The sequence below is a fragment of the Petromyzon marinus genome, chromosome 59, assembly GCF_048934315.1.
Source record: "Petromyzon marinus isolate PM22_M1 ecotype Great Lakes invasive population chromosome 59, UKy_Petmar_22M1.pri1.0, whole genome shotgun sequence".
Lineage (NCBI taxonomy): Eukaryota > Metazoa > Chordata > Hyperoartia > Petromyzontiformes > Petromyzontidae > Petromyzon > Petromyzon marinus.
The window spans coordinates 6371064-6443152 of record NC_133725.1 but is presented as its reverse complement, the minus strand read 5'-3'; the positions used below and the strand labels follow the sequence as shown (position 1 = coordinate 6443152).

Here is a 72089-nt window from a genome sequence, read left to right as displayed (position 1 = left end):
CCAGTGAAAGGACGCAGGATTTCAGACAAAAAACGAGCCAGTTTCTAGGTGGGGGAGTTGATAGTAGAGACGATGGGACGAAGGGGTGTATCTACTTTATGTATTTTTGGTAAGCCGTATAATCTTGGTGGCCTGGCAGCAGAAGGTTTCAACGAAAACTGTTTAGATTGATCAATTAATGCGGTTGAATCAGAAATTATTTTGTTGGTTTGTGTGACGAGGCTGTTGGTGGGATCTCTTTTTATTTTTGTATAACTACCATCGTCGAGTAATTCTTTAATTTTGTTGTTGTATTCTATTTTATCCATGATGACAGTAGCATTGCCCTTGTCAGCTGAGAGGACTACAATATGATCCCTCTTTTTTAATTCATATAATTCAAAACGCTCATCTTTGCTGAGGTTGCTAGCTGGCATCTTAGCGTTTTTGAGGGTTGCAGCGATTTCAGATCTTGCTGCGTCTGCAGCGATGTGGCCCAGGCCCCTGAGAGCAACGTCTACTTGGGCAATTATATCATTAACTAGTATGTGTTTAGGTGTGACTGCAAAGTTTAGACCTTTAGCTAAAACGGATTTCAGACCATCGGAAATAGAACTGTTACTGCGATTAATTACGACTTTGTTAACGTCTAACTTTTTGGTGTGTGGGTCCGGTCTTTTGTTGAAGAGGAGGTTAAATTTGGAAATCAGGTTGTCCTTACATTTGGTCGACATAGTAGCAGCTAAAGAGGCAGTCATATTGTCTACATGTTCCCAATCCGATGTGGACATTGTTGCCGTCAATGATAAGTGTGATTTGTAGAGTGTCTGGTCTAACTGATCTAGTTCGGTGCGTATAAGTCTGATTTTTTTCTGAGATAAGAGCTAAGCTAGTTTTGAAAAGAATTCGTTTCGCATTAGAAGAAGTTACAGCAGCAGAGGTCAGTGTAAATGCGATTGGTATTACCCCAGAGTCGCGGCATCTCTTCAGGAAGGTGAGAGACTCGATCAGCTGAGCCTTCTTATTCTCTTTGTTGAAGGATCTTAAAGTTATGTGAAAACCCTCCCCGTAGAGGCGGTTAAATTTTGATTTAAAGCTTTCGTGACTGCAGTAATTCATATTCTTAGTTATTTCGGTAAAGTCACGTTGAAGGGAAACAATAAAATAATACAATATATATAAAACAATAAAAATTCCCACGACGTTTCGACCATAACACAAACGGTCGTCATCAGGTGTGTCGGTTTGCATAAATGTGTTTATTTTTAAACTGTGTATTTATTTATTTATAAAAAAAACGTTAGCGCCACGCGCAGCGACATGGCAGCTTATTTAGAAGGACTAGTCCATCTAGTTTGTGTTGCTCCCTTGCGATGTGGCTTTGTAGGATGCACGTTGAGATTATAAGGGGCACGGGGTAACCAATAAGGTCTGTGTTGGTCTGTGATAAGGTAGGCATAGTGGGGGGTACAGCTGCTGTGCATCTACCGATCATCTCAGTCAACCAACCCATGCCACCTGCTGGGTCTGTCCCGAGACCTCCACCTGTCAGCGAACCTTCGACACTAGCACGTAATAGCCTCAAAGTGCACCTAGCCTGGCACAGGCGCTGTGGTGACGTCACCGTCACATAGTGGCGAATGGGGGGGGGGGGTATTGTATGTGGTTGAAAGCGAGGCCGTCATTGACTTTAACCCCCCCCCCCCACTCTCACCCACACCCCCTCCACTGCCACTCCACTCCCCCCCCACCTCCACTCCCCAACCCTCCAGTCTCCACCTCCACCTCCCCCACCTCCACTCCCCCCCCAAACCACCCACTCCCCCCATCCCTTCCACCCCCCCCCCCCACCACCCCCTCAACTCCCCCCACCTCCACACCCCTCCAGTCTGCCCCCCCCCCACTTCTACTTCCCCCCCCCAACCGCCCACTCCCCCCCACCACCACCTCCTCCTCCCCCCTTCCACCCCCGTCCCGTCCCCAGAATCGTAATCGTTGTAACGGATTCGAATCTTCCCACCGTTCTCTCATTAGAATCCGCTTGGCCAATCAACGGGGGCAGCTCGCCGATTCAGGGCATTAAACCAGAGTGGCAGCTGCCCTCGCTCAGCCAATCAGGGCTCCTCCGCGCATGTAGATATCTGAGACGACGCTTCGGGCAACGGCCCTTTCTTCATAAGAATTTGAGACTGCACTTATTCACTTCTTGGGCCTTGTTGCGATTTTGTTACGCTTATTGATGACCCGATTTTAAATAGGTATTTTAATAGTTGCACCTAGTGGCTCGTTAATGACACACAACCCGATTTGAAGCTTTCGTGACTGCAATGATTCATCTTCTTTGGTTCTTTCGGTAAAGAACCAAAGAAGACACACAACCCCTTCAATCAAAACGGTGTAACCTAAACGAATTTGTATTCAAAGTAAAATTCCAAAAATGCTGCTGCATTATTTGGTAACCCATTTGAGCGCCACGGTGGTGAGATGTCAACTACCTCGCCTGGTATGCAGGAGGTCGTCGGTTCGATTCCGACCCTGACGCCTGCTGCTGTATATTTGGAGTTTGCGTGTTATCGCGTGTATGTTTTCTCCGGGTCCTCCGGTTTTCCCCTCCGCATTTAGAATAAACATCGCACGTTTAGAGCATTCGGCTGCTGCTATACATTTCCACATGATGATCAGCTCACTTCGTTGAGCTATCGTTCGTGATTGCCAGGTCACTTCGGAAACAGAGCTATTTAGCTCAGTGGACCTTACCTGGTAAATGTTTTTAATTATTTTTTTAATTCAGAAGTGACTCAAAATCATCATTAGCGTCGTTGCGGAGAATACCTAAACAATGAAGAGATAACGGTGAGTATTTCTTACACAAGCCAGCAGCTGCCATGTCCTTCCTGGATTGCATGAGTTCAACATAGTTTATGAAAGACTAACAAGCCTTGGGAGTGGCTTCCACACGCGGTGTCTCGCACTAGGTTCTAGTCGAACTAGGAGCCCTGATTTCGGCAGTTCGCCATCAGCGTTGATTTAAACAAGCCTGACTGCCGACGGGACAATTGTATGTCGAAACTGGTCCATTGTGCCAACAATATTCAGTAATGATATTTTGTGATTTGCTTACATGTTCTCTGTTTTGCACGCCTGGCGTGGTTTGTTTTTGTGTATCGTTTGTTGTTGTAACGTTCTGACCCGGTGCCTCTTAACAGGACGTCTGTGAAAAAGAGCTTCACAGCTCATCGGATTTTCTTCCCGCAGCCTAAATAAAGATGCTGATTCTGAATGTGCGTGCAAGCAACATCTTGTGATTTTTACTTTGAATATAAATGATTTAATGCCGCAAATCTCTTTGATTATTGAAGAATGCGTCTGGTACTCAAGAGCTACAAGTCGGTAATTATTGACATGCCAGTTAAAAGTAAAACGGGTCATTAGAAAACATTAAAATGCTATTCTCATCCGGCCCCCATGGCGTGAACCAGTGCAGTCTCCACTACTCTATATATGTGCTATGAATAAGGACCATTGCCTGAAACGTCTCCCATTAACATGTTCCCTTTTCAATTGAACTGCTCTATTGCGTCTAGTTTTTTTGTCCTTCCACCGCACTTCCGATTATCACGTACGGGGCGAAAGAAGCTCAACACACAAAGACAAAGATCCCCCGTATAGCCTTAACAGACTGTAGGGGCAAGTGCTGTTAGCGAGCACCTATGAAGGCCGGAACGGTACACGAGGGGGTGGGTCGCCAGCACCACGCCCGACCGCCTTTGCCTCACCGGTGGCGATGTTTACACACCGCACCAAGTACTCATTTCTGACTGAGTCGGCCTAGGGGAGGCCCAGGACCGGTTCAGATAATCGTCACCGGTGTTGACCGTGAGTGGGAATCGAACCCGGGTCGCCAGGTGCATAGCGCAGCGCGCTAACCGCTACACCTCCGCATCACAAGGACACACAACAACAACCGCCATTCGCCACTAAGTGGCGGTGACGTCACCACGTCGCTTGTGCCAGGCCATGTGCACCTTGAGGCCACGTGAAGTGTCGAACGCCCGCTGGCAGGAGGTCACGGGGCAGACCCAGGTGCCACGGGTCGACTGACCGAGACGACTGGCTGATGCACCACCTGTGCCCCCTACTGTGCCAACCTGCTGTGCTTTAGCCACCCGGCGTTCTGCTCGTTGTTGTGAGCGTCGCTCCTCCGTCCTCCGTTGTTGTTGGAGGGCGACTGCCTCCAACTGCCCAATGGCGTCCTTCACGAGCCTCCTCCACTGAGGCCGATCTTGACACCGCTGGTACCAGGCATCGGCAAGTCCACTCAGCTCCACGTCCCCCTGTACAACATCACTCCATCTCTTCTCTAGCCCATGCCGCGCCCGTTAAGTCCCCTCGATCCGGCCGAACAAAAGCTGTTTCGGCATGCGGTGGCTGGGCATGCGGGCTACAGGACCCAGCCAACGCAGCCTTGCCTGATGGAGGAACTCACCGATGGGACCTTGCCCAGATCTTTCAAAGATTTGTGAGTTCCTCACACAATCCAGCCTGGTTAAACCCAGGATACAATGAAAAGGATACAATGAAACAGAGCAATGTAATACAATACACTATTAGACATTATTGTAAAAAGTAAATAAAAAGTCCATCCTATGTTTTAGTGAAATTTTTTAAATATTTTAGGCAGGAAATGTCAGGAAATTAGTTTTCAAATGTAATTTTTCTTCTGCGGGGGGGGGGGGGACCCCCAGACCCCCTGGAAGATTTGCCCCCCCCTCAATGTTGACTCCATGGCTACGGCCTTGCAGCACACACGAGGGGGGTCATCGAGAACAGACCGCAGCACAGCGTGTGACGAACCACTCCACGCTCGCTCGCTCGCTCGCTGCTCGGCGCTCTGCCGTCAGAATCGGCAGCCGTACGGCAGGAGCAGGGGCGGAGCCATGGGGGGGGGGGGGCTGGGGGGGACGCAGACCCCCTGAAATTTTGGGGAAGTCGGTAATCGGGATAACGGGCTGATGCAAAATGCTGCAGGTTGCCACCTTGTGCTGCCCTGCAGGCTGCCACCTTGTGCTGCCCTGCAGGCTGCCACCTTGTGCTGCCCTGCAGGCTGCCACCTTGTGCTGCCCTGCAGGCTGTCACCTTGTGCTGCCCTGCAGGCTACCACCTCGTGCTGCCCTGCAGGCTGCCACCTCGTGCTGCCCTGCAGGCTGTCACCTTGTGTGATGCTGCCCTGCAGGCTGCCACCTTGTGCTGCCACCTTGTGCTGCCCTGCAGGCTGCCACCTTGTGTGCTGCTGCCCTGCAGGCTGCCACCTTGTGCTGCCCTGCAGGCTACCACCTCGTGCTGCCCTGCAGGCTGCTTGAGCGGCAGCCTTTCGAACTTATCGAACTTATTAGCCACATCAGCGGCTCCGACCTATGAATAAACTCCGCGTTCAAATCCAATAAAATTTGTTTCATACATTTGTGGCGCCCATTGGAGAACATTACAATGGATATCTCAGAATATTGAAGTCAGGCACCCCCCCCCAAGTCAAAATCCTGGCTCCGCCCCTGGCCAGGACGACCGCTGCCAAGCGATGGCAGCAAAGCGCGAGGAGGCCCGGCTTGCCAATGAAATAAAAATTAAGTTTCAAAACAATAATTTAAACCCAAACCGTGAGACGCCAGCCCCGGGCGTGATGCTTCGCATCAGTAGACATAAATCTCTGGACTCGCTCGCACCTGTGACGGGCGTGCCATGAGCTCAGAACAAACGCCAAGCCACACACCTGGACATCCTTAGAGGTGGCCCACATCCATATTCACAAGGACAAAGATTCCACCACCCTCCACCCACCCACCCCCCAAACCGCACCCGGATAGCCTCAACAGTGCTGTATTTTGTTTTCACCTGAAGACGATTGCTTGTGTTGCGATCGAAACGTCGTGATTTCTTCTTTTTTTCCTATCTACGTGGCTTTACCGAAAGATACATAGAATATGAATTCCTGCAGTCACGAAAGCTTTAAGTCAAGATTCGAAAGTGATGTTAGCGAGTAGCGGCATCTACGAAGGCCGGCACGGCACACAAAGGTGGGTGGGGGTGGGCACAGCATCGCGCCCGGCCGCCTTTGTCTCCCCAGTGGCCGATGTTTATACACCGCACCAGGTACTCATTTGAGGCTGAGTCGACCTAGGCGAAGCTCAGGACCGGTTCAGGTAATCGTCACCGGTGTTGGTCGTGAGCGGGAATCGAACCCGGATGGCCGAATTCGTAGCCGCTGTGCTACTCCCGCTCTCCCATATTCATACACACACCACACATACATACACACATACACACACACCACACATACATACACACACCACACATACATACACACATACAAACACACCACACATACATACACACCACACATACATACACACATACACACACACCACACATACATACACACCACACACACACCACACATACATACACACATACACACACACACACATACATACACACCACACATACATACACAACACACATACACACACCACACATACATACACACCACACATACATACACACATACATACACACATACACACACCACACATACATACACACCACACATACATACACACATACACACATACACACACCACACATACATACACACCACACATACATACACCACACATACACACCACACATACATACACCACACATACATACACACATACACACACCACACATACATACACACACCACACACACCACACATACATACACACACCACACATACATACACACATACACACACCACACATACATACACAACACACACACATACACATACACACATACATACACACATACACACACACCACACATACACACACACCACACATACACCACACATACACACACACACACATACATACACACATACACACCACACAATACATACACACATACACACACCACACATACATACACACATACACACACCACACATACATACACACCACACATACATACGCACATACACACACACCACACATACATACACACCACACACACACACACATACATACACACCACACACACCACACATATATACACACATACACACACCACACATACATACACACCACACACACATACACACACCACACATACATACACACACCACACATACATACACACATACACACACCACACATACATAGACACCACACACACCACACATACATACATACACACATACACACACCACACATACATACACACCACACACACACCACACATACATACATACACACATACACACACCACACATACATACACACACCACACACACATACACACACCACACATACATACACACCACACACCCCACACATACATACATACAAACACACATACACACACCACACATACATACACACACAGACCACACATACATACACACATACACACACCACACATACATACACATCACACACACACACCACACATACACACACCATACACACACACCACACACACACCATACACACACCACCATACACACCACACATACACACCATACACACACACCATACACACACACCATACACACACACCATACATACCACACACACACACCATACACACCATACACACAATACACACACCATACACACACCATACACACTCACTATACACCCCATACACACACCATACACACCATACACACCACACATACACACACCATACACACACACACACCACACACACACACCATACATACCACACACACCATACACACCATACACACAATACACACACCATACACACACCATACACAACACACACACACCATACGCGCCATACACACTCACGCACACACCATACACACCACACACACACACCATACACACCATACACACACCATACACACCACATACACCACACACACCATACACACCATACACACCCATACACACACCATACACACACCACACGCACCACACCGCACACGCCGCACACACCACACACACCACACACACACCACACACACACCACACACACACACACACCACACACACACCACACACACACCACACACACACACCACACACACACACACCACACACACCACACACACACCACACACACACACACACCACACACATACACCACGCACACCACACACACACCACACACACCACACACCACACACACACCGCACACACTACACACACACCACACACACACACACCACACACACCCACCACACACACACCACACACACACCGCACACACACCGCACACACCACACACCACACACCACACACACACCACACACACACACCACACACACACCACACACATACACCACACACACCACACACACCACACACACACCGCACACACCACACACACACACCACACCACACACACCACACACACACTACACACACCACACACTCCGGGCTTTGACACCTCCACCTCCATTCAACCAGACGAAGGGGGTAACAACAAATACAGAGATCCTTCGTATAGCATTTAGAGACTCTAGGGCAGAGGTGGGCAAATTTTTTGACTCGCGGGCCACAATGGGTTCTAAAATTTGACAGAGGGGCCGGGCCAGGAACAGATGTATGAAGTGTTTGTGTGAACTAATATAGATGACACGTATTTTTTTGCGTTGCGCGGTGCCTCTTCCTGCATGGCAAGCGTGGGGGGAAATGAGCGAAAGATTTGTTTGTAATTTGTCTGGAGAACAAAGTGACCTTGGATTTGAAGGCTTTCACATGTTTGTACATGTCGTGAACAAACTGATCTTTCCCCTGCAGTTTAACATTCAGCTCATTCATGTGTGAAAATATGTCCACAGCAAACGCAAAGTCACTAAGCCAGTTCTTGTCGCTTAGCTCAGGGAATTCGTCAGATTTCCCCATCAACTCCAAAAAATGCGATGATGTCCTCTTTCAGCTTCCACACTCGTTGTAACACTTTCCCCAAACTTAACCAGCGGACACGAGAGTGGTACAGCAAGTCCTGACGATCCGTATCAGTTTCCTCCAGGAACGTAATAAACTGACGGTGCTGAAGTCCCCTTGCTCGTATAAAGTTAACAAGTTTTACGGCTGGATTCACGACATGATTAAGCTGCAATACAGACTTACACAGGGATTCCTGATGGATGATGCAGTGAAGGAAAATAAGATCCTGGTCAGGGTTTTCCTCTTTCACTTTTTTTCTGGATTCTTTTCAGCAGCCCAACATTTTTTTCCAGTTAAATTTTGCGATCCATCCGTTGTGACATTGGCAAGTTTACTCCAAGGTAGCTTCATTCTTTCGATGACAACAGACACCTGGTTATACAAGTCCTCTCCCCACGTTGTTCCTTTCAGGGACTCCATGGTCAAAAACTCCTCTGTTATCGCAAAACTGTCGTCAATGCCTCGGATAAAAATGAGGAGCTGAGCACTGTCTTTTAGGTCCGTACTTTCATCCACTGCTAGTGAATATAACTCAAAGGAATCACACTTTTTGTTTAATTGGCTGGCTATATTTTCATCAATCAGTTCCACACATGCGAGTCACAGTCCTGCGTGATGAACTGACTTTTTCAAATTTGCTTTTGATCTCCGGACACAAGATGCCTGCTGTCTTGTACCATGCATTCTTTTACAAACTCGCCTTCGGTGCCACCAAAAAAAATTGCCTTGGTAGTTGACTCTTGAATCGCAGTTTGTCGGTGAGAAAAATGTTGCTGAGTCTGTAAATTAGCCGCCAACCTCTGAGCCGTAGCTGCCCGTTCTTGCGTTGACTGCTTGCTAGCGTAGTTAGCATGCTTCGTAGCAAAGTGACGGCTGATGTTGTACTCCTTGAAAACTGTGACAGTTTCTCGGCATATCAGGCAAACAGCCTTCGATTGGACTTCAGTGAAAAAGTATTTTGTTGTCCACACCGTGTTAAGCACTCGGCACTCATTGTCCACTTTTCGTTTCCTTGATCCGCTCATTTTACAGAAGGGCTCACAGGGCAAAGCGAAACAGTGAAGGGAGCACCGTGTCTAACTCAGCAATGTAAACAAACCCTGAAAATGGCGCTGACGGCCCACAATGCATTGCGAGATCATGTGCCCTTTCGAGCCCTATACACCGCACTCCCGGTCAAAGTGCGCCATCTAATGGGGAAATGGGGGCATTACAGGAGCAAGGTAAAATTTAATTTAATAATAATATTTGGACAAGTTCGGCGGGCCGGATTACAAAGCCCAACGGGCCGTATACGGCCCAGGGGCCGTATACGGCCCGGGGTCCGTACTTTGCCCAAGTCTGCTCTAGGGGCAAGTGCTGTGAGCGAACACCTTCGAAGGCCAACACAGCACACGGGGAGGAGGTGGCGAGACCGGCGCTCTGCCGCCTTTGTCTCTCCAATGCCGATGTTTACAAACCGTACTAATTTGCAGGCTGAGTCGACCTAGGAGAAGCCCAGGACCGGTTCAGATATCCGTCACTGGTGTTGGCTGTGAGCGGGATAAATCAAACTCGGGTGGCCGAGTTCGTAGCGCGGTGCGCTAACCACTGCGCCACCGCTCCCACGCACGCACGCACACGCAGGTCCAATCTCACAGACGACAAACAGCCAATGAAACTCCACTCACTTCCATGCATATCAACGCGGTAACCACAGACCACCATCACACCAATTTATGTGCACATCCACAGCAACAACCGCCACTGAGTGGCGGTGACGTCACCACGGCGCTTGTGCCAGGCTAGGTGCACGTTGAGGCCACGTGAAGTGTCGAACGCCCGCTGGCAGGAGGTCACGGGACAGACCCAGCAGGTGCCACGGGTCGGCTAAGATGACACGGCCGATGCCACCGCCTGTGCCGCCTAATGTGCCAAGCTAGGTGCACCAGGAGGTCACGGGGCAGACCCAGCAGGTGCCACGGGTCGGCTAAGATGACACGGCCGATGCCACCGCCTGTGCCCCCTAATGTGCCAAGCTAGGTGCACCAGGAGGTCACGGGGCAGACCCAGCAGGTGCCACGGCAAAGGTCATCCACTCACAACCACGATGGCGACGGCTTGGGCAGGATTTTATCCAGCAGTGGATTGATCATGGCTGATGATGCAACAGCTTTATGGATACCCTGTACTACAATGGATTACTTTCCGACGTACATATATACTGTTAAACTAATCATTTAATTTCTATAATCGCTATTTATCGATAAATATATACGTCTATCCTACAGTTTATAAATAAAACGATGTTTTTCATTTAGCAGGAAATGCCCACTTAGCTACGTAGCTATTTGATAGCGCAACGAATTTCGATTATCGCGTGGACATTCATAGCAGCCACAGATACTCTAAGAGCATGATTCTAAATGTGGGGGGGGGGGGGGGGAAACCGGACCCGAAGAAAAATCCAAGTGGCCATCGGGAGAGACACGCAAACTCCAAATATACAGCAGCAGGCGTCAGGGTCGGGATCGAACCCACGACCTCCTGCATACCAGGCGAGGTAGTTAACATCTCCTAGCCACCGTGATGATGATGAGAGAGAGGGAGACACGCAAACTCCAAATATACAGCAGCAGGCGTCAGGGTCGGGATCGAACCCACGACCTCCTGCATACCAGGCGAGGTAGTTAACATCTCCTAGCCACCGTGATGATGATGATGAGAGAGAGACACGCAAACTCCAAATATACAGCAGCAGGCGTCAGGGTCGGGATCGAACCCACGACCTCCTGTACACCAGCCGAGGTAGTTAACATCTCAGCACCGCGGTGCCCTGCAAAAAAAAAACATCACTGGTCCCAATCAGTGGCCGATTCAGCCAATCATCCACCCCGGGGGCGATACATTGAGTACCAGGTCCGGGGCTTGTGGGTGGACGATCGCGACGGCTGCCCCAGGCGCGAATCTGTGAGTGGTGCCGACAATGGATGGGGTACAGGGAAATGCACAGATTAAATCCAAATGCAATGCATAACCAGTGCCGGATTAAACTAGTGCGGGGCCTGTAGCACATGTTGTAAAAGAGCCATAAATGAAATAAAAGAAAACACGTAAATATTAAAAATCTACATTTTTAACTTGCATATTAAAGTAGTTGTATTTTTTTTATTTGCTATACAGCCAGATAATACGACAAATCGCTAACCTTAAACACCCAGTTCATAAAAGTTGAAGGCGGTACAGTACTATAGTAATAGAGCAAGTGCAGAATCACCGAACCGGAATTGACAGCTTGAAAGCATTTAGCGCGGGGCCCTTGAAAGTGCGGGGCCCGTAGCTACTACATATGTAGCTACTACATATGTAGTAGCTACTACTACATATGTAGCTGCTTGTGCTACGAGGATAATCCGGCACTGTGCATAACAAAGCATGCGTGTCGTGGACAACACACCTGGACATATGGAACTTTTCCCGCGTGCAACTTATCCTTTCAAAGCAGCAACAACAAAAAGTTTAAAGTACACATTTTTTTCAAGTACCACACTCAAGTACATTTCTCCAACGTGATCAATTCTCGCCCCCTCTGCCTGTGACAACTGTAACGTGGTACTCATGACCCCCCCCCCCCACCCCCCTCTGTTCAGCATCACTCTCCGCATGTGTCTTGAACTTCTTTCGCACCGCACGTAGCTAACCAACCGTGCTAATCGGCGGAGGGGGGGGGGTCCGTGACCCCCTGTAAAAAATATTCCCTACCAAGATCCGCATCTACCCCCCACCACCACCCACCCACCCACCGCCCCCCACTGAACAGAGCTCACCCTCCGCCTGCATCATCTTCTCCCCGCCTGCAATTAATGCGACTACCCATCGCCGTCGCCGGCGTTGAATTCGATGACGATGTCAGCAATTGCCACGCAGCAAAGCCGCGTCGATGCATCCATGCCCCCGGGGGGGGGTGGAGCGCAACACCGCAACGCAGGCCACGGTGATCGAGGCGGCTATATAAGCGACGGCGTAGACACAGGGCATTCAGGCAGAAGGAACGCTTCGAGGTGCTGGCCATGTCTTCCCCTCGTGGCCGGGTGCACGTGGTGCCGCCTCTGCTGTCCATGGTGGCGGTGTTCATGGCGGCGGCGGTGATGGTAGCGACGGCTCAGATGTTCCGACCGGGCATCATGCAGGTGAGCGAACGGACACACTTCTCTCACCACCACCACCACCGAAGTTGTCTGTCAATATCTATCTATCTATCGATGATGATGATGATGAACAAAGATAGAGATTGTACCCTTTCTCGCATTAAAGGAGGAGCTGTTAAGATGTTAAAACAAACATATAGATGCATTTTGCAAAGCGTCGAGGCTGCAAAAAGCACACATTTGTGGCATTGTATTTGAAAATGATTGGCCTACAACAGAGATATAAATCGGGCTATTCCTCTATCATTCATTATGTATCGCGAAAGTATCGCTTGTCCATGAAATATGCGCTTTAGAAAGGGTTTCTGCATTCTCTTTGCGTGATGTTTAATGACACCTTGGAGCAAAGACGTTTTCCGTAAGAACGCTCCTCCAGTTCTGTGTTGGGCGTCGATGTGGAAATTGCCTTCAACGCACCGAGCGAATGGCCAATACAGTAACTTGATGACTTGCAATGGGTGTCTATTTGGCGTTTGAACACCTTAACACCTCCCGTCTTACGTGCCAGCAAGGGTAAAACCTCTTCCAATGTTGTCGTCGTTGTGACACTGGTCAAAACGTTCCACCACCACCATCATCATCACGATCCATAGGCAAGACAGTCCCGTAGGTGTCCACTGCACCGTTCGTAGATTAAATTTCGATTTAAAGCTTTCGTGACTGCAGGGATTCATATTCTTGGTTGTTTCGGTAAATTCACGTAGAATGAGAATAAAATAATAAAATAAAACAATAACATTCTCACGACGTTTCGGCCACAACACAAGTGGCCTTCTTCAGGTGAAAAGAACAAACCTGTCGGGACGACAGAGCTACAGTGAACGCTGCTAAGATTCGCAGCGTCTTTTAAGCTGGTTGAGAGAAGTGAGGCACCTTGACAAAGGGGTTTACATATCAAACAGGAGAATTTAGCATTGACTGTTTCAATGCTAAACAGGAGAATTTAGCATTAACTGCTTCAATGCTAAATTCTCCTGTTTGATATGTAAACCCCTTTGTCAAGATGCCTCACTTCTCTCAACCAACTTAAAAGACGCTGCGAATCTTAGCAGCGTTCATTGCAGCTCTGTCGTCCCGACAGTTTTGTTCATTTCACCTGAAGAAGGCCACTTGTGTTGTGTCCGAAACGTCGTGAGAATTTTATTGTTTTATTTTGTTATTTTATTCTCATTCTACGTGACTTTACCGAAGGAACCAAAGAAGATGATTGCTTGCGTTGCAATCGAAACGTCGTGAGAATTTTATTGTTACATGTTTTTTAATTATTTTATTATTTCCCTTCTACGTGGTGACTTTACCAAAAGAACTTTCGTAATTTGTTTCCACTTTCCTCTCTCTGCCTTGCGCCACGATGCTCAAGTAGTAGCTACTACTACACGTGTAGTAGTAGCTACGGGCCCCGCACTCACAAGGGCCCCACGCTAAATACTTTCGAGCTAGCAATTCCGGTTCAGCGATTCTGCACTTGCTCTATTACTATAGTACTGTACCACCTTCAACTTTTACGAACGACTGGGTGTTTAAGGTTAGCGATTCGTCGTGTTATCTGGCTGTAAGGCAAATGAAAAAAATACAATAACTTTTTTCTATGCAAGATGCAAATTTATGTGTTTTAATATTTACGTTTAAAACAAACAAGCAAAAACAAATTGTAGGGCCCCTTTATAACAACAATATACTACAGGCCCCGCCACTCGCTTCATCCGGCACTGGTGCCGAAGGTCGGCGTCGATCGTGGCGTGTTCCATGCCAGCCGTGGCTCTGCCGTCGGCTTCAGCGCGCAGGGCTCTGTCTGCCATGGGTCGTGATTTTATCTTCGTCAACGATGAGCAGCGGGTGGGATACCAATCACCGGGCGTGACGATGGCGGCGATGACTCTATAACGCCCCTACGGGATTATTTGGTGATCCGTTTTGATTGCAATTATTGAAGGGTCTGCCTTGCGCTCGCTCGCAACTAGGGGCTGTGATGGGCCGAACATGATTTAGTCCGTATGAAGGCGCTGACTCGCTGACGATACTAGAACCGGTTATAACAGCAACCATGAATGATCATTGGTTGTATATATGTAATATTTGTACGTACTGAATATTGGAATGACCAAATTAAATCCACAGGCTGAGAATTAGACAAATCTCACCGGCTGTCGTCGAACTCGATTCGACACTCCGGCTAAAATAAAATAAAACATGAAACGCTTATTAATTGTTAATTATATTCTCCACAATGACGATGGTGATTTGGAGTCACTTCTGAACTAACACTGTAAAACTATTCTTAATTTTACCAGGTAAGGCCCACTTAGCTCCGTAGCTCCTGGCCATCACAAATGATAGCCTCAACGAAGTGGCTCATCATGATATGGAAATGTATAGCAGCAACCAAATGCTCTAAACGCATGTCGATTCTAAGTGTGGAGGGGAAAACCCGGTAGACCCGGAGAAAAATCCACGTGACCATCGGGAGAGACACCGCAAACTCCAAATATACAGCAGCAGCAGGCGTCAGGGTCGGGATCGAACCCACGACCTCCTGTATACCAGGCGAGGTAGTTAACATCTCCTATCCACCGTGATGATGATGAGAGAGAGGGAGAGACACGCAAACTCCAAATATACAGCAGCAGGCGTCAGGGTCGGGATCGAACCCATGACCTCCTGTATACCAGGCGAGGTAGTTAACATCTTTGTACCGCTGCTCTGATGCTTTCTCTCCAGGTTGTCCGGTTGCATCTCGCATGATGCTACAAATGAACGTTCGGCTTCAAGTTCCACCGATCTTTGTTTGTTTAATGACTGCGCTCTCTCCAAATAAATTGGCCTCGACGCGCCGCAGAGGAAACATCATAATACGGCAATAAAAGTATACAAAAGAAATAGATTTAAACACAACTATGGTTAACATACGGCGATTAAATATTGTAGCAACATTTCAAAAGGATAGGTTAACAACAACAAAAACTAGTGTATAATCTTACTATACATAGAGCAACTTGAAATACAAGATATGAAATAGGAGCCATTGGGGGAATACCCGCGGAGTAAACGAGGGTGGGGTGCCACCCCACGTGGGCTGGGACTTCTCCGGGTCCTGCGATTTCATCTCAAGGACCTTATCTCGTCTAGATTCATATCGCAGACTCACTCCCCCCCCCCCCCGCCGCCTTCCCTCCACGACCATGATAACTGACTCCGGAATAAATGAATGAATCAAAATGTTGTTGTTGTTGTTGGTGTTGGAAGCGTGCCATGCTTCGGAAAAGTAACGAAAAATGTATTTCTTTAAAATAAAATAAAGAAAATTCCTTTCGAATCGGGGGGAAGGACAACAAACTGAACACATAAAGCAGTGCTGAAGAAAATAGTTTTAAATTTAATATAGTAGTGTAGTGTATAGTAGTGTATAGTGTAGTATGTCGCATAGTCAGTGTAGTGTATAGTGCACCGTACGTAGCCAACCGCGCTAATCGAAGGTGATGATGGATGTCGCTTGTGATTTGTACAATATGTTTAACCTCACGCTATTTATTTTCTTCATTTCAGCAAAACGACGACGAACACATCATCTCTCGACGCAGCCAGGGTAAGATTCCCTGCACGATTAAACGATGGCCCTTAGCACACGAGTCAGGGTCAACTTTTTTTGGGGGGTGGGGGGTAGGGGGTCACCAATGGCCCACGCGCTGGCCGATCGACAGCGAACACGATATGGATCATCGTGGGAGATGCAGGCCTGGGTCTGGATTTGGGTGTCATCGCTTCTGGGACACCACAGCTGAAAACCTGGACATTGAACCAAACCAAACCTGGAGGTCCAGCACCGGTTCTGAAATTCACCAACGTTCTTGGCCATGAATGGGAATCGGCTCGCCTGGTTCTTAGCACCGCGCGTGTTATAGTAAATGTTCGACCTATATATAACGTACTGCATCGTATTCGCTCACTCTCGAAGCGAGAGTGTCACTCGGAGACGCGAGGAGGAAGCACAGACGAGCTAGAGAAGCAGCCAGGTGGTAACCCAGTGCCAAGCATTGCCGAAGCTCCCTGTGGTCCCATCATATATGAAGATGTTTTCAGCCAATTAATGGGGATTTATACAAATGGGTTGGGTGGCCAGCATCACGCCCAGACGCCTTTGTTTCCCCAGTGGCGATGTTTTTAAGCACCGCATCAGGTACTCATTTGAGGCTGAGTCGACCTAGGGGAGACGCAGGACCGGTTCAGATAATCGTCGCTGGTGTTGGCCGTGAGCGGGAATCGAACTCGGGTCGCCAGGTTCGTAGCGCAGCGCGCTAACCGCTACACTACCGCTCTCCCCTAAGCGCTACACTACCGCTAGGCAAATACACACAAACGCCAACCAACGTCCATCACGAAGTGGTGGTGACTTCACTACGGTGCTTGTGCCAGCCGAGGTGCCCTTTGAGGCCATGTGAGGTATCAAAGGCTCACTGGCAGGAGGTCATGGAACAGACCCAGGTGTAAGGGGTTGACCGACTGAGACGACTGGCAGATGCACCACCGGTGCTCCCTGCTGTGCCAACTCCGCCCGGTGCTCCGCTCGTTATTGTGAGCGTCTCTGCTCTGCCCTCCGTAGCATCCTTAACGAGCCTCCTTTACAGAGGCCGATCTTGATTCTACTGGTACCAGTCGTTGGAAAGTCCACTCAGATCCACATCTTTCTGTATCACATCAGCCCACCTCTTCTCCATCCCGTGCCGCACCCGTTTAGCCCGCGCTATCCATTCAAGCAGAAGCTGCTTGGGCATGCAGTGGCTGGGCATGCGGACTCTACGTGACCCAACCAATGCAGCCTCCCCTGCCAGAGGCGTTTACTAAAGGGATGGTGTCCAGATATATCAATGACTTGTGAACTCCTCACACAATCCAGTCTGATTAAACCCAGAATGGATCATGGGCAGACCAGCCCGAATGTTTCAGATGTCCCTTTTAAACAGCTCCATATTTCTCGAGCATAGAGAAGGGAGGGGCGTACCTGTGGCCGAGAAGAATCGGAGTTTCATATGGAGCAGTAGGTCAGGTAGCATCCACACAGCGTTACGCAACTGATAAAAATACAATGCCGCTTGACTGATTCGGAGTGAGACCTCCGATGCCATGCCAGAGCCAGTCATTAGCACACTGCTCAAGTAAGGAAACGTCTTCACTCTCATAACAACTGTCCCATTACTTATGGTGAGTGGACGGGATGGAGTATTTGGTATACAGAAAATACCCAGGAAGGTCCTTTGTTTTTGTGGGAAGTATGGTAAGGCCTCACATATTAGTGGCATGCTCCAGGTTGATCAGAAGAGCCTCCGACTCATTTTCAGAGTGAGCAGCGATTATTAGATCAACATACATAACTAGATTGACCAATACAGAGCCATCCCCTCACCACACCTAGGCATAGATCAGTATCTCACTATATCTGTACTACATGGAAATTCATCCAATACAGCCATGGGAAGCCTCTCGAACGACATGGTCACAGAAGATATTAAATAGTGTATGGGTAAGAGGACATCCCAATGTGAACAGGGAATGCCTCCAACTCCCAGCCACGGGCCTGCCTACCATAAAGATGGTCCTTAACGATTGTGAACAGAGGGGGTCAGCGACCCCAGAGAGCACTGGCCTATTTATGGTATCGTAGGCCTTGACCAGGTGAATAAAGCAAGATGTTGGTAGGTCCTGTTTACATTCACCTACGCATCTGCTGTAGCAGATAAACAGCAAATATGGCATCTGCGCAGGACCACCCTGGTCTGGAGCCACACCGGGGGGCCTCAGCAATGTTGCGCCCTCGACGAATGTTACGTTTGCCCCCCCCCTCTCTAATCTGGCCCCCAGAGTTCAGTGGTGGTGCTGGGACATTGGGGGCCTCGAAATAAACATTCGTTGGTGGGGGCTGGGGGGGGCGGCCCTCTTTAAATTAATAACTCAAGATTTCATAATAAAGGCTTTTTTGGGTTAGATCACGTAAATAAATATATAAACGTGCCGTTAAAACCCGCCACCACCCGACACAGCCATATTCGCTGTTTATCTGCTACATGCCAATTCGTCACTAGTACAGCACACTGGTGTGTTGGAGAACCAAGCCACACCATTTACAATCTGGACTCAAGATTTAAAAGCCAAATTTGTTAGCCAATATGGGATAACTCTGCCAATGTTTTTATTGTAATTCGCTTTTGTAATATTTAAAATTCATTACTCAAGATTTTAAAACACCGAATGGACATCTATTGCAAGTGTGTGTGTGGTTAATGCAGACGTTGATGTCTTTCAAAAGGTGCCCATTTGGATGTTTTAACATCTTAACACCTCCTGCATTATTGCCCGCAGGACCGCATTATCCCATAGGCACGTACAGACACTGTGCCTTGGGCCTACGAAATAAAATGTTGACCCTGTCTTTTTTTGTTGTTTGCATGATAAGAACATTTTTTACCAAGATTTATAATATAAAAATCTTAGTAAGAATATAGTTGAAGAAATTTTTGCTGAAAAAAGTTTTAGGCTTACCTTGTTTTTTTCTTTCTCAATAATTTCAAATTAAATCTGCTCATCTGACGGCACAGCCTGAACAATGAACACATCAGTAACGACATCTGTCCATCCGTCTGGACGAAGCGAAGTACGCGTGAAACAAGCGGAGTGACAGTGGCGGTAGTAGTGGCATGGGGCAACAGCGGTACCAACCGGAGAGTTTTATCACTGAAGGCCTACGAAATAGAAGTGCCGAGGGCCCTACAAGAAACCTTAATCAGGCCCTGTTTGCCAGAAAAGGTCAAGGCTTTTGTTCCTTTATTGATCATCTTAACACGGGAAAGAAAGGTCCCGTGGACGCTTCCATTTTGTTGCGTGAGCCCGGTGCCCTTGAAACAGCTGCAGTCCTGCCCGCATCTACTTGGGAGGGAGCAATCGGACAAGGCCCTAACCTAGGGGTGGCCAAACTGTAACACACCAAGAGCCAAGTGCATATATGCATAATATTTGATCGTACAGTTCGTTCTCTTATAGCGCCGCGTAGTTGTCATAACGCCAATTGGCTATAACGCGATTAATGTATTAGGGAACGCATTTTTTTTTAAACGCGGATGCGAATTGGATATATCGCGATTGAGTGAATGGAACTACGTCGCAGCGCGAGTAGGAATAAGCGGTCGTACGGCTGCCTCGGCATAGCGTCGCGCAAGGCATTGGGATGCTGCTGGATGCTTCTAGATGCTCCCCACGCGTCTCGGTCTTTGTTTGGCCTGCGTCACGCATCTCACGTGTTGTCGTGGACTGTGCTTTGCCCCAATATTATATATCATTTATTATAACGCGATTTTTCTACAATGTGGTGTTCTTCAGGAACACAACGACTACCACCGAGAGCAGACTGTAAAACCTATCGTACAACTTTCAACCATTAATCTTTGCTACTTTTGACAGCACGTCCTACGCTATTCCCCACCCCCCCCCCCCCTTCGATAGAGCCACGTGCGATTGTTTATTAAAGCGCCTCACACGTGTCTCGGGAAGAGATGCCAGGTTGGCCACCGCCCTGACCCTTGCTGGCCCCACTCTGGCACTCACAGAGTGCAGCGACAAGCAGACGGCCGACCTGTACCTGCTGGTGGACGGCTCCAGCAGCGTAGGGCCCGGCAACTTTCATCTGGTGCTCAAGTTCCTCGCCAAGCTGGTGGACAAGCTGGACATCGGCAAAGACAAGGTTCGCGTGGGCATGGTGCAGTACAGCGGGGACATGAGGAGCCCCAAGATCAAGAAGGAGTTCGACATGGGGCAGTACGCGGACAAGGAGAAGCTCAAGGCCGCCATCCTGGGCACCAAATACATGCGCGGATTCACGTTCACCGGAGCGGCGCTACGGCACACTCTGCAGCTCTTCAAGAGCCAGGGACGCCCCGGAGTCGGCAAGGTGAGCCTCGCGCAGAGGACGGGTGTGAAGGGATCCAAGACAAAAGGCTCGCAAATCCACATTCACCTGTAACGTCACAAAGCCTCGATGCCACAAAATCTTCTTTGTCTCTGCCACAAGTGCCATTCGTAGCGCTCTGGTGTGCTTTTAGCGCATAAAGAACGTCGTTTGGCAAGAGGTCCGACGTTTTTCTGCACGTGGTCGGAGCTTTCTCAGGATGATGATCAGATAAGATGATGACGATGACAATAATTAAGACCGGTATGGGATAATGATAACGATTGATTATGCCAATACTGCCGTATATTTCCCTCCCAATGATCGATGTAATGATGATGCTGTGTTAGATGATAATGTTGTTGTCGATGATCATACATGATGATGACAATAATTACGATCGGTATGGGATAATGATAACGATTGATTATGCCGATGCTGCCCCCCCCCCCCCGCTCAGATCTTGGTGCTGGTGACGGACGGCGAGGCCAACGACAAGGTGAAGGACCCCTCGGACGAGGTGAAGTCGAGCGGCATCGTCCTCTTCTCCGTGGGCGTGGGCAAGGCGGACCGCAAAGAGCTGGCCCTCATGGCGTCTCCGCCCGTCGACAAGCACATGTTCCACGCCACCGACTTCGCCGGCCTCGACTCCATCATCACGGCGCTTACCTCCACCGTCTGCACCGTCGTGCAGGAGGCCAAGGTGGCGGTGCCGGTGACTGCGGCGACCCAGGCCGTCGCCTTGCCGAGTAAAGGTGCGGGTGGTCTGTGCAGCGCCGTCTGGCATTGAGACGCACTTCCTCAAGGCAGTTTATTCGAACTAGATTCGAAGCTTTCGTGACTTGCAGGAATTACTCTTTGGTTCCTTGGGTGAAAGTGGCGTAGAAAGAAATTTAATGAAATAATAATAATAGAACACGACGTTTCGATTGCAACACAAGCAACCATCATGAGGTACAAATGAATGAGAAAACAAACCTAGTAAACTTGGAGAAATAATGCAATACAACACAGAGAGTCGGCCAACACAAGAGTCAACACCCCACCTGGTTGATTACGTTCTTCCAAAGATTGCTACATTTGAGAGAGACAAAACGCAGACACGGAGACACACAGACAGGCATACAAGCAGAGAGAGAGACTCACACAGAGATGAACAGAGAGAGACACACACATAGGCACACAGAAAGACAACGTCTCTGTGTCGAGGCCTTAAATAGAGAGAAAGGGGGGGTGGGGGGTTGGGGCATAGGGGAAGTTGTGTGGAATTGTATTCTGTTAAGATTTTGCTTCTCTCTCTCTCTTGGCCTTTCCTCGTCCTCATTCTTACAAGGCGCCTTGAGACATTGGTGAAAGGCGCCTTACAAAGAAATGTCAATTATTATTATAATCTCGTCGGGAACTTCGTCACAGAGAACGTTGTCTGCTGTTTTCCCTAAACTGACTGGTTTTTGGGGTAGTGTGAAGATGATTGCACTCGAGATGGTCCCGATAAACAATGAAACGATCTCATACTAATGATGATGAAAAAAAACGGGGATACAACCACAGACCGGGGCTCACTGCAACTCGCACCACAGCATATATTATCAGAGACATGTCTGTTTGCATGTTTTGCCACAAGCACGTGTGGTTAACGCAGACTTGATGCCTTTTCAAAAGTATTTGTGGTTAACGCAGACTTGATGCCTTTTCAAAAGTAGTTTTATTGCCGGAAAGGGGTAAAACCTCTTCTCATTTTGTACATTATTTTTGACACTGGAGAATAGGTTCCACAGGTATAACAACTGCCCGGCCCGAGTTAGAAGTGTTCTGATATTTTCACTGTCATTGTACTGTTCGCCTTTCTAGCGTTCTCTGGTCTAACACTGGCGGCGAGACTAGGCCATGAAGAAGGCTGTCTCTGGTGTAGGCCAATCAGTTTCAAAGACAATGCCATACATCATCAATATTCTTGATTTGAAGCTTCCGTGACTGCAGGGATCCATACTCTTTGGTTCTTTCGGTAAAGTCGCGTAGGTAGAAAAATAAAATGAAAGATAATATATCGCGACGTTTCAGCAGTTCCACTGCTGGATTATTCTTTTTTTCCGCCTGCCGACGGCCGCTTGTGTTGCGATCGAAACGTCGTGATCTATTTCACTTTCTTCTTTTAATTTTCTACCTGCGCGACTTGAGCGAAAGAACCAAAGAGTAATAATAGGGTTTCCCCCCTTTTTTCTGGCAACAAAACTGAAACCTTTTTGCAAAGATTGGTGTGGACAAATCAGTTTCAAGGACAATGCATATATTATCATAACATGTTTTTTGTTTGCATTTTGACTTCAGGTATTATGGTTAATGCTGACATGAAGACTTGTAAAAAGGTTTCAGTTTTGTTGGCAGAAAAAAGGGGAAAAACCCCTATTATTACATTTTGGTACTGGCAAAGGAGGTCTAATGATGAACCAAGAGTATTATAAATATTATCAGAGCCACGTTTGCTCTGCACGTATTTGCCACAAGTAGGTGTGGTTAATCCAGACTTGATTCCTTGCAAAAAGGTTTCTATTTGGTGTTTGAACATCTTAGCAGCTGGTGTTTTATTGCCAGAGAGGGTTAAAACCTATTCGAATTATTACAAAACTCGGGAATCAGAGATATAGATTTGTAGGGATAGCTACCTCAAAAAAGACAATTTCATGGTAAAACCCGGGACAGGAGGCCTCCCTGGACTCCAGGTCCAGTCGAAAGTGAGGACCCTTTCGAGTTTTAAAGCCAAGAATTCCACCGCCGTCTCTCGCGAGGAGTAAAGCAACTCTCTGCACGTTGAACTTCTTTCACACCGTACGTAGCCAACCGCGCGAATTGGAGGTGCGGGGGAAGGACAACAAACTGGACATGAAAAAAGCAGTTCCAGAGGAACGAGTTTATCAATCTAGACGATGATTTAAAAGTTCACAGCTCCAGTGACTTCCTAATATCGGTAGGAAGAGTGTTCCAGACGGCCGCAGAAGCGCATCTGAAAGCGCGCAATGCGGTGACCGCCATCTTTGTTCGATGGTCAGCCGCTAGCGTACTTGGCACTACTTCCAGTTTCTTATGGAGCCGACCTGCAGCCAGGAAACAGCGGTGCCCTGTGCAGACGTGAAGATAACAGGGGGGGGGGGGCATAGAGATTGGTCGAAGAGAAATACTGAGACATGGATTTATATACAAAGGAATGCACGGAGACATGGGGAGCGACACACACACACGCACACAGAGTGGGTTAAGGAGAGAGACATCCGGAGAGATAGACACAGAGAGATGTAGATACAGAGAGGGAGATGCAAAGAGACACAGGAGAACGACAAGCAGAGACACAGATGGAGACGCAGAGACAAAGAGCCACAGCTAGACACGGAGCGAGACGTACACGCAGACAGACACGGATTGACGGAGGAACAGGAATGAGGGTTCCTTGCAAGTTTCAAGGAACCCTCATTCAGTTGCACACGAGACAACTCTGGTGGTGTGCATGGCACGAGGAGACACCTCATCACCCAATGCCCACATCAGCACGCAATCCAAGAACTGCACCGTCGCTTACAATCGCGCGTTTCCACAATCGCTGCCCATGAAAACTTCACTTTAGAAGTCGAGTTGAACGTGTGAAACTAAAAACTATTTTATCTTACCAGATAAGACCCACTGAGCTATTTCGCTCTTTTTTCAGAAGCGACCTGGCCACAAATGACAGGCCAACGAAGAGGCTCATCACGTGGACATTTTTAGCAGCCAAATACTCCAAACAAATGTTGATTCTAAATGTGGAGGGGAAAATCGGAGGACCCGGAGAAGAATACACGCGACCATGGGGGGAGAGAGAGAGACACTCCAAATATACAGCAGCAGGCGTCAGGGTTGGGATCGAACCCACGACCTCCTGTATACCAGGCGAGGTAGTTAACATCGCGCCGCCGTGGTGCTGGATACCAGCCGTCTCCAGACACACGAAGGCCGTAAAAATGCAGGCCTCACAGTGGTCACGCCACTGCACGCACTGGGCAATGCCCACCGTGCCGTGCCCTCCTTGCCTGCGCCTTGCCCCCTCTAATCGCTGTGCCCCCTGCCCCCCTGCCCCACCACCACCGCCCATCACACAGAGGTGTGCAGCAGCAAGCAGACAGCCGACCTGTACCTGCTGGTGGACGGCTCTAGCAGCGTGGGGCCCGGCAACTTTCATCTGGTGCTCAAGTTCCTCGCCAAGCTGGTGGACAAGCTGGACATCGGCAAAGACACAGTCCGCGTGGGCATGGTGCAGTACAGCGGGGACATGAGGAGCCCCAAGATCAAGAAGGAGTTCGACATGGGGCAGTACGCGGACAAGGAGAAGCTCAAGGCCGCCATCCAGGACACCAAATACATGCGCGGATTCACGTTCACCGGAGCGGCGCTACGGCACACTCTGCAGCTCTTCAAGAGCCAGGGACGCCCCGGTGTCGGCAAGGTGAGCCTCGCGATGGGATTGTCACCGGTGGCAAGCAGGGAAAGATTTGATCATTATAATGCCCGCCCCCCTCCTCCTCCCCCCACACACACACACATAATTGGGAAGAAGCACTGGACTCCGAATACGATTTACCACCATTTTTGTCCTCTGTAGACCAAACCCGGGGTAGTTTGTTGTTTCATACTCCGCACCTCCGGTTAGCACAGTTGGCTACGTACGGTGCGAAAAAAGCTCGGCACACACACACACACGAACGCATTTCTCGGTAAGGAAGAGGTCTGTGAGCGACACCGTGCTGGGTGCAAATCAATTCCCGCCACTCGAACGCAGATGGCCAATCCCTGAACTGTTCGGGTTCAAAGCCGGCAGAGACAGGTAGCAATTCTTATTCCGAAGATGCTTTACTCGTGCACGGCGCTCTGGGATAAGCTGTATCCTGGTATTGACTTGGGGCCATCCATAAATGACGTCACGCACCTAGGGGGAGGGGGGGGGGGGTCAGACATTTGTGACGATGTGTGACGAGGGAGGGGGGGGGTTGAAAAATGTGACGTCACATCAAAATGAGCAACTTTAAATAAATATAGACAACACGTTCTACTTAAATTTTGATTTAAAGCTTTCGTGACTGCAGCGAGTCATATTCTTGGTTCTTTCGGTAAAGTAACGTTGAAGGGAAGCAATAAAATAATAAAATATATTTATTGTAAAATAATAAAATAAATGTATTTTTTGTATATATTTTATTATTTTATTGTTTCCCTTCAACGTGACTTTACAGAAAGAACCAAGAATTCGTTCTACTTAATTAAATATACGTTTTAATAAATGTTTTCTCCCACAACATCAGAGTGCAGCGCCACATTAAACACGCGCTACAATGACAATAGTTTAAAGCGATTTGAAGCATTTTTTATTTTTTTGGGGGGGGGGCAAAGCTTTGTGACGTCATATTTGAGGGAGGTCTGACTTTTTGTGACGTCGTGTGACGAAGGGGGGGGGGGGGGTGTAAAAATTGTCCAAACTCGCGTGACGTCATTTTTGAACAGGCCCCTTGGACATGCGGGCAGGTGGTGGTGGTGATTAATGATGATGGTGACGATGATGAGAATGAGTGCATTGCTGATATAACAGCGCATTGAGGCTGCTTGGGAGCGGTGTGGCGCTCGTGGTTTAGCGGACTGCGTTATGAACCTCGCCACCCAAGTTCGATTCCCACTCACGACCATGACCGGTTGTGAATATCTGAACCAGTCTATGACCCTCCCTCTTGTTTAACTCAGCCTCAAACGAGTACTCTGGTGCGATTGATTATGCCGATACTACTTTATCTCCGCCCCCCCCCTCCCCCCACCGCATGATGATTGACGTAATGATGATGCTCAGTGTTAGATTATGATGATGTTGTTGGTGATCATATGATATGATGACGATTATGACAAGTTATGCTCGGTATAGGATAATGATAACGATTGATTATGTCTACACTGCCATATCTCCCCCGCCCCCCCTCCCCCGCCCCCCGATGATTGATGTAATGATGATGATGTGTTAGATGATGATGATAATGTGGTTGTCGATGATCATACATGACGATGACAATAATTACGATCGGTATGGGATAATGATAACGATTGATGATTCCGATGCTGCCGTATCTCCCCCCCCCACCCCCCACCCCCCCCCGCCCCCCGCTCAGATCTTGGTGCTGGTGACGGACGGCGAGGCCAACGACAAGGTGAAGGACCCCTCGGACGAGGTGAAGTCGAGCGGCATCGTCCTCTTCTCCGTGGGCGTGGGCAAGGCGGACCGCAAAGAGCTGGCCCTCATGGCGTCTCCGCCCGTCGACAAGCACATGTTCCACGCCACCAACTTCGCCGGCCTCGACTCCATCATCACGACGCTCACCTCCACCGTCTGCACCGTCGTGCAGGAGGCCCAGACCCCGGCGCCGACGCCACCGCCCGGTGGGTGACCGCGCTGTGCCCGCCGGCTCTCGGCTCTCGGCGTCGTCGTCATCATCAACCACCACCACCCTCCCTATCCCCTAAGCCACAACGTTGAACAATCCGAGTACGACGCTTCGCCGGCGATTAGAAACTAGCGAAACGTCGCACTTGGCTTGCATCTCCAACACACGGCCGGTTAGTGCTGTGCTGGTGACGAATATTGGCCACGTTCTGTTTACGTGACACAACACCATACTGGTTGGCTGTGTCGGGTGGTGGTGGATTTAAACGACACAACCCATAATATACTTTTTGTTTATTTCGGTAAAGTCACGTAGGTTAAAATAGAATAAGAGATCATTTTTTTATAAATAAATAAAAGTACATTTCATCACGACGTTTCGATTGCAACACAAATTTTATAGCTGTAATTTTCACACCTGATGATGATTGCTTGTGTCGCAATCGAAACGTCGTGATTTAATTCGCTTTTATTTATTTATTTTCCATTTCTATTTTTATCTCTTATTTTTATTTCATTAAATTTTTCACCTACGTGATTTTACCGAAATAACCAAAGAGTATGGATCCTTGCAGTCACCAAAACTTCAAATCTATAACGACACATTTAAATATTTACACGATCTAACCCGAAAAAAACCCCGCTCTGTTCTGGATCATATTGGTCTCGAAAGCCTGCTACGGTGTTCATCTGCACCCCCTCCTTCTCCCCTCCCCCGTCGCTTGCTGCTTTGTACCGGGCTCTTGTTTTAAACAAAACAAAAACCTCTTCATCACCGCCGTCGCTATCTCCACCGCCAGGTCCATTCGCCAAGCTGGACGTGATCTTCGCCATCGACGGCTCGGCCGGCGTCGCGGCCGCCGACTTCACGCTCATGAAGGGCTTCGTCGCGCAGATCGTGCAGGGCCTCAGCGTCGGGGCGGCGCAGGTCCGCGTGGGGCTGGTGCAGCTGAGCGGCAAGCAAGGGTCCGAGTTCAAGCTGGGGCAGTTCTCCAGCCGGCAGGAGGTGGTCGCCGCCGTGGGGAAGGTCTCCGCGCACGGCGGCGGCAGGGCCATCGGCGCCACCGTGCAGTTCGCGCTCGCCACCGCCTTCTCGCAGGCAGAGGGCGGCAGGGCCGGGGAGGGAGTGCCGCAGGTGAGGCAGCGTGCGGGATGTGGTGGGGAGGGTGGGGAGGGGTGGGGGGGGTTCCGTGATTGACGGGGGAGGGGGAGTCCGTGATTGACAGGGGAGGGGGAGTCCGTGATTGACAGGGGAGGGGGAGCCCGTGATTGAAAGGGGAGGGGGGTCCGTGATTGACAGGGGAGGGGGAGTCCGTGATTGACAGGGGAGGGGGAGTCCGTGATTGAAAGGGGGGAGGGAGTCCGTGATTGAAAGGGGGGAGGGAGTCCGTGATTGACAGGGAAGGGGGAGTCCGTGATTGAAAGGGGGGAGGGAGTCCGTGATTGACAGGGGAGGGGGAGTCCGTGATTGACAGGGGAGGGGGAGTCCGTGATTGACAGGGAAGGGGGAGTCCGTGATTGACAGGGGAGGGTCCGTGATTGACAGGGGAGGGGGGGTCCGTGATTGACAGGGGAGGGGGAGTCCGTGATTGACAGGGGAGGGGGGTCCGTGATTGACAGGGGAGGGGGGTCCGTGATTGACAGGGGATGGGGGGTCCGTGATTGACAGGGGAGGGGGGGTCCGTGATTGATGGGGGGGGGGGGGTCCGTGATTGACAGGGGAGGGGGGTCCGTGATTGACAGGGGGGGGTCCGTGATTGACAGGGGAGGGGGGTCCGTGATTGATGGGGGGGGGGTCCGTGATTGACAGGGGAGGGGGGTCCGTGATTGACAGGGGAGGGGGGGGTCCGTGATTGACAGGGGAGGGGGGGGGTCCGTGATTGATGGGGGGGGGTCCGTGATTGACAGGGGAGGGGGGTCCGTGATTGACAGGGGGGGGTCCGTGATTGACAGGGGAGGGGGGTCCGTGATTGATGGGGGGGGGGGTCCGTGATTGACAGGGGAGGGGAGGGGGTCCGTGATTGACAGGGGGGGTTCTGTGGTTGGCGGTGATGATGGCGGTTTTCGTTTGCAATAAGTTCAACATACGCACACACAAACAATAAGTTCAACATACGCACACACATACACTAAGTTCAACATACGCACATATCACGGCTGCAGTGGTGGTAACGCTGCCATCACCAAAGTCAAGTAAGGAGACTATGGTGGCCAATAAAAAAAAAACGTCGAAACCACGACACCCGGGGCACCCACTCCAACCTGCACTGCCCAGCGTGCTTGAAGTGTGCTGACACATTGTGTCAAATGTCGTGTCGCTGCTGCTCCTGTTGGCGATAATGCTTCTTCTGCTTCTGCTGCTGCTCCAGCTCCAGACGCCGTCGCTGACCCCTGGTGCTGCCGCTGTCCTCTGACCATTCCCTCCGCCGCTCCCACACCACCCGCAGGTGCTGGTCATCATCACGGGCGGCGCCTCGTCTGACGCCGTGGCCCACTACCGTGGCCTGTTGCGAGCCCATGGGGTGCGCTCCTTCGTCATCGGCATCGGCGCCTTCCAGCTGCTGGACCTGCAGCGCCTGCCCAGTGACCCCATCGGCCTGCACCTCTACGCCGTGGGCGGCTACGCGCAGCTGTTGGGCATCGCCGGCCAGGTCACCTCCGTCATCGTAAGGCCAGGTGAGGTGACTCCTTCTTTTTTTTTGTTCGTGACTATTTTCCGCTGTTATTTTTTTACGGGAAGGTGCCAACTGAGCTACGTAGCTCCTTTTCGGAAGCGGCCTGGCCATCACGGATGATAGATGGCCCGAGGCAGTGGATTATCGTCATCGTGTGGACATTTATATCATCATCATCATCATGTGGACATTTATAACAGACAAATACTCTAAATGCACCTGGATTCTAAATTTGGGGAGTTGGGGGGGGGGGGGGGGAATCCACACGGCCATGGGAAGAACACGCAAACTCCAAATATAGAGCAGGCGTCAGCATGGAGATTTAACCCACGACTCGCTGTATACCAGGCGAGGTAGTTAACAACACGCCAACGTGGGAACGGAGCCTTGGGGCCGCGGGTGAAGATGCGGGCGTGCCTCGATATGCGGAACAGATACGTTCGTGAAAATTTGCCCGCAAAGTTAATTAATTCCGTACGTCGAAGCCTGTTTTCCCATCAGTGTTCAATATAGAAGTGGAGTAGCGTTCCTATGGAACATGTTTTGGCTCTGAGTTGTCGTAAAATGACATTTGAAAATGCATCCAAACCTTTTTGAAACACAAGCTTAATGGAAAATCGAAAACCTTACGATAACTCATTCATAGCGCGGCAATGCCCCGGTATACGTCGCCCCCCTATTAACGTCGTTTTGCAAATCCGTAGTCACTTTCTTATTAACACCACTACCCAGGTTCGCCCGCATTGAAACGGCTGTACGCCGTATGGACCTGAAAACTCACTTTCCCTGCACAACAATACGGGGCGAACCGTGATGCGTTGACACGGTACCCTTCTTACGGGACACCACGGCGATCGCCGCTGTGGCATAGCGGTGGCGTCTGGGGCCACTTTCACTGAAGAAAACGTTCGAACAAAGGGTGAACCCCTGCACAGTGCAGTGCGCTATGTGGAAATTCCTTCGCTCCCTACGCAGCCGACCGTGCTAATCGGAGGTAGCCGGGCGTGATCGGCACGAGGGGACGGAACCAAAACGAGGCCGAGCTTTGGCCGCAATAACTCGGGAAACCCCAGCGCGGCGTTGAAAGCGTTTCCCGCGCGCAAAAACCACGAGGAGAGGCACGAAATGCACGCTCGGACAAACGATAGGCCGTTCCAATCGTTCGATTCATTTTTTTTCTCTCCCCACTCCCCGAAAGCGCATGCAATTTTTTTTCCTCTCATTCAAGAGATTCAAAATGCCGTAATTTCGTTCCCGAATTGACAAGTTGCGTTCACGAGGGGCATTCTGTATACTGAGTGGACGTGTAACGAGGGAAGAACCGTCCATCTTTTCCACCAGGGCAGCCTCCTGCTATTTTCTTTCTTGAGAACTGCTTTCTGTGTTTAAAGTGTCGTCCTTCACGCACACCTCCGATTAGCGCGGTTGGCTACGTGCGGTGCTAAAATAAGTTCAACATTCACAGATGCGCTGTTGTGTCTCTCCAAGTCACTCATCGCCATTCTTCACTCCCACGTCCTCCCGTTGTCCTACATCTTCCCCTCGTCTTCCTCCACCCCCCCCCCCGACCCCACAGCGATATCCCTGGACTTGGTGTTCATGGTGGACGGCTCTCTGGGCGCTGCGTGGGGGGCTGTCAGGGCCTTCGTGTCCCACCTGCTCCTCTACGTGCAGGGCGGCGGAGGTGTCCTGCGCGTCGCGTTTGTCCAGTTCGCTGGCGATGTCACCGTCGAGGTGTGTGTGCGTGTGTGTGCGCGTGTGTGTTGAACTTCTTTCGCGCCACCGCACGCAGCCAACCGTGCTGATCGGATGGTGCGGGGGAAGGACAACAGACTTCGCGCAAAAATTCGCTCTGAAGAGAATGTGTTTTTAATCTAGATGATTTAAAAGCGCATGGCTCCAGTAGCAATGACTCTAGGGGCAAGTGCTGTTAGCGAGCACCTATATAGGCTGGCACGGCACACGAGGGGGTGGGTGGCCAGCACCGCGCCTGGCCGCCTTTGTCTCTCCAGTGGCGATGTTTACACACCGCACAAAGCGCTCATTTGAGGCTGAGTCGACCTAGGGGAGGCCCAGGATCGGTTCAAATAATCGTCACTGGTGTTAGCCATGAGCGGGACACGAATTCGTGTTGCTGGGTTCGTACTGCTGCACTACCGCATGCACAAAGACAAAGATCCCCCATATAGCCTTAACAGACTGTTGGCACAAGTGCTGTCAGTGAGCACCTACCTCACTGAGCCGACACGGCACACGAAGCGAGGTGAGTGGCCAGCACCGCGCCCGGCCGCCTTTGTCTCCCCAGTGGCGATGTTCACACACCGCACCAGGGTACTCATTATGAGCACGAAGCCGACCTAGGGGAAGCCCAGCACCGGTGCGTTTGTGTTCCCCCCGCTCCACCGCGCGCCCCCGTGCAGCTCTACCTGGACCAGGGCACGGAGGTGGCTGCGGTGCTCGCCAAGCTGCAGTCCGTGCAGCAGCTGTCGGGCGCCGGTGGACGCAACCTGGGCAAGGCGGTGAGCTTCGTGGGCGGCACGGTGCTGTCGGCAGCCAAGGGCGGGCGCGGTGCTGCCGGCGTGAACCAGGTGAGCGCAACCGGTCGCGCCACACCGGCAGCCGGTGGGCGTAGTCACGACGTTATCGATTCAGGGGGTGCGGCCGATCGATCAGGTAGCCCCCCCACCAATATTTGATTCAACCACAGGTCAGGACACGTTTCAGAATTATTTGGACTAGAGGAGGAATCCGATGAGCTATGGAGCTCTTTTCCGCAGCTGTCCAGTAGGGGCACGGGGTCAGCAAGCTACAACAACAAAGAAAACAAAAAGGGTCACCTTCGACGTCCTTGACGCTCCCGTGTGAACACCGAGTAATTACCCGCGGGCCCATCGGCTCACGCGCACGGAGCCCCCCACAATTCTTACCGGAGCGCCTCTCCCTCTCTCTCTCTCACCTCGATGACCGCGACGACCTCCCGTGCGCAGGTGGTGGTGCTGTTCGTGGCGGGCCCCTCCACAGACGAGCCGTCCCAGGCGCTGTACGCGCTCAAGGCGTCCGGCGTGCGGGTCCTGGCGCTGGACCTTGGCGGGCTGGCACTGGCTCAGCTGGGCGGCCTCGTTAGCACGCCCTTCAACCTGCACTACTACAAGCTGTCGGGCGGAGCGCAGGTGCTGCCGCTCGCACTGGGCAGGATCCTCCACACCTCGCTCTATGCAGGTGAGAGCTGCAGTTGATCATCGATTATTCGGCCGAGCGATTATCCGGCTGCTTCCAAGCATTGTCCGGCGGTCCCGGGCCGATCCGGCGAAACCGGCAACGTCTCTCCAAAGGCTGTAGCCCAGTCCGGCGGTCGTCAAACTCATGGTTGTTGAAACAAGAGCGTAGTGCGTACATCACCCCATGCAGAGTCTTCAAGATTGGAGTGGTAAGTAGGGTAGAGTAAGAACAGTAACTTTTTACAGAAGGTCATTTATTTTTGTATAGTAAACAATTTTAAAACACAAAAAAACAGACACAAAACATCAAGAATGTGCATAACATGTTTTTAAATAACGACGTAGTGATTAGCTGGTGGTTTTTGCATATTCGGCACCCCCTTCCCACTGAAGCCGCTGGCTAATCGATGATCGCCTATATCATTGTCGTCATCACGATCCATGGGGCAGATAGCCCTGTAGGTTTTCCTCTGCACGTTTCATCATTCGTTTCCACTTTACTCTCCGTCTTGTGTCAGTATGTTCAAGTAGTGGCCACATCTTTCTGGCACCAATCCATACCGTGTCAACCCGTACGGTTTACCCCACGTGTTCTTGTACGGGGAAATTTAGTTCTCAGGTCCATACGGCGTACAACCGTTTCAATACGGGCAACAACATGTTTTTTTTTGTCTATTTGTTTGTGTTTCTCCCTTGTGATGGGACTTTGTAGGATGAATGTTGAGATCTATAAGGGCACGGGGTAACCAATACGGTCTGTATTGTCTGTGAAACTACGTTATCAGAGCGTGTTTGTTTGCATGTTCACCGCAAGTACGTGCGGTTAATGCAGTAAATGATTCCTTGCAAAAGATTTCTATTCGGTGTTTGTACATCTTAACACCAGCTGCTTTATTGCCATAAAGGGTAAACCCCTATTATTATGACACGACACGAACTCTCTCTCTCTGTTGAAGCCCTCTTGTCGTGGCCAGCAGCGGACCACATCGCCGTTGCACCTCCGATTAGCACGGTCGGCTACGTACGGCGCGAACGAAGTTCAACGCGCGTGCATACTGTACATACACGAGGGCAGAACAGAATGAGAGCGCTGGATGGGAAGCGCAGCAGCTCCACCAGACGAGATGTCGTCGTCCCCCTCCACCACCAACCCCCCATCCACCATCCACCTCGCTCTACCGACAGGTGTGACGCGCGGCGCCCAGTACGCCGACATCGTCTTCTACCTGGACAGCTCGGCCACGCTGGGCGAGGCCGGCTTCGTGTCCCTCAAGGCGTTCCTCGTGCAGGTGCTCTCCTACCTGCAGGTGGGGCGCTACACGGTGCGCGTGGCGGTCGTGCAGGTGGGCGGCGCGCCCGTCGCGGCCTTCCAGTTCAACTCGCACTCCGAGAGGAGCGCCCTCGTCGCCGCCGTCTCGCAGCTCAAGGCGGTGGGCGGGGCCAGGAACGTGGGCGCGGCGCTCTCCTTGGGCTACGCGACCTACGTCTCGCAGGCATCCGACGCCGGCCTGCAGGTGCGTCCTGGTCCTGTAAGGGGGTCCTTTTCCCGTCGCCCGCTTTCGGGCTTTGTGCTTTCGTGCTCCGATTGGCACGGTTGGCCGCGTGCCCGTGGTGCGAAATAAGTTCAGCAAACAGACGTGCATCAACATACACGCATACAATTTGGCCCGCGCACACACACACACACGCACACACGGTGACCTCGCGAACCTGTTCCGCGTGCAGCCTGCCCAGGTGGGGATCCTGCTGACGGGCGGCGCGTCGGCCGACAACGCGGCCAAGGCCGCGGCACAGCTCCAGGCGAGCGGCGTGCGCCTCTTCGTGGTGGGCGTGGGATCCGGCGTGGACCAGGCCCTGATCCAGGGCGTGGCGTCGTTCCCGTACGCTCTGCACTCCTTCACGGTGTCGGACTACACGGGGCTCAGCAAAGTCGTCGTTACCAGCCTCGTCAAGTACATCTTCCGGCCCGGTGAGACCCCCGCCCGCCCGAGAGGCCCGGATTCTAACCCTTTGCGTGCAAGAAAAATGGGCGCGGCACTCGCAAGTTGCCTTCAGACTCCGCTGCTGCCGGAAGGGGCCTCGATGATGTCGAATATATAATGTGTGTATGTTGAACTTCTTTCGCACCGTACGTAGCCAACCGTGCTAATAGGACGTGCGGAGGAAGGACAACAAACTAAACATAAAAAAGCAGTTGTAAAGAAATTAGTTTCAATCTAGTACAGCAACTTCTATTTGGTCTCCGGCGGAAAAATGTTCCCATTACGAACTACCAGTAATTCAGGGCTATAAGCTGAGATTCAGATAGTACAGACAGCAGCAAGGATGAATGTTTACACGTGCCATCGATTTTAAGCGTAGCCTACTGCGCACCAAAATAATTAGTTTGTCCTTCAAATAACCAGGGCGGATATACCGTGCCTGTGTTAGACACCACACCTACAGTACTCCTGGGTCATAGACCACACCAACAGCACACCTGTATCACAGTCCATGCCTGCGCACACCTATGTCATAGTCCACGTCTATAGCACACCTGTTGTCACAGTCTATGCCTGCACACACCTGTGTCATAGTTCACACCTGCAGTGCATCCGTGTTCAATACAGATCACACAAGATTGTCACAGCTGTGCCCTGAATGCAACTGAAAAGTCACCCCCGATTAACGTGTGTCTCACCCCGCCCTGGCAGTGGTCTCCGGCGACCTCGTGTTCCTGATCGATGGATCGACAAGTGTGGAGCAGCAGACGTTCCACTTGATCAAGAAGTTTGTGGAACGGATCATCACAAATTACTACTACATAGGGGGCTCTCTGCGGGTGGCCGTCTACCAGTTCGGCGGCGTGGGCAGCCTCGAGGTACCCTTGGGCAATCAGAATGACGCCGACAGCCTCACGCACACCATCAGCAACATCGAGAAGGTCTCGGGGCCACGGAACCTGGGTGCGTCGCTCACCTACGTCCTTAGCAACATCTACAAGGAAACCACCACCACCAAGCTCTCCCAGGTGTGTGCATTGGTGGTATGCACCACGCGCCTATACTACACACCACGGTGGAGAGATGTTAACTACCTCACCTGCTATACAAGAGGTCGTGGGTTCGTTCCCGACCCTGATGCCTATATATTTGGAGTTTGCATGTTCTTCCCATGGTTGCATGGTTTTTCTCCGGGTCCTCTGATTTTTCCCTCGACATTTGGAATCAACAGCGTTTAGAGTATTCGGTCGCTATAATTTTCCACGTGAAAAAGCCACTTCGCTGAGCTATAAATTGTGGCCACGTTGCTTCTGGAAACGAGTAAATAGCTTAGTGGGCCTTACCTGGTAAAATATGAAAATAGGTCAATATCATTGTCCGTGAAATTTGTGATTCACTAGTGTCTCCAGAACCTATCCCTCGCGAATGACAAAGGGAAACGCTACGCCTCGCGGAAAGTACGATGCTGAGAAAAACAAACAACGATGGTAACCCTACGAGAAACAATGAGCGGCCTAAACTAAGCAATGTTTATTTTACCAGGTAAGGCCCACTGAGCTGTATAGTTATTTTTTTTTAAGAAAACGACCTGGCCATCACACATTTCAGCTCAACCAAGTGACTTATCATCACGTGGAAATGTACAGCAGGCCTGATGTTGGCGTGTCGGAATCGGTGCCGTGCAGAGCATCTTCATCATTTCCGGGGGGAAGTCGGACGACGACGTGACGGGGGCGGTGCAACTGCTGCGAGAGCGTGGGATCACGGTGACGGGTGTGGGCCACACGTCGTCCCAGCTCGACGCCGTCGTCAGCACCTCGTCTCACTGGTTCAAGTTCACGGAATCCGGCACCATCCTCAAAAGCTTTTACAATGTCATCAGCGGTCTCTTCTTCACGGGTACGTGGTTGAAAGATGATGATTTGTATTCATAGAGGGGGGGCTACGCTTTTGCAACTCAAAGTACCTTGCATCACTTGCAACCATTCCGAAGCGAAACTGAACGATGTTTGTTTAACCAGGTGAGGCCCACCGAGATTTATTGCTATTTTTCAGAAGCGACCTGGCTATCAAAAATGATAGCTCAATGAAGTGGCTTATCACGTGCAAATGCATTGCAGCCAAATACTCTAGGACCCAGAGCAAAATCCACGTGCATCACGGGGAGAACATGCAGACTCCAAATATAAAGGCATCAGAGTCGAACCCACAACTTCCTCTATACCAAGCGAGGTAGCTAACATCTAGCCACCGTGGCAGTGTCCATCAGGGGTGGGGAAGCTGTTCCGTACTGGGAGCTGAAAAAGGCTTCAAAATACAAACGAACCTCATCTTACTTGACACTAAGCTCTGATCAAGCTAAGGCTGGGACGTGTTGACTGTGTGCTCAGAACGACCTAGAAGACAGCCGGGGTGCATTGATTGGGCCAAAGTGCTCTGCCGTGGTGGTGTTACTTGGCGGACGTTAGCTCTTGTTGAACCTTGCGCGAGGGCGCCGAGAGCCTCGCAACGGCAGTGTGATGTCATGGGTCCGCTCAGCCAATGAGTACGCGCGTTGCATCTGCGAATCGAGAGCTCACAGGAAGGTAGGGCGCCACCCTCGTCCAATTGGCTGGATTGTGACACGCCCACCACGACCTAACGCTCAGCGAAGAAGCTCCTCGGACCAAAAGCTCCTGTTACGATGGCGTGTTCTGGGCTGCTCATAATTTTGATTTGAAGCTTTCGTGACTGCAGGAATCCATACTCTTTGTTTCTTTCTGTAAAATCACTTTACCGAAAGAACCAAAGAGTATACTCATATTTTATTTTGCTCGCCTCCAGCCCACGCCCCCACACTCACCCTGACCCCCCCCCCCCCCGCAGCTATATAATCCCTCGTCACAGCCATCTCTTAGGCATACGTCAGCGATTGTTTTTTCGCTGTGTTTTGTCTCCACCTGAAGACGGACGCTTGTGTTGCGCCCGAAACGTCGCGATTTAATTTAATTGTTTTCATTTTAAATTTATTTTATTTTTTGCCTACGTGACTTTACCGGAAAAAAAACAAAGAATATAGTATGCTCATAATTTGTTCAAAAGAAAAGCACTCTGGAGTGCTCTGGCCATTGATGAACGCACCCCAGTGACTGAGCATTCTCGATTTACATACACAATGCCAGCTCGAACACATTTCTCTCTATTACCAGATTGGCTAGTCAATCAGCAGGCTGCCTTTAGTGGGGTAAAGTGTGGACGTACCTCTACAATATGTCTGGCCATTGTGGAATACCCTCTCGATGGGCCCTTCCTCCGGCAGTGGCATGAACAAGCAACTTCTGAGCTTCACGTTTACATCGTAATTTTCTGGTGTGGCTAAGACAATTTCATAGGTGGCAGGCGTCGTGTCGCCGGAGACAATATGAAATGATGTTCGACCATGGAACTCGAGTTTGCCCATCCCTGTCCTACTCTTCCGGAGTGCCCTTCTCTCGTTACAGCCCATGGTGATGGCTTCTTCTTGATTTCACAGTGCCCGTCGTGCCGATACCCAAGACCACGCAGGCTCCCACGACCGCTACCACAACCACAACCAAAACAGCACCAACGACTACTACGCTAGCACCGACCACTCCAAAACCCACAACGAAGCCTGCTCCCGTCACCACGGTCGTTCCGGTGACTGTTCCGTCACCATATAACAGCGGTGAGTGAGGATGTTTGGATAAATGTGCACAAAAGCGTCGGTTTGATGTATGTATGTTGAACTTCTTTCACACTGTACTTAGCCAACCATACTAATCAGAGGTGCGGGGGAAGGACAACGAACTAAACACAAAAGCAGTGCTAAAGAAATTAATTTAAATCTAGATTTAAAAGTGTGTAGCTCCAGTAACTTCCTAATATCGAAAGAGCATTCCAGGTGGCGGCAGAAGTGCGTCTGAAAGCGTGCGATGCGTTGACCCTCTTTGTTCGATGGCTTAGCCATGTGATGGTTTATGCTCCTTGACAAGATCGGCAAGGTATTGTGGTTAATTTGCGGTAAGCAATGATGATGCCCGAGGTGCGCTGGCATTGTTATTTATTTTGTTACCGGCGTCAGTTGAAACGATGGGACAAGATGTTTTATTTGTTCAATCCCCTACCCACATTCGTCTTCCCATCAGTACTAATTCGTACACCACAGGCGATCAGCAAGTTGCCTACGTTTCGGTTAAGACGTCGGGACTCCTGAGACCTTCCTCTAGCCAATGGTCTTCCATCAGCACTGGTGTGACCAAGCAATTGCAGGGCTGTATCTTTTTTCTGATAGGCCTCATCAGGATGAGGATTTTGAGCACATATTTTCACTTGCCTGTTCCTGCTGTTTGTAGAGTGCATCAGTTAGCCAACGTGCACGAGTACCACCGGACATGCCACGATCGTTATTCTCGCCACTTTACAGACAATCGCTACGGTGACGTGGTGTTCGTGGTGGACGGATCTTCCGGCATCTCAGCGGCCGACTTCGGGACCGTGCGGACGATCGTCTCCCAGATAATTACGGGACTGCAAGTGGGGCCGGACAACACGCGTGTTGCGCTCGTGACCATTGGGGGCACTCCCAAAGTGGACATCTTCCTCAACTCGTTATCCGGAAAGGCCGAGCTACTGACGGCCGTAGAAAAGTTGGTGCCGGTCGGAGGGCCGCTCAACCTGGGCGCAGCTCTGCAGGTGGTGGTCAACAGCGTCCTCAAGCCTGAGAAGGGCTCCCGCATTCACCTTGGAGCTCCCACGGTATGATCGGTCTTCCTCTGTTCGGGAAAAGTGTCCAGCTCTGAATTGAACTGCTTTTTGTCTTTAGTTTGTTATTCTTTCCCCGCACCTACGATTAGCGCATTTGGCTCCATACGGTTTGAAAAAGTTCAAAGTATACATACATAAATTAGCTGAATTACATCTGCATTGCTGAGGGTGATGGTCTAACTGGAACCATTGTCTACTGATCTTCGAGGCAAAATAGTTTGAACGAGTATTTTCTGGGGCCAAAAAAGTTAATCTCCCTGTCTTTTTGGATAATTATAGCTATTCAAGGATCTGTAAGGTCTACCTGGCTTACTCGTGGTTGATTGGAACTTGCGCAAAGAGAGTACCGCAGATTGGGCAGCCAATAGGAACGCGCTTGTCTTGTAGACGGACTGGCCCAGGTTGAAGTTGAGGAATGGACTGGAATGAGGACCAGGGTCTCTTATCCTCAGATCATTGTACAAACTGGAACTCTCAAACCAGTGCAGTTGTGGTAATTATGCGGTGCTGAAGTTGACCACCTGGTGATGTACTGCAGATGCTGGTGACGATCCTTGGCGGCAAACCAGCCGACGATGTTTCGGGGTCGGTGGTGACACTGAACGGGCTGGGGGTGCGTCACGTGGTGCTGTCGGGCGGGTACCAGGACACAAAGGTGCTGAACAGCATCGCCACCTCCTCGCGCCTTGTCAAGACCTGGTCCTCATTCCAGTCCATCCTCAACTTCAACCTGGGCCATTTCGTCTACAAGACAAGTGAGTTCCACGTCGTCACTTTTGTCTGCACGAACGAAAGCGTCAAGCTCTATAGCGCCGTAACATGGCCAGCCGTTAGAAAGGTGCTGAACAAACAAAAAACATTGAACGTTCATCATTAGTCCACTGCAGTGAGAAAGTTGATTGGGTGACACTTGTGGCTATTCACAGTGTTGCGTAGTCTTGAGCGAGCTTCTGAATGACGGCAGTGGCATGCGGGCCGGCAACGGCAAAGGTGCGGTTTCCGAACGTCGGTTTCATCTTTTTCGGAACACGTGGGTGACTGTGTGCAGCAGATCAGGGGGTGCTGCCACAGTGGTGTCATGAAACTGCAAACTATTTTATTTTTTATTTTACCAGGTAGGTGCCCACTGAGCTATATAGCTCTTTTTTAGAAGCAACCTGGCCACAAATTATAGATCAACGATGTGGCTTATCATCAAATACTTAAAATGCACGTGGATTCTAAATTTGGAGGGAACCCCCCCCCGGAGGACCCGGAGAAATATCCACACGACCAGGGGCGATAGAGAGAGACATGCAAACTTCAAATGTACAGCAGACGTCAGAGTCGGAACCGAAGCCATGCCATCCTTCCTGCATACCAGGCGAGGTCATTAACATCTCGCCACCGTGGCTAAAATGGCTAGGCAAACAGAAATTTCCATCCAGAGGATGTTGCCAGTTCGATCTCGTGGCGTAGCAGTTGAAACAACAGGCCCACAATTCTCTTAAATCCCGCTGCTATCCCCTAGCAAGCAGCATAAATGGGTTCACCAAAGCTGCAATCAGACTGAAGGTCACGTGTGGCGAGGTAGTCCCACGTCTCCCGGAACTTCTCTACCTGGTGTGGTTACTAAGTTACAAGTACGGTACTCACACCGGCCCCACCAGCAACCTATTGGCCAGAATCGATCTGTGATTGGTGGCGGGAGATGGGGACATGTGGACCGAGATGTGACGATGTGTAGGATTGGTGGCAGGGATTAAGGTGACGGGGATGAGGTGAGGGGGAGGGAATGCGATCGGTGACCGGAGGAGGGACTGGAGCAGAAAGCTGAGGATGTCGGAGTGAGCTGTCGATGATCTGTGCCCGCACCTCGGATTAGCACGGTTGGCTACGTACAGTGCGAAATAAGTTCAACATGCATACGTGCCTGCTACATAGACAGGTCCAAATGATACTATTGCTACAAAAATAAATCATTGGGGTAGGGGGGGTGCCCTTTTCTTTTGTACCACAGGTAAGTATGTACAAAGAGTTACTTATTTATTGGGTTCTCTATGTCTGTAAATAAGAAAACACCAAAACGTAACTCCACCCTACGGGCATCATTTATTATATTCATACATGAGGCTGTGTGAGAAGTCTGCCGATCATGATGCCCCAAATTGTAAGTTACAAATGTGAAAATGTGTGTGCGTGCAGAGGAAAAGGCGAGTGTGGTGTTTGTGGTGGACACATCGACCATCACAGCCGATGAGCTCAAGGTGGTGAAGACATTCATCGTGGGCATAGCCCATCATCTGAACCTGGCACCCGACAGCGTGCGTCTGTCCGTCGTGAGCTACGGAGCCAACTACCAGAAGCTGGTGGGTCCGGCAGAGATCAACTCGCCCAAGGACCTGGAGGCCAAGCTGGGCAGTGTCCTCGTGCCCACGGGCGGAGCCACAAACACCGGCAAGGCCCTCACCTACACCATCACTGACCTGCTGGCCAAGGAGCCTGCAGATGTTAGCAAGGTGAGTAACGCTTGGCATTGTGAGGTTCATCTATCAGGTGCAGTAAGCTCCTGACAAACTCAGCCCCTATTGCTACGGTATTTAACATTCGGCACTGTACGTGGCAGAACTTAGTCGTCATCCCAGAAAGAGTGCAGGCAACGGATGCTCGTTTTATTCCATCAGAGCGTGGTGCTGATAACGAGCGGACCTTCGAGTGACTCCGTGGCCCCCATCCCGGAGCTGCTGCAGAAGCACGTGGTGAGCCTGTTTGCAGTGGGCGTGAAGTCCAGCGACGTCAAGCAGCTCCAGACGCTCGTCTCCCGCGGAGGATACTACTACCAGCTCTCGGACTACTCGCTGCTCTCAATGATCCATAGCCAGATCATCATCAAGGCCCTCTACCTGCCTGCCAGTGAGTGTGCCCTGCGTATCTACCCCACTATCCAATGAACTACTACCAATAGGATTCACTTCTTAGCGCATGATAGTAACTCTTCTTCATCCATCGCACACACTCACAGATATATAGAGAGAGTCCGCCACCTGTCCTGGTTTTGCTCTTTTTCAGGGACACGAAACGTCCCAATTTGATATCAGTTGTGTATAGGTTACACCACTCAAAGCAATGCTAGTATATGTAGCGCTCCCCTCTGCCAGTGATGTGAGGTATTCTTCTTTCTATGATATGTCCATTTTTGTGTACCTCAGGTGGCAAACATACTCACATAGCACACAGAAAATGTAGAGTTGCTGAAACTTCACAATCAGTTGCCACCAAATTGCAAGCAATCCCTTATTGGGGGAAACGATCTACGTATCTCATATAATTCTAATAAATACTAGTTAACACTTACATCATGTAAGTTTGTCAGTAGCACGGTTCGTCCAGTTATGTTTGATCATGTTGATCGTATCCATTTGCTGAACGAAAACGTGATGACGTCGCACTCATTCACACGAAGTGTTCGCCACAAATTAACCACAATGCCTTGTTGATCTCGTCGAGGACCATAAATCATCACGGGAAGTCCGATTATCCTAGCGGTGGCTTTTGGCTAACCAAAAACACAAAGGCGGTCACTACATCGCGTGCTTTCAGGTGCACTTCTGTCACTGGAGCTATGCGCTTAAAAATCTAGATTGAAAACGAGAATTTCTTTAGAACTGGCTTTTTAGTGGTTAGTTTGTCCTTCTGACACAGCTCGGATTAGCAAGGTTAGCTACGTACGGTGTGGAAGAAGTTCAACGCACATACATATTGAAACCATAAATGAGCTAGGCATGTCCGTTTCTAATTATACGTCATGGAATGTTCATCAATCTGGCGAAGGAGGTATTACGGAAACCTGGTTTCTCTATTGTATTATTTTACAAAAATGCATATTTACTCTGGGTCCTAATGGAGTGTTTTGCGTGTGTTTCAGTTCAACAGGCCGTCACAAGTAAGTGCTGTTTCATTATCTTCACTGTTCGTCAAACACCGTAAACTCCGAACATTGAAGCTTTGTCACGTTGTGCTGTGCATGCTCCATGTTCATGCCGTAAAATCGTGTAACCCTCTATTCTAATTCACAGCTACGGTGGTGACAAACGAGTTCCAGTACAAGTTGGTACCAGGTGAGATGCTCCCTCCAGTGCGTGCCGTCGGTGAAGACGTTTTAAGTTGTCCATGCCCATTGTCGTGTTACTCTGCTGCTGTTGCAGAATGTCGTTGGCTTGGCAGGGCCGTGATGGTGGCTGTGTCTGTGTGTGGCCGTCGACCAGGCAACCGTGACGCAGACGTGGTGTTCGTGGTAGACGGCTCATCCGAAGTGTCGGACGCCAACTTCGCGCTAGTGCGGACGATCGTCTCCCAGATAATTGCGGGGCTGGACGTGGGGCCGGACTCAACTCGCGTCGCACTGGTGACCGTGGGGGGCACGCCCAGAGCGGATATCTCATTCAACTCGTTCCCTGGAAAGGCCGAGCTCCTGGCCGCGGTGGGAAAACTGGCGCCGGCTGGGGGACCGCGCAATCTGGGAGCGGCTCTGCAGCTGGTGGCCAACAGCGTCCTCAAGCCTGACAAGGGCTCGCGCAGTCAATTGGGCTCTACCACGGTACGGTCATTTTTCCTGTGTGGAGGGGACAAAGCTACGCAGCTCTACCTGATGAAGTACACTACTCGAATCATATCTGCAGCCATGAGAATCATGACCTACAGGCAACTACTGTTCGCAACCTCGGATTAGCGCGGTTGGCTACTTACGGTGTGAGAGAAGCTACACATACATCTATTGCTCTTTAATTTGAATGTATTTTACACGAAGATAAGCTTGGGCCTAAAAATTGCCAATCTCTGTTTTCTTTCGACAATTTTGACCAACTGTTTTTCTGGGTTCTAATCAGCTCTGTCTGTTTACTACTGGATTGTTTGTATCTCAGCTGAGATATGAATGCGGTTCGATCTCCCGGCACTGCCCTCTTATACCCTCAGATCGTTTACACAATTCTGGGTGGCAAGCCCGCTGACGATGTGACCGCGGGAGCATCCCTGCTGCGTGGTATGGGCGTGCTCGTGTCCGCGTTCGGAGCCGGCTACCAGGACTCCAGTGTGCTGTCCAGCATCGCCACCTCCAGCTCACAGGTGTTCACCTGGTCCAGCTTCCAAGACCTGGTCACCAAGAGCAGCTCCCTCACGGGGAACAGCCTCTACCTGCCGAGTACGTTGGGCCAGCCAAACATTCACCCTACTGGCCTGGATCTCACAGCTGCACCCTAAAAGCCTTGTTTGAAGGAAGCTTATTAGAAATACGAACTGTAATTTGTCCTACAGATATTGTTATTGTTGAGCCATAATATTTCTGTGTTGCGTGGAAAGTGATACCTTATGGAAGAACCAAGTTGTAGCAATAAGGCGTTTTGAGATGCCATATTTTCTATTATTTTTGTGGTTATCGTATACAGCATACATCAATTCCGATCAATTAAAAAATCACGGGTCAAATATGTGAGCATAAGCTTTCACCAGCAATAGTAACATGACATCTACAGCGATGTGAGAGCATAAAACAACGTGGACTGGCAAGCACAAATGCTGAATTGGCAAAGGGCACGAACGGACAGGTAGAGGACAAGCTGGGTGACTTATCATTAAGAGCTTGGTGGGCTGGGCTGAAGGAGGTGGAAGCTCTACGAGCAGCAAAATAAAAGGATTGAGAGGGATGAAGAGCAGTGCATCTCTTGCACCAACATGGCAGAAATGTCTACGGAATTACATGTTGCGGAATTGCATAAAGACACATCCTTAAATCTGTACGTTTGTCTGCAGAGAGGAAAGCAAGTGTGACGTTTGTGGTGGACACATCGAGCACCATCACGGCCGATGAGCTCAAGGTGGTGAAGACATTCATCGTGGGCATGGCCAATCGCCTGAACCTGGCACCCGACAGCGTGCGTCTGTCCGTCGTGAGCTACGGAGCCGACTACCAGAAGCTGGTGGGTCCAGCAGAGATCAACTCGCCCAAGGACCTGGAGGCCAAGCTGGGCAGTGTCCTCGTGCCCACAGGTGGCGCCACAAACACTGGCAAGGCCCTCACCTACACCATCACCGACCTGCTGGCTAAGGAGCCTGAAGATGCCACCAAGGTAAGTGGCGCTCATGCACTGTGATGCAGTTGCTTGCGGTGACTCAACATTGTAGACTTCTGATGATTTTACCACTTCGTCGTGATTCTGGATAACGCTTCTGGTTTTTATGGGGGAGGAGTGGTTTCTGCCCCGTTTGTATATTTGCATTACTCCATGAGCCTAAATAAGAAGGGGCAGATTATAAAGAGGAAAGACCCAATGGGGCCACATCCGGAAGGGGTGGAGCCTGAGGAATAAGGAGGCGGGGCATAAAGAGGAAGGGCCGGGGTCTACAGAGGTTGAATTTCCCCGTTGAATTAAATAAATACAAGCAAGAGGTAGTGTACATTTAGAGCCACAGATGCAGTCACAAGCCATCTAGTCTACTTTAATGGTGACGTAAATAAATCGTTATATGCCTACACAATCCTAATCTAATTTTATATATACACAGCACATTCACTCAAGGCACTTGACAGTTTGAAACACAGTGACAGAATATAATGATATAGATGACAGGGGCGTGCAAGGATTGAGGAATGAGTGACCATGATAGAGAGTATTTGGGAGTCACAAAAGGGTAGAGGAGAGACAAGAAGGAGTTGAGGGCTACGTGAGGCACGAGAATGGGCATTAGAAAAGAGGTGAGCCTTTAAGAGAGTGGGGTTGTGACTACGAAGTCTGGGAACCTGACAGACTCGGCCTTGAATGTTTCTTTTCCACTGTACAACTGACCCCTACTGGAGCCATGCCAAGTCAACCAGCTGTTGCTCAGGAGGCCCCAGGTATTTTTTTGGTGCAGAAGCTGAACCTTGCTACTAATGTCGCACACAATGAACGTGCCATTAGCCCCACACCTGGCCCATCTTAGCCCTGAGACAGATTCACATATCTCATTTGGCCAACGTATCAGGGTTCGGTTCTGGCTCGGCATGACAAATAGCCTGTCGAAAACAACCGCTCAGCTCACATGTGCCGGCGGTAAAAGGCGGCCATGATATTTTTCTACCGTTAGCACACACGGCAAGACGCATTCATCGTCCCCAGGAATAACTTTGGAACCCCGGGTGATCGTTTATTCCATCAGAGCGTGGTGCTGATAACGAGTGGGCCTTCCAGCGACTCCGTTGCCCCCATCGCGGAGCTGCTGCAGAAGCACGTGGTGAGCCTGTTTGCGGTGGGCGTGAAGTCCAGCAACGTCCAGCAGCTCCAGACGCTCGTGTCCCGTGGAGGATACTACTACCAGCTCTCAGACTACTCGCTGCTCTTCCGCCTGCAAGGCCAGATGGCCAACAAGGTCCTCTACCTGCCTGCAAGTGAGTCTGCAACACCGAGCTAAGTACAGTCGCCATTTGCCTTCACCACCATAAACTATGAGCAGTTTCTCAGCAACTGAAATAGTTCACCTCAAGTGATTTAACTCGAAAATTTACTTGGTTTTTATTACCTGTACTACCTAGAACAGGATCCTATCAACATAATGCGTCCTCATGCAGTCCTTTTTCTAAAATACTTTAACACCTTTAAGTGATCGCGAATATTGTCGAGTAATTCTGGATGTGAAGTCCTCCTGCAGGGACTCCATAATGGGCCATGACAGGAAGAGTTGCTTTTAAGTATGAGTTGTAAGTAACAGTTGTCTCTACTTTTGCGTTTCAGTCCAAAAGGCCACGACCAGTAAGTGTTTGTTATTATCTCTGCACCACATGATCCTTTTTGGAAATCCTCAGGCAGTTTGCTGAGTGGTCACATATCCATGACCATGTCATCGTATTCACACTCGCTCTCATTCACAGCTATTGTGGTGGCAACCGAGTCCCAGTACAAGGTGGTGCCAGGTGAGACACGTCCTGGATCGTTTGCACTCCATGCCTGCCATCGGCGAAGAAGTGTTCAGTTTTCCCTGCTCAATGTCACGTTCCTTTTGCTGCTGTTGCAGAATGTCGTTGGCTTGGCAGGGCCGTGATGGTGGCTGTGTCTGTGTGTGGCCGTCGGCCAGGCAACCGTGACGCAGACGTGGTGTTCGTGGTGGACGGCTCATCCGAAGTGTCGGACGCCAACTTCGCGCTAGTGCGGACGATCGTCTCCCAGATAATTGCGGGGCTGGACGTGGGGCCGGACGCGACTCGCGTGGCACTGGTGACCGTGGGGGGCACACCCAGAGCGGATATCTCATTCCACTCGTTCCCTGGAAAGGCCGAGCTCCTGGCCGCGGTGGGAAAACTGGCGCCGGCTGGGGGACCGCGCAATCTGGGAGCGGCTCTGCAGCTGGTGGCCAACAGCGTCCTCAAGCCTGACAAGGGCTCGCGCAGTCAACTGGGCTCTACCACGGTACGATGGTTCTTCCTATGAGAGGAGACAAAGCTATACAGCTCTACCTGATGAAGTACACTACTTGAATAACATCTGCAGCCATGAGAATCATGACTTATAGGAAACTACTGTTCATTGCTCTTTGATGTGAATGCATTTTATACGAGTATAGGCTTTGGCCTTAAAAAGGCCAATCTCTGTATGTATCCTTTCGATTAATTCGATCAGAATTTCTTCTGGGTTCCATTAGCTCTGGCTGGTTTACTACTGGATTGTTTGTATCTCAGCTGAGATATGAATGCAGTTCGATCTTCTGGCACTGCCCTCTTATACCCTCAGATCGTTTACACAATTCTGGGTGGCAAGCCCGCTGACGATGTGACCGCGGGAGCATCCCTGCTGCGTGGTATGGGCGTGCTCGTGTCCGCGTTCGGAGCCGGCTACAAGGACTCCAGTGTGCTGTCCAGCATCGCCACCTCCAGCTCACAGGTGTTCACCTGGTCCAGCTTCCAGGACCTGGTCACCAAGAGCAGCTCCCTCACTGGGAACAGCCTCTACCTGCCGAGTACGTTGGGCCAGCAAAAACAGTCACACTACTGGCCTGGACCTCACAGCTGCACCCTAAAAGCCTTGTTTGAAGGAAGCTTATTAGCTATGCAAACGAATCGAGTTTTGGGGCTCTCCAAATGAGATGAAGGCACTGTCCCTTGTCTTAGAGAGATTATTATCATTGAGAAATCATATTTCTACGGTGTGCGGAAACTGTTCCCTTATGGAAAACCAAGTTACAGCATAAACTCGTTGTGATCACGCCTTAAGCAAGGACTTCCTGTACAGGCTTTTGAGATGCCATGTGTTCGTTGACTTTTGCGCATACTGTACACAGCACACTGCACAAGCGAATCCAGTCGCTTTATAAATCACAGGGAAAATGGGTGAGCATGAGCTCTCACGTACAATAGTAACAAGAACAGCATAACAAAATATGGACTGGCAAACACAAATTCTGAATTGGCAGAGGGTATGAACGGACGGTCAGAGGACAAGCTGGGCGACTTATCGTAAAGAGCTGGGCTGGGCTCAAGGAGGTGGAAGCTTTTCGGGCTGCAAAAGTTAGAAAGGGTTTGAGAGGGATACATAGTGGTGTATCTCTTGCACAAACGTGGCTGAGATGTGTAGGCGGTCCGCCCTGTCCCTCTCCTCCTGTCACAAATCCTAACGATGGGGACAGGTCAGGTAAAGAGATAACAATAACAGCAACATGAAAAATAATAAAGTTCGGATACGATGAGTAGATACTCCGCATTGTGTTCAGTCCTCCGGAAATGTGGGCGAATCCACAACAGCTGATCGCCAGGGGTTTGGGGAATAGCTGAACTTAATTTCAAAGTATTCGTCTGCAGGGAAATTGGATATCTGCAATAATGATCAGAAATTCCCTCCACGTCACAACACCGCAGCTCAATTCCTCAGCATGGAGTCCACCCAATTCTCAATTGGGGGTGTGCGCCGTACTCTACTGTGCACGTGAGGCTCGGGATCCAATCCCTGATCGCCGTTGGCATTCACTTAATATAATAAAACGCACCGAGCTACCCGTAGCTATTAGCAGAGTGCACAATTATAGGTGTGATTAATCACAGGTGAGCTACGGAATTGCATGTTGCGGGATTGCATAAAGACAAATCCTTTAATCTGTACGTTTGTCTGCAGAGAGGAAAGCAAGTGTGACGTTTGTGGTGGACACATCGAGCACCATCAAGGCCGATGAGCTCAAGGTGGTGAAGAAATTCATCGTGGGCATGGCCAATCGCCTGAACCTGGCACCCGACAGCGTGCGTCTGTCCGTCGTGAGCTACGGAGCCGACTACCAGAAGCTGGTGGGTCCGGCAGAGATCAACTCGCCCAAGGACCTGGAGGCCAAGCTGGGCAGTGTCCTCGTGCCCACGGGTGGCGCCACAAACACTGGCAAGGCCCTCACCTACGCCATCACCGACCTGCTGGCCAAGGAGCCTGAAGATGCCACCAAGGTGAGTGGTGCTCATGCACTGTGATGCAGTTGCTTGTGGTGACTCAACATTGTAGACTTCTCATGATTTACCACTTCGTCACGATTCAGGATAACGCTTCTGCTTCTTACCCTCGGTTTGCATTCTGTTTCGTTTGTACATTTTCTTCACTCCTCGAGCTGGAATTTAACGTCGTAATTGACGGTACAGCGGTAATGTACAAAATTTGTAAACGATCAATTCCTAGACATGTAATTCAATACTTGCGTTGTTAATGTGAGAATCCGTTATTGTATTGCTGCTTTAAGAGGGATTCTCGTCGTTTTCATGAAGCCGCTCTACCCTGACTGTCACCCCCCACCAAATCCCCCACTGACTCCCCCCCACCACTACCCCCACTGATCCCAGGTGCCCTAACTCCTACTCACTCCACCTACCGCTGCCCTACTATCCCCACCCACCACTCCCTGCTACTGCACCCCCTCCCCCCCTTCCACAATCCCCACCACTACCCAAACCACCCCAGCCACGTATCAGGGAGGGGGGACCAAACTTTTCTCCCCTAGCCCATCCTACTACTACTACTCGCTGCCTCCACCCCCCCCCCCCCCCCAGCTATCACCAGGCCTACCCCAACCCCTATCAGTACCCTTACCCCAACCCCTCCTTAACCACTCCTGCCTGTTCTCCTGTCACCATAACTGCACGGCCCGTTTTAATGACAACCCCAATCACTATCATCTTACGTACATGCTGTAAAGCTCCTCTGAATAAGGTGCTATGTAATTATATATACAGGATAAGAAGGGGCAGGGCGAGGGGAGGGTAGAGAATGGGCATTGGGGGAAGAGGTGAGGCTTGAAGAGAGTGAGGTTGTGACTGCGAAGTCTGGGAACCTGACAGACTCAGCCTTGAATGTTTATTTTCCACTGTACAACCGACCCCTAGTGGAGCCATGCCAAGTCAACCAGCTGTGGCTCAGGAGGCCCCAGGTCGTTTTTTGGTGCAGCAGCCGAACCTTGCTACTGACGTCGCAAGCAATGAACGCGTCATTAGCGCCACACCTGACCCGTCTTAGCCCTGAGCCAGATTCACATATCTCCTTTGGCCATCGTATCAGGGCTCGGTTCTGGCTCGGCATGACAGATAGCCTGTCGAAAACAACCGCTCAGCTCACATGTGCCAGCGGTAAAAGGCGGCCATGATATTTTTCTACCGTTAGCACACACGGCAAGACGCATTCATCGTCCCCAGGAATAACTTTGGAACCCCGGGTGCTCGTTTATTCCATCAGAGCGTGGTGCTGATAACGAGCGGGCCTTCCAGCGACTCCGTTGCCCCCATCGCGGAGCTGCTGCAGAAGCACGTGGTGAGCCTGTTTGCGGTGGGCGTGAAGTCCAGCGACGTCCAGCAACTCCAGACGCTCGTGTCCCGTGGAGGATACTACTACCAGCTCTCAGATTACTCGCTGCTCTTCCACCTGCAAGGCCAGATGGTCAACAAGGCCCTCTACCTGCCTGCAAGTGAGTTATCTCTTTTCACGTAAACCTAGTATTTTTGCAGGAGGGCAGCCCGGGGGAGTTTTGACTGGTGGGCCATTGATAATTGTGACCTCCAGGTTAGGTCAGTGACTTGGCTTGAGCAGCGGACTATAGCCATGTTATTAAGGAAAAGATTAGGTGACCGGCTTATAGAAATACACAGTTACATTTGTCGCCCTCGACCTTGCTACCATCAGAGTAGTGTGGTGAGTATGGCGGTGATGTTTAGTGACATTTACCGGGGAGTGCGCACACAATAATCATTGGACTGGTCGGATAGAACATATCAATGTTAAGGTTTTCAGCCAGTACCCTTTATACCGAAGTTTCACTCGGGACGTTGGGCAATATCTGGTCACGAATTAGGCACGAGGCGTAATGTGTGTCGATGGCACGCTGGCGTGATTGGTTAGCACGCTGGACTTACAATCCACAAGTCACCAATTCAGTCCCCGGTGTGGCAATGGAACAAACCCAAGCTAATTGGTCAGCACAAGTCGTGCGCGTTTGGGCAAAGTTTGGGGACTTCCTTCTACCTATTCCACGATATCTGGCCAGCATGGAAGAGTAGGCCAAAATGCCCTCTAAAGGGGTGGGGGGGTCTCGAGAGCTCCCTCTACTTAAAGCCTTTCCGTCAGCAGTAGCATCAGCGAGACATTGCAGGGACGCACCTTTGTTATTACAGCGAGTGCATCGGGACACCAGATGCATTATTCGTTGTAAAGGAAACAAAAAATCACGTTGCACACTTGGCTCGCTGATCAAAAGATAGACCTCCTGACGTTCCTCCGACACCGCAGGAACGTCAGGATGACAGGAGCACAATTTGGAAGAATACGACAGAGAGAAAACAAAAGCTTCCCCCCCCCTCCGACAAATAATGCGAAAACACAAATCACGCCTATTGGAGCAAACGACGCCCGGCGGGTCGGAGCAATAGTCACTAATTGGCACCACGTTATGTTTACACGTGACAAAACTTGCTAATTGGCTGCGCCTGGGTGGTGGTGGTGGTGGTGGGTGAACGACAACACATCTAGACGCGATACTCCCCGGTTTAGTTTGAAGGCGTCGGCGGAGGTGGGGGTGGGACCCACATGGTGAGATTTGCCCGGGGCCCCCCTATGGAGGGCAAGGCAGTCAGTCAGTCAATGGCTTTCTAATGAACGTTTTTTTTTGTGCTCTCTTTCTTCCCGCAGTCGTCAAGGCTGGTAAGCGGCACTTCCCGTCTCCCATCCCGTGTGATGTATACGCACAAATTGTGGAGCCAGTCACGCGCACGCCCCACGACCCCTCCATACCATATTCGTCAGCCCTACTGTGGGCTTTAAGTGGCACATTGCTGATTTGTGGGAAAAACATAGCCCACTTTTCACCCAGTCTCTATGCGTCTCTATGTATCCCTATGAGTTTATATGTATCTCTATGAGTCTCTATGCATCTCGATGAGTCTCTATGTATCTCTATGAGTCTCTATGCATATGTATGCGTCTCTACGTATCCTTATGAGTTTATATGTATCTCTATGAGTCTATGCATCTCTATGAGTCTCTATGTATCTCTATGAGTCTCTATGCATCTCTATGAGTCTGTAGTATCTCTATGAGTCTCTACATATCTCTATGAGTATCTATGCATCTCTATGAGTCTCTAGTATCTCTATGAGTCTCTAGTATCTCTATGAGTCTCTATGTTAGATTAGTTTATTCAGTTGTTGAGCCAACTCACTAGGATTGTGCAAAACCTCGCCCACTTTTAACCCAGGCAACTGGAGAACAGCACAGACTAAGTGTTACTAACCTAACATTAAACACTAACAATAACATTTAAGAATCGCAGTTAAAGAGACGAAAAACATTGTATATACTATGAAAAGTAGTTAAAATAACTTTTTTTACAGACCTAACTGTGCACGTGGTGGCTCCTTCTTTCGCAGAGAATATGCAGGTGGTCATAGACACGACCAAGCTGATGGCGGACAAAACACGGATCATCGGAGGTAAATGCAGCATCAGTCAGGCTCCTGTTTATCTTTTTTTTTACAGAGACTCAAATTTCACCATCATCTGCGGTGGTGGTGAGATGTTAACTCCCTCACCTGGTATACAGGAGGTCGAGGGTTCGATCATGGCCCTGATGGTGTGTCTCTCACCGTGGTCGTGTGGATTTTTCTCCTGGTCCTCCGGTTTTCCCCTCCACATTTAGAATCAACGTCGCACGTTTAGAGTATTTGGCTGCAATAAATGTCCACCTGATGATGATAAGCCACTTCGTTGAGCTATCATTTGTGACCAGGTCGTTTCTGAAAAAATAACTACATAGCTCAGTGGGGCCTTACCTGGTACAACAAAGTTAACAGTTAATGGTTTAAATCGTTTTATCTGATGTGGCACACTTAATGTTTAAATTCCCACAGCCTGGTTTGCTCTTTCCGCTTCAAAGGTGGAATTTGCAGATTCATCCCATATAGAATCTCAGTCTCATCCCAGTCCTGAGCTTCAGATTCTGCTGCTGGTTTTGATCTTCTGTGGAGGGTTACGACACATTTATAAATAAACGCGATCTAACCCAAAAACCTTTATTATGAATGTATGTATGTTGAACTTTTTCACACCGTACATAGCCAACCGTGCTAATCGGAGGTGTGTGGTAAGGACAACGAACTAAACACAAAAGCAGTACTAAAGAAATTAGTTTGTCAATCTATATGATTTAAAAGCGCATAGCTCCCAAGTGGCTTCCTAATATCGGAAGGGAAGTTCATTCCAGACGGCCACAGAAGCTCATTTGAAAGCGCCGCACGATGCAGCTGTGACCGTCTTTGATCGACTGCCAGCGTCGTTATTTGTAAGTCTAAAGCGTACTTTAAATAATGCGATGATAATTGCCATTGTTTCTTCGGGAATAATAGCATCGCCAATGCAGCTGGGCACCAATTGGAGAAATAATGTACGCCAGTAACCTTGGCCGATGCTTGTTGTGTCGTAACGTGTTTTACTAACCCCCCACCACCTATGTATTCTTGGTTCTTTCGGTAAAGTCACGTAGAAGGGAAACAATAAAATAATAAATATATATATAAAAATATAAAACAATAAAATTATCACGACGTTTCGACTGCAACACAAGCGATCATCATCAGGTGTGAAAACCACAGCAAGAAAAATTTGAAAAAAGTGGCGGTTATTTTTAACGTTAGCACCACGGAGAGCGATTTGACAGTTTGTTCAGATGGACGAGTCCATCTATGTTCGGAAAAGAGGAGGGGGGAGAGGAAAACAGTGGATGCGGTTCTGAAAGTCACCGTAAGCTTGAACAATCGATTAAGACCCGAAATGGTTTATCAAATCCTTCCAATGATTGCAAAGCCAGAATCCATCTTCTCGGTTGAAATTGTCTCTGTGTTTGTCTATGTGGATAGCCTCATGAACGAATCTCTCTTTCCCTCCCACAGGTGGATCCAAGGGACTTAAAGGTCAGTTCGTGCCTCCCATCTCCAATTTGCCACCTACGACATCCTCACCAAAAAGATTGCAAATTGACCCAGGGGATTATAGCCACCCTGCACGATTGTCTGAACACATGGCCATAGCTTGGTGGAGTGTCTAGGCGGCGTGGTGGCAAGATGTTAACGCTCTCGTTCAGTATGCAGCAGGTCGTGGGTTCAATTTCGACTCTGTCGCCTGCAAATTTGGAGTTTTCATGTTTCTCTCACCATGGTCGCATGGATTTTTGTCCAGGGCCTCCGGCTTTTCACTTCATATTTAGAATCAACATTACACGTTTAGCGTATTTGGGTGCTATAAATTTGCGTGCTATAAATTTCTACACGATACGCCACTTAATCGCGCTATCATTTGTGGCTAGGTTGGTTCTGAAAACGACCTATATAGCTCAGTGGGCCTTACCTGGTCAAATAAAAAGTAATAAGTCAGTAGTAAGTGCACCTGAAGCCCATGGACCAGAGGAACGCAGGTGCCAGGTTTCGAAAAAGTGAGAAGTTAAGATAGGATGGATACATTTCATTATTGAATTTGTTAAGTCTTTGAGTCAGCTGGCCAGGATTGGAAAAAAACCTATCCCGTGTGTGATATGATAGTGTCATTGGGGTAGTGTAGCGGGTGGCGCTAGGCCACGCTACGAACCCGACGACCCGAGTTCGATTCCTGCTCACGGCGGCCACCACCGCCGGTGACGATTATCTGAAGTCGGCCCGAGCCCTCCCTAAGTCGACCCAGCCTCCAATGAATTGTGTAAAGATCGCCACTGTGGGAGACAAAGGCGGCCGGGCATGGTGCTGGCCACCCAACCCCCTCGTGCGCCGTGCCGGCCTTCATAGGTGCTGCCCGCTACTCTCTAAAAGCACTTGCCCCCAATAGTCTGGCTAGTGGCATAATTAAACCCGAGCGTGTGTGTGCGCGTTTGTATTGCAGCCATCACCTGCACCACCGCGGCCAAGGAATTCCTGACGGACAGCGCCGCAGTGTAAGAGAGCGCCGGAGTTACAAGACGCGGGTGGGGGAGGGGGGGTGGGGGAGGACTTACGCACCGATGCACCGACGAAGCCGTCACTTCGCGTGCAGGCAAAACACAACGTCGTTGAATTCGAACGTCTGCTCAGGGCCCCCAGTGTGGGACGGCTCCGTGACGTTGCTAATTCCCGCGCTCGCTGTGTCATTGTGGTTCGTAGGGTGTTCTGTCCTCCGGGGTGCCAAGCTGTCAAGGGCTACAAGGTCAAGGGCAGCTACATCTACTCATTGGTAAGGGTGGCGAGTGGCGCCTGCGTGACTCAGGGGTCGGAACACCAAGCCGGCACCGTTGAGATTTCTGGGATGGAATATGGGAATGAGTCGCACGCGATTGGAGCGGGTTCTCAAGCACGGCGGGTTGTTTGAACTAAAACTTCACGAATTTTATTTTTTTATCAGTTAAGGCCCATTGAGCTTTAATAGCTCTCTGTCAGAAGCGACCTGCATATCACGAATTATCGCTCAACGAAGTGGCTTATCATCGTGTGGCCATTTATAGCAGTAGCCAAATACTCTGAGCGCACGTTGATCCTAAATGTGGAGGGAAAAACCCAGAGAACCCGGAGAAAAATCCACGCGAACGCGGGCCATACTGGTTAAAAAATATGTATTATTATCGCTGCCACCGCCGCCCCTGCTGCTGTAATGAACACCGGTGGCCCCTCGGCAGGACTCGATGGTGTGCGTTGCTGCCGCGCACGCCGGCGTGGTCATCCCGGAGGTGGGCGGTGTGGTGAGCGTGGTGAAGAAGCCGGGGGTCCTCTCCTTCGACGGCTCCGTGATCAACAGCATTTCGTCGCATGCCGCACCCGGGGAGCCCCTCTCCTTCGTCTTCAAGGGCTGCCCCTGCGCTTAGACGTTTGGGGTCGGCCGCTCGCCACCCCCCCCCTCCCCCACCGCCCCCTTCTCGCTTGGCCGGACGTCTCAGTCTGCCTTCAAACCGGCTCACGCGCGAGACGACCACCGTCGGCAATGGCAACTGAGCCACGGATTCCCAGATTTCGCGCGAGTCGCTCGGTCATCGCTTAGACGTCGCATCTTAAAGGGAAAAACCTTACGTTTTGCGTTAAAGTGTTTTGACGCGTGTACCTGCTGTGCTCGTATGCGACCAGGCCTGGTGATTCAGTGTCACGGATGACGGCCGTCCGCTACGTGTCGTCAGTCGCTCTGCAAGTGAACCACCGTTCTGGCGATGTTCAGAAGCGACCCCGTGGCTCACCGCTCATTGCTCACGCTGATTGTCTATGGGCCAGGCTTTAGGTCCAACCGTCCGGGCCACCTCTAGAGATCTGTACACGTTTGGATTGTAGTGTCAATATTGCTTTGTAACAGGTGTGGCCACAGCCAAGCACGGTCCAGACATGACCTCTCCCCACTGACCTCTTCTGTTACCACATAACCGAGCCGAGCGCGGGGTTAAGCCAAAACGTGATAAACGGAAGGTTCTGTAACAGAGCAATGATGCAGTGATGCAATTCCAGCCGTTAGTACAGACCCAGAATTGCCTTGACCAAGACAATCGTGGCACAAGTGGATATTTGACCCCTGCTCGGCATGAGGACTCCACAGTCGCATGCGTGTGAGAGTCACCAGCGTGACCGGGACGTGCGCCGGTGTCGTTTGCTACAGCCCCAAATGTGACTCGCCTTTTAAATAAAAGAATTCAGAAAATACTTGTTCGGTTTTTTTTCTTCTTCACGTGCCGATCTACAGTTTGAATTTTTTTCTTTTTTTTTACCGGGCGTTGGGGTTGCACTTTCGTGATTTCTGTCTCGGAAAAAGATAGTTTTACCCGCCTGGACGTAAACCCTGGCAGCTACGTACGGTGCGGCAGACGTTCAACATATGTACAGAAACAGAATATTGATTTATACTGGAGAAGTCCGATGAGCTATATAAGCTGTTTTTCACACATGTCCAATTGGGGCGAGTAAGAACGTTGCAACAACCAATATAAAAACACGATATGGGTGCAAAGTACAAGAAATGCAACACAAACGAAACTATTTTTGTTTATTTTACCAGGTAAGGCCCACGGAGCTATATATAGCTATTTATTTCAGAAGCGGCCTGGCCACAGATGATAGCTCAACAAAGTAGCTTATGTGGAAATGTATACCAGCAAAATAATCTAAATGCAGGTTTCTTCGCACATACGTGACTCAACCACAGACTCCCGCACGTTATCATCCTGGCTGCGTCGACTTTTTTGCGGTCAAGGGGTTTGGATCCAGGTCCCTTTACAAAGTTTACAGGATGCAACCGCACGATATCCCCATCAAGCGGCCCCATCAGTGGCCAAGAGAGCGGTGTCCAGGGTTCTCACACGTGTCCTCCAACAACGCAGGGACACTGAGGCTGCATCCGTTCCTCCCTTAAAACAACCGCCATCTTTCCACCCCTAGCCCATCGTTCTTCCTGCTACTGCTCCTACTCCCTGCCCCTACCCCCCCGCTACGGACCAGGCCAACCCCAAACCCCCATTACTACACCAACCCCCATCACGACCCAACACCTATCACTACCCCAACCCCTATCACTACCCCAACCCCTATCACTATCCCAACCCCTATCACCACCGTAACTCCTATCACCACCCTAACCCCTTTCACCACCCCAACCCCTATCACTACCCCAACCTCTATCACTACCCCAACCCCCATCACGACCCAACACCTATCACTACCCCAACCCGTATTACTACCCCAACCCCTATCACTATCCCAACCCCTATCGCCACCGTAACTCCTATCACCACCCTAACCCCTATCACTACCCCAACACCTATCACTACCTCAACCCCTATCACCACCCCAACCCCTATCACTACCCCAATACCTATCACTACCCCAACCCCTATCACTACCCCAACCCCTATCACCACCGCAACCCCTATCACTACCCCTACCCCTATCACGACCCAACCCCTACCCCTATCACCACCCCAACCCCTACCTGTATCACAACCCCAACCCCTACACCTATCACCACCCCAACCCCTATCACTACCCCAACCCCTACCACTACCCCAACCCTTATCACTACCTCAAACCCTATCACTACCTCAAACCCTATCACTACCCAAACCCCTATCACTACCCCAACCCCTATCACTACCCCAACCCCTATCACTACCCCTAGCACTACCCCAACCCCTATTACTACCCCTACCTCTATCACTACCCCAACCCCTATCACTACCCCTACCTCTATTACTACCCCAACCCCTATCACTACCCCAACCCCTATCACAACCCCTACCTCTATTACTACCCCAACCCCTATCATTATCCCAACCCAAATCACGACCCCAACCGCTATCACAACCCAACCCCTATCACTACCACAACCCCTATCACTACCCCAACCCCTATCACGACCCAACCCCTACCCCTATCACTACCCCAACCCCTATCACTACCCCTACCTCTATCACTACCCCAACCCCTATCACTGCCCCTACCCCTATCACCACCCCAACCCCTATCACTACCCCTACCCCTATCACCACCCCAACCCCTATCACTACCCCAACCCCTATCACGACCCAACCCCTACTCCTATCACTACCCCAACCCCTATCACTACCCCTACCTCTATCACTACCCCAACCCCTATCACTGCCCCTACCCCTATCACCACCCCAACCCCTATCACTACCCCAACCCCTATCACTACCCCTACCTCTATCACTACCCCAACCCCTATCACTACCCCTACCTCTATCACTACCCCAACCCCTATCACTACCCCTACCTCTATCACTAGCCCAACCCCTATCACTACCCCACTCCTATCACTACCCCAACCCCTATCACTACCCCAACCACTACCCCTATCACTACCCCAACCCCTATCACTACCCCAACCCCTATCACTACCCCTACCTCTATCACTACCCCAACCCCTATCACTACCCCAACCCCTATCACTACCCCAACCCCTATCACTACCCCTACCACTATCACTACCCCAACCCCTATCACTACCCCAACCCCTCTTTAACCACTCCTGCCTGTTCTCCTGTCACCATCACTACACCACCACTTTTAATAACCCCACTCTTTATCGCGTCCACAAGCATGTTATGTTCAATTTCATAATTGCTGTCAAGCCTGTTGAAATAAGCTGCTGCTCTATATATATCTGTATCGGTGATTGCAGTGAAAGACTCGGTCGTGCTTTGTTGTCTGATGTGTAGAGTCAGAGTGAAGGAGCTTTTCTAATACACGTGTAGTGAGCGACTTCCGACACACGTCTAATAGAAGGCTTCTTATTTATTAAGAGCACGCAGGGCGATACATTTCGTAACGCGGCTACACCTAGGCAGAGCTGGTCTTGCAGAAGAACAGCCACGTGGTCGAAGACGAAGAGATGATGACAGCAGAGACGTAACCAGGACCCAGACCCCACACTAACAGCCCGAAGCTCTGGTTTGGTGCTCCTTATATCGGCCTGGCGTTGCCAAGCTCCACCTCTGGCCACGCCCTCTTTCTAGAACCTTCTAAACCCTTCGGGATGGTTCCCGGAGCTTCTTGACTGACTCCGCCCTTGACCTTTACCCCAGATACGCCCCTTCATAATATAGTTCATAGTTAGTTCATAGTTCATTTATTTGGTATAGCCCTGTGAGCCATTCGGCTCTTGAATCGGGTGCAACCGCAACAAACAAAAAACATGAACAAGAAAACATCTTAAAGTGATTATGTGACTGTGCAAACAGAAAATACAGGAAAAAAAATATCAAAATATTCCTGAAATAGCACCGTACACCAACGCTGTGTGCAAAAATCCCAGTGGGATGGAAGTCAAATAACAACAACAACCACAAGACAACTAAGATTAAGGCCATCAGTCTAACTCCGTACTACAATAAACAAAAACATGGCCAAAACAAAAAAACTTTTCGAAATCACCAAAATAAAAGCCATAAATCCAATGTAACAGTGATCATAGGGACTGTGACCGAATTTTTTACAATAAACTACATAAATAAATTATAACACCAAAATCTAGAGCCATAGCTGGCTGCATGAGTCACTCCACAACAACAGGAGCATCAGTCGGAGTATCAATTTTTTCAATGCACCTTTAAGATCAGCACACTAAATCTAAATACAGATCATACTTTGCAGCGGTCATTCCGAGCGAAACATTTTATTTTATTTTCATTTTATTTTTATTCGGTATAATTGTATTCGGTATTTTATATTTTATTACGTAATGCAGCTTTAACCGTAATTACCCTTACAGGCCGGCAGGTGTCACACTGTCATTACACACGTATGTAAAATTGAGAAAATACACGCATGTGCATTAGAAAAACCCCCGTGGTTGGCAAGACTCAAAGGCTCGTGGAAAGTAGGGGGTTAAGTTCCTGAAACCCCCCGTGGTTAGGAAAACAGTGTTTGGCAAAACTAAAAGGTTTATGGAACGTAGGAGTTAGGTTCCTGAAAACCCCCGTGGTTAGGAAAACCGTGGTTGGCAAAACTAAAAGGCTTATGGAAAGTAGGGGTTAGGTTCTGCAGCGGCGGTTAACACTTCCATCGACGCCTAACTACGCACCCTATGCATTCGGTAAACTTGAGAAATACGTCCAGTACCGAAGAACACACGGTAACCCTGTATGAACAAAAAATCCTGTTAATTACCTTTAATGTTGATAGTGAAGTCCATATAACGTTGACAGTGACACTTACGATGATGGTGATGTTAGGGAATGGAGAGGGGGGACTCTGCTCACACAGCCCAGATGCCATTCTACCGACGCCTCACTCTCTCCGCGAGCGAGACGAACGTGCAACTCAACTTCACTTATGAAAAAATAAGAATAGCTTTTACCCTTTCTGGCAATAAAACAGGTGTCAAGATTTTGATTTAAATTTTGATTTAAAGCTTTCGTGACTGCAGTAATTCATACTCTTAGCTCTTTCGGTAAAGTCTTTTCCCGAAAGAGCTAAGAATATGAATAGGTGTCAAGATCAGTTTAACACGTAGGCTTTCGCGACCAATATTATTCATAATAAAGGTTTTGGGTTAGATCGCGTTTATTTATAAATGTGTCGTAACCCTCCACCACCCGACACGGCCAATCAGCAAAGAAAAGTGTCACGTTGACAAAAGACAAATAATTCACTACTTCAGCCCACCGGTGTGTTGAAGAGTTAATCCACATTTACAGTTTGAGTACGACGTTTCGCTGGTAAATACTTCCAGCATCATCGGGCAATTCGCCAGAATGGTAAAGCCCTCGCTTGCTCCCGGTTTTATATAGAGCAGAAGAGTGACGTCATCACTTAACTCATCAGGTGCAGTGATTAGAGGCGGAGGGGGGGGTAATGTAATTATATAATCGATTAGTAATCAGTCATTGGTTATGATTAGTAATGAGTTGTAGATTAGTAATTCTTTAAATCAAAATGTAATGTGTATTATTTAATAATACGCTTCCAGGCCGCACTAAGCCGGTAGCTGTCAGAGCGATTAAAGTTATTCTTGTTCCTCTCAATTTCAATGGATTCTCTAATTAGTCTTTGCCAGTAATAATTAGTTTTACACACCACTGCAACATTGTCAAAATCAATTGAGTGTCCTTGTTGACAAGCATGTTCTGCCACTGCCGACAGTTGTGTTTGAGATAATTTAATATTTCTCTGATGTTCTTTTAGTCTTACGCTGATGTTACGTCCCGTCTGCCCAATGTAGCAGCTGCCACATGAACAATTAATCCGATATACACCTTCTGTTGATAGTTTAGGTAATGCGTCTTTAGTGCAAGATACTAGTTTTTGAATTTTGTGTACTGTACCAAATCTTACTGTAATGTTTTGCTTTTGCAAAACGCGGGCTAATTTGTCAGTTACTCCTGAGATATATGGAATTTTTATTGTTTTAACAATCTGGTCGCTTTCAGTAGTATTGCTTTGCGATCGTGATTTGGCATTCAGTGCTCTGTTAATTTGAGCATTATTGTAGCCATTCTGTCGTAGTGCGTCTTTAACGTGTTTAATCTCTCTCACTAGACTCTCACCATCTGATACTGTTTTCGCCCGATGTACGAGCGTCTTGATAAGAGAGGATTTTTGAGCTGGATGATGATGTGATTCTGCATTCAGATAGGCATCAGTGTGCGTTTGCTTTCTGTAAACGCTGTGTGTTATTTTACCGTTTAGGCCATGTCCAAGCAAAATATCTAGGAATGGGAGTGTGTTATTCACCTCCATTTCCATGGTGAACTGGATGGCCGGGTTTTGTGCATTGAGATGATTTAGAAAATCATTAAGTGTATCTTTACCATGTGGCCAGACAACCAAAGTGTCATCCACATACCTAAACCAAAAGGATGGTTTTAATGTGCTCGAGGCAAGTGCTCTTATTTCAAAGTTTTCCATGTACAAATTTGCTATAGCAGGGGATAAAGGAGAACCCATTGCTGCTCCTTCCTTTTGTTTAAAGAAATCCCCTCTCCATAAGAAGTAAGTGTTATTTAAGCAATGGCCAGCAAGTTTCGGAATATCTTTTTGTAAACCGGTATTCTTTACTAGTGTATCAAGTAATTTAAGCGATTCGTCCACTGGAACCTTAGTGAATAGAGAAATCACATCAAAGCTTACCAGAATATCATCAGGAGTAAGTTGAATATCTTTAATCACATTCACAAGATGTTCTGAATTTTTTATGAATGAAGATGTCTTACCGATGTAGGGCTGTATTTGTTTGGTTATATATTTTGCTAATTGATATGTGGCAGAGCCAATTGTACTGACTATGGGTCGTAATGGGATGCCGATTTTATGAATCTTTGGTAGCCCATAGAGTCTAGGTGGTTTTGAGGCCCTTGGCTTAATTAGGTATTGCTCATTTTTAGGGATTAATGAATTTGCAATTATTGCAGTGGTCTTAATAGAGAGAATACAGCACAATAGGAGTGAATTATCTTACATTTCGGAATCGCTGAAGCAGTTACACTTAGATATAAGCAATAGTGTATCTATGCATTATTGGAATATAATCGATAACATAACACAACAATCGGCTGATAATGTGTTTAAACTAACAAAAACTAACCAAATTAATAAATTTTCTAGACTACATAATAAACAAATCCCTACTGAAAACCAAAAATGTAAAAACAAAACTGTACTGAACTTGACCAACACTGTATTAACCGGTGACATGGTCTCTATCCTTTCTAAAGGCCGTAACTTTGCCGTTACCCCACGCACAATTCCAGTGGATGAGATAATTGCTGAGGTAGAATCAGCAGTTAGACTCCTTCCACATAATGAGGCAGAGATGACTAGACATGAGGTTGCTAAAATAATTGAGAATAGCAAAGTTCCAAAAGTAAATATTAGCTCTAACGAGGCAAAAGCCTTAAGAGAGCTGCGTGTAAATAAGGATATCCAAATCCTAGCAGCTGATAAAGGCCGCACTACTGTACTGATGTCACGAGCCGATTATGATAATAAAATTAGAAATTTACTAGAGGAAAGTACCTACATTAAAATTAAACGAGAACCAACTAATACTTTAGAACGTAAGACCACTGCAATAATTGCAAATTCATTAATCCCTAAAAATGAGCAATACCTAATTAAGCCAAGGGCCTCAAAACCACCTAGACTCTATGGGCTACCAAAGATTCATAAAATCGGCATCCCATTACGACCCATAGTCAGTACAATTGGCTCTGCCACATATCAATTAGCAAAATATATAACCAAACAAATACAGCCCTACATCGGTAAGACATCTTCATTCATAAAAAATTCAGAACATCTTGTGAATGTGATTAAAGATATTCAACTTACTCCTGATGATATTCTGGTAAGCTTTGATGTGATTTCTCTATTCACTAAGGTTCCAGTGGACGAATCACTTAAATTACTTGATACACTAGTAAAGAATACCGGTTTACAAAAAGATATTCCGAAACTTGCTGGCCATTGCTTAAATAACACTTACTTCTTATGGAGAGGGGATTTCTTTAAACAAAAGGAAGGAGCAGCAATGGGTTCTCCTTTATCCCCTGCTATAGCAAATTTGTACATGGAAAACTTTGAAATAAGAGCACTTGCCTCGAGCACATTAAAACCATCCTTTTGGTTTAGGTATGTGGATGACACTTTGGTTGTCTGGCCACATGGTAAAGATACACTTAATGATTTTCTAAATCATCTCAATGCACAAAACCCAGCCATCCAGTTCACCATGGAAATGGAGGTGAATAACACACTCCCATTCCTAGATATTTTGCTTGGACATGGCCTAAACGGTAAAATAACACACAGCGTTTACAGAAAGCAAACGCACACTGATGCCTATCTGAATGCAGAATCACATCATCATCCAGCTCAAAAATCCTCTCTTATCAAGACGCTCGTACATCGGGCGAAAACAGTGTCAGATGGTGAGAGTCTAGTGAGAGAGATTAAACACGTTAAAGACGCACTACGACAGAATGGCTACAATAATGCTCAAATTAACAGAGCACTGAATGCCAAATCACGATCGCAAAGCAATACTACTGAAAGCGACCAGATTGTTAAAACAATAAAAATTCCATATATCTCAGGAGTAACTGACAAATTAGCCCGCGTTTTGCAAAAGCAAAACATTACAGTAAGATTTGGTACAGTACATAAAATTCAAAAACTAGTATCTTGCACTAAAGACGCATTACCTAAACTATCAACAGAAGGTGTATATCGGATTAATTGTTCATGTGGCAGCTGCTACATTGGGCAGACGGGACGTAACATCAGCGTAAGACTAAAAGAACATCAGAGAAATATTAAATTATCTCAAACACAACTGTCGGCAGTGGCAGAACATGCTTGTCAACAAGGACACTCAATTGATTTTGACAATGTTGCAGTGGTGTGTAAAACTAATTATTACTGGCAAAGACTAATTAGAGAATCCATTGAAATTGAGAGGAACAAGAATAACTTTAATCGCTCTGACAGCTACCGGCTTAGTGCGGCCTGGAAGCGTATTATTAAATAATACACATTACATTTTGATTTAAAGAATTACTAATCTACAACTCATTACTAATCATAACCAATGACTGATTACTAATCGATTATATAATTACATTACCCCCCCCCCTCCGCCTCTAATCACTGCACCTGATGAGTTAAGTGATGACGTCACTCTTCTGCTCTATATAAAACCGGGAGCAAGCGAGGGCTTTACCATTCTGGCGAATTGCCCGATGATGCTGGAAGTATTTACCAGCGAAACGTCGTACTCAAACTGTAAATGTGGATTAACTCTTCAACACACCGGTGGGCTGAAGTAGTGAATTATTTGTCTTTTGTCAACGTGACACTTTTCTTTGCTGATTGGCCGTGTCGGGTGGTGGAGGGTTACGACACATTTATAAATAAACGCGATCTAACCCAAAAACCTTTATTATGAGGTGTCAAGATGTTCAAACACAAAATAGAAACCTTTTTTGCAAGGAATCAACGTCGTTTCTTCTCTCTAAAGACAACCACAGCCCTCACCACGCCCTCTTCCTCCGCTTCACCTTCAGCTCGACGCTTTAGGGGCCTTGATTAAGGGGGACATTGAGTGGTGTTGTAAATACCGCACACTTTCACGAGGTGCAAACGAGAGCACCACCGCGTTTTCACGGCTGATGCACAACTGAACGACGGGGCTAAGTAGAGGGATACTCTTGACTTTCGTCCACTTGACTTTCGTCGCTTCGGCCCTTTCGGCTGTTCTCAACTACAACCACGTTTCAAATTTCGTCCACGCGGCTCTTCTCTTCCGTCCGGTTTCATCCCCAAGCTTCCGCGACGGTCGCGCCACGCGCCGTTTTTCTCGTTCAGTCTTTGAATAGAAGTCGCTCAGTGAGCATCTCCTTTGTTTATTTTTCTGTTATTTCTGTTTATTTAGGTTTCGCACGCACGTGTTATATAGTTACTGTAGTTATTTGCACGCCCGTTTTTTCGCCAGCCAAAATACATTTGCAAGCTAAATAAAGGCTCTGCTTTGACATTTGTCCAATTTTGACATTCGTCCATGCTCCGGTCCCTAACCAGATGAAAGTGCAAGGTATTGTTGTACTATTTATTTGGTTCTTTCGGTAGTCACGTAGATAGAAAATAATAATAATAAAAGTCAATAAAATAAAAACTACGACGTTTCGATCACAACACAAGCGATCGTCTTCAGGAGGAAAAAGAATATTAATTCCTGCAGTCAGTAAAGTTTTAAGTCAAAATGTATTCCTGTAGTTTGTAGTGGTGGGTCCCACGCACTTGATGCGCCCCTGGTGGCGGATTGCTTGAACAAGGCGGGAGATTTGAAGTCTCGGGCAGCGGCGGGAAAAACAAAACAGGCAACTGGAGAGCAACACACCTAACATTAAAACTAACGATAACATATTCTTGGTTCTTTCGGAAAAGTCACCACGTAGACGGGAAGCAATAAAATAATAAAAATATAAAACAATAAAATTATCACGACGTTTAGACTGCAACACAAGCAATCATCATCAGGTGTGAAAACCACAGCAATATTTTTTTTTCAAATTTTCTTGCTGTGGTTTTCACACCTGACGATGATTGCTTGTGTTGCAGTCGAAACGTCGTGATAATTTTATTGTTTTATATTTTTACTATTTTATTGCTTCCCTTCTACGTGACTTTACCGAAAGAACCAAAAATATGAATCCCTGCAGTCACAAAAGCTTTAAATCAAAAAATAAAACGAATAAAGTTGTAATAGATTGTATATATATACTTTTATAATTGAGCAAGGTTTATAAAAAAAAAACATTGGAAATGAGACAATGGCAGGGAATTCTAAAGCAATGCGAGAGACTCTTTGTTTTTTTCCGGTAAAGTCACGTATAAATAAGAAATAATAAAATAACATAATAGCGTATGACGTTTCGGTTGCAACACAAGCAGCCATCATCAGGTACAGAAGAGCTAAATTTACGAGAGAAGGGAAACACATAACCTCAGATGTATACACAGACACCCAAGTAGGGGAAACTAACACAGATACAACAGGGGACACAGAGAGAGAAGCATACCAAACAAACAGGGTTTAGCAAACTTTTGGAAACCATATAAAGCAACACAGACGGTCGGTCAAAACACAATTAACGCATAGTCGGGTTGATCACGCTATTTCAAAGATTGCTAAATTACAAGTTCATTGATTCTTCTCAATGCGAGAGAATCAAAAGTAGGATTGTTTTCACATTCAGTGCTGTGGTTGAACACAGTGGGCGGGAATCAACGATGCGTCTGGTATATTGAGTCCTCGACACGGCTGAAGGAATCAATGAGTAAAGCTCTCTGGAAGGGTAAACCATGGTGATAGCAATCTTGATTTGAAGCTTTCGTGACTGCAGGAATCCACACTCTTGGGTTCTTTCGGTAAAGTCACCACGTGGGTAGAAAAATAAAATAAATCACGACGTTTCGGGCGCAACACCAAGCGTCCGCCATCAGGTGGGAAAGTTGCGGTGCGCCCGAAACGTCGTGATTTGTTTGATTTTATACCTACGCGACTTTACCGAAAGAACCAAAGAGTACTGTGATAGCATTAGAAGAGTGATAAGGGATGACTGGCCAACGGTGGGCTAGTGACTGGAGTGTAGCAGTGCTGGATTATTACACTGTGGGACAACAAAATATTTTTCTTGGTTCCTGGGTAGTATACTCTTTGGTTCTACCCAATAGAACCAAAGAGTATGGATGCTAGCAGTCACGAAAGCTTTAAATCTAGAATTCCTGGGTAGTGTTATTTTCTAATTGCTTATGCCCCAAACGTACAGAAAATGGCTATTATTCCCCACAAACTTCGGGTTGTTTCCCCTCCACGTGTTTAATTTTGTTTTAACAATCATGACCCTCACCCATTTCCCCTCAGCATCAGAAAAAGAGTAGCACGCAGCCAACCCCAGCTGCAAGCAATATTGAAATTCATAGCAATAGGTTTTACCCTTTTAACTGGCACAAAAACTGACACCTTTATTCAAGGCATCATGTTTGCAATAACCACAACACAAGCAGTCAAAATGCAAACAAAAGAGACAACTCTGATAATAATATTGGCACTGTCCTTGAATTTGATTGGTCCACACCCGAGACGGCTTTCCTTAGAGCCTAGTCTCCACTGGTGTTGGACCAGAAGTCACCAAAAGGCGTATAGCAGGAGCGAGCTGCTGCTATTCGTCCAAGGTTCGCCGCTCTTCATCCTTTCACATAAAATACTTATGCAAACTGTTAATTCTAATTTTCTTATTTCTGGGTGGTATTGAGCTTCATCCTGGCCAAAATGAAAAGAGCTCGTATAATTCTGTAGATTTTTCTGGCAGGAAAGGTGTTGGTGTTCTACATGTCAACATCAGAGGGCTTGTGATTAAATTAAGTCAACTAAAACTATAAGTGGCAAATTTTGACCCAGACATTTTTTGCCTAACAGAAACATTTCTCACTCCTGCCGTCAATGACTTGCAGATTACGATTGAAAACTACAACCTTTTTCGGCTTGACCGAGGATCTAAAGGAGGTGGAATTGCCATCTATGTTCGCAACACTATTGCATGTTCACCAGCTCACTCCTTGTTTAAAAAATGTTGCTTTGAAGGTCTGGCTCTCAGAATAACTCTCCCAAATAATCAACAGATATTGGTAGTGTGCTGCTATAGACCGCCTTGTGGGAAGGATGTTGAAGCTGCATCGGCACTGAGAAAGCTTTTTGGGGGCCTCCCTAAAGGTGAAATAATTTTAGTGGGTGATCTAAATTGGAATTGGCTAAACCCGCCGGCCGTGGCCACAAATTTTACAGATGAATTTAACTTGTTTCAATTAATAAATGTCCCCACAAGACCCAACCTAAAAAATCCGGGACAGTCAACTCTGCTTGACGTCCTATTGACAAATGCCCCTCACAATTTCGCACTGACTGGTGTTCTGGGTAATAACCTTAGTGATCACTCCTTCATTTTTAGTGTGAGATCATCAGCCAGACCCAAAGCCCCCCCTAAAATTGTTGAGAAGCACTCTTTGAGGCACTTCAGCACTCAGGCATTTACAAATGATGTGCTTCACTCGGATATTGATAAGATCTGTGATATCCCCAACCTGACTACGGCTTGGGAGACTTTCAGGAACACGTTTCTCCAAATTCTTAACAAACATGCTCCGTTGGTTAGATTTAAAACTAAAGGCAACCGCCCACCATGGTATGATCCTTTGATTACAAAGCTCATGAAAACTAGGGACAAGGCTTGGGCATGTGCTCAGAAAAGTAATTTGGTAAATGACTGGCTAGAATACAGAATTTTAAGGAATAGATGCGTAAAAAAAATACGGCATGCAAAAAATGCCTACTTTTCCTCCACTCTCCTGGAATCACATGGAAATGCCAGGATTTTTTGGAAAATAATCAAATCTATCGAAAAGGCATCCAAAACAGAAAGTCTGCCCGTTGAGCTTCACCGAAATGGGGAATATTTTTCAGATCCCAAAAAAATAGTTGACAATTTTAACCTTCATTTTTCTGAAGCTGGTAATCTTTTTGATAATGTATTGGGAGTCACCCCTGCTCCTGCAAATTCCTACACCCCTGTCCAAACATTAAACGAATTTAGTTTCCAACCAATCCACGAAAGTAATGTTCTGAAACAACTGTCCTACCTCAAAGGGTCCTCCTCTACCGGAGCAGATAGTTTTCCCGTCTTTGCTCTACTAACTGTTGGTCACCTAATATACAAACCTATAGCCCATATTTTCAACCTGTCCATCAAAGAAGCATCAGTTCCTCTAGAATGGAAACATTCCTATGTCCGTCCACTTCACAAAGGGGGCCCTAAAGATGATCCCAATAACTACCGACCTATCTCAATTTTGTCCCCATTGATGAAAATTTTTGAAAAATTATTGAACTACCAAATTAGCAGTTTCCTGTCCACCAACAATCTACTACATCTAAAACAATCTGGGTTCCGGAAAAAATACAGCACTACATCTGCTGCATTTGACCCTTTGAATCAAATTTACAATAGCCTTGATAATAAGCAGTACTGTGCCTGTCTTTTTCTTGACCTGTCCAAAGCTTTTGATACAGTTGACCACAACACCCTGCTTAGTAAACTAAGTTGCCTCGGTTTTTCCGAGAACACAGTACAATGGTTAAAAAATTACCTCTTTTCTCGCACCCAAACTGTATTCACAGATGGTTGGAGGTCAAACAGTATTAAGATAACAAAAGGGGTTCCACAGGGTTCCATCCTCGGCCCCCTCTTGTTCTCTCTTTATGTCAATGACTTGGGCACTGAACTGGATCATTCCAGGGTAAATCTTTTTGCAGATGACACGATACTGATTACTGCTGGCCGCTCTCCGGATGACGTGATTGCTAAGCTCCAGGGTGATTTCAACAAACTACAACATCAGCTAGTTTCTCTTAAACTAGTCCTGAATACCT

General features: G+C 48.7%; 1 protein-coding gene across 1 annotated transcript; it reads left to right on the top strand.

The window, feature by feature from the left end:
• The first annotated feature begins 12959 nt into the window (after positions 1-12959).
• LOC116955380 (collagen alpha-3(VI) chain-like) lies at positions 12960-58294 on the top strand. Its single transcript, XM_032976411.2, has 38 exons — positions 12960-13111; positions 16673-16712; positions 20722-21062; positions 21520-21814; positions 25187-25530; positions 27233-27500; positions 28305-28639; positions 29952-30180; positions 31756-31913; positions 32600-32767; positions 33167-33398; positions 34583-34911; positions 35123-35366; positions 36091-36407; positions 37065-37278; positions 38891-39064; positions 39803-40134; positions 40682-40898; positions 42328-42641; positions 42807-43035; positions 44048-44065; positions 44199-44240; positions 44388-44719; positions 45097-45322; positions 45931-46247; positions 47317-47545; positions 47889-47906; positions 48026-48067; positions 48229-48560; positions 48882-49107; positions 50256-50572; positions 51846-52074; positions 53292-53303; positions 54029-54091; positions 55547-55567; positions 56526-56577; positions 56783-56852; positions 57292-58294. The coding sequence occupies exons 1-38, from the start codon at positions 12992-12994 to the stop codon at positions 57475-57477; spliced, it is 7632 nt and encodes a 2543-aa protein (XP_032832302.2). The 5' UTR covers positions 12960-12991; the 3' UTR covers positions 57478-58294.
• The last annotated feature ends 13795 nt before the right edge of the window (positions 58295-72089 follow it).

Bases quoted from the DNA above. Each gene is read 5' to 3' on its own strand.
- LOC116955380 (XM_032976411.2), top strand. From the start codon at position 12,992: ATGTCTTCCCCTCGTGGCCGGGTGCACGTGGTGCCGCCTCTGCTGTCC. The intron at 32,768-33,166 runs GTGAGCGCAACC...TCCCGTGCGCAG, and splicing joins GTGCTGCCGGCGTGAACCAG to GTGGTGGTGCTGTTCGTGGC. The intron at 40,135-40,681 runs GTATGATCGGTC...GATGTACTGCAG, and splicing joins TTCACCTTGGAGCTCCCACG to ATGCTGGTGACGATCCTTGG.